The following is a 72,089-nucleotide window of genomic DNA, read 5'->3' on the forward strand; positions in this document are numbered from 1 at the left end:
AGGAGGAGGTTATTTTCCTTGCACCAGGTCTCCAGGTTCCTAATCTCCTCCAGGTAGGCCGTCTCGATGTTGTCGGAGATCAGGCCTACAACAACAGTGTCGTCAGCAAACTTGACAATGGAGGTGGTGTCTGATTTGGCTACACAGTCATAAGATTACAGTGAGTACAGCAGGGGGCTTAAAACACAGCCCTGAGGCACTCCAGTGCTGAGTGAGATGGAGGGGGAGACTTGTTTTCCCACCCTCACTGATTGGGGTCTGTGAGGAAGTTGAGGATCCACTGACACAGTGATGAGCTGAGTCCTAGATCCGTCAACTTGGTGAAAAGCTTAGAGAGAATTATTGTGTTGAATGCTGAACTGTAGTCCACGAACAGCATCCTAACATAATTCCCTCTGCCAGTGTCCAGGTGACTCAGGGATGTGTGGAGCAGGTGAGATATGGCATCGTCTGTGGAACGATTAGTCCGGTAAGCAAACTGAAGTGAGTCGATGGTGGCAGGAAGTGAAGAAGTGATGTGATCTCTCATCAGTCTTTCAAAACACTTCATCACAATTGAAGTCAGTGCTACTGCATATGTAGCACCAATGCATAGATACCGCTTAGCAATCAATCACGCTGACAGCTTCAGTAGTCTGTTGAGTGTAGGTGTGTACATGTGTGTGCTTTGTTTGGTATTTAGTAAGAAGCCAGTGCTTTCTGTTAGCAGAAGGGTTTTTCCTTTGTCTGATTGTTCTTCTTTTCTTTTTTCTAGCATCTTTTAGTTTGACACTTTTCATTTTGTAATTTGATTCTCTTCATACTGCTGTTTATAACCTGCAGGGTCTTTCTACTGTTCTTGTTCTCCTCTTCTTATCAACTCTGCTGAGAAATTCAAAGTGACCACAAAGAACCAGAGGCTGTTCAGGGGGAACTCCAGGGTGGGGAGATGTTATCTTGTTTAACTGCATACTGACACACTTGATCATAGAGCACAAAAACATGAAACCCCTCACAGCATGAATGCTGTGGCCACCCAAACTAGGACACAGAGCAGTGAGAGCTCTCACCAGGTTCAGGCTCCAGAAAACAAGTTTGAACAACAGGAACTAGCTGCAGCTGTGGCTTTACATGTACAGTAAAGACCTCAGTATGATTAACTGAATATGATTTATTCTAATAAAGAAAATCTTAGTAGCAACAATGTATTGGCTGCCTTGGTTTATGATCGCCTAACTTTGCAATCCATCCAATCCTCTATGAAGCCTCACAATGTCTCACCCTCCACTTTCGGTATTTTCCGTCCTCTAATGGGAGCTGAATCCTTCTCAGGCAGCTGTGGCAGTCCCCTTAGACCATGGAGAAGGAGAGGGAGAAGAGCAGGCATTCAGGTGAAACTCAGATTTCTTTGACGGCGGGGTTTGGCTAGTAAGCAACGCTGAACTTGCCTTGTCTCTTGTGCTCAGAGAAGCTCCATGGAGTGGGGTTTGTTTTCCACGTCCCTGCTGCTTGGATATGTTGGTCCCAGCTTTTTGAGACCGTGCTGCCTCAGGAAGGTTTATCCAGACTCTCCTGCAGGCTAACTTTTTATTCTCTCGGTGAGTGGCCTCAATGAGCATCATGGTTCAAACCCTGAGTATTTGTGTCCTTTAAATCAAGTCTCTGCAAATAATGAGGCTTCTACTTCACGCTTTTTAACGCTCGATCTCTGACTAATAAATCGTTCTTGTTGAATGATTTTATATTATCTAACTTATACTATTTGCCACTCTGCCCAGATGGCTATTCTTTCATTACCCAGCCTGGGGTATCTGGTTGGGGTGGTGGTCTTGTTATGGCTTTCCAGGACCATTTCTCCTGCTGCTCTATGAAATTTGAACATTTTCTGTCTTTTCAGCTATAGCTGGTTAAAGCCAAAAACAAGGATCTTTCCTACTGTGCTTTGGTATATCGTCCACCTGTCTCAAATAGGTTGTTTTTATCAAAGTTCAGCAACTTCTTATTCTCTACTATGTAACTGTTTAGACTGCTTATAGTTGGGGATTTTAATATACATTTTAATGATGAATCCAACCTCTTCACCAGACACTAGTAATGATGCAGGAAAATGTTCTGTTCTGCTTTTGTTGGACCTCACGTCGGCTTTTGACACAGTTGACCACCATATTCTGCTTGAAAAGCTAAAACATTGGGTTGGGGTAACTTGACGGTACCAAGTGCCAGTGCGAGTTGTGACTGCAGTATGTGTAAAATCAACATTGAATGACACAGGTAATATAATCTGAGAGTACAGAGTCACAAATCTCCAAGTTAGTGACAGTCCGTGTTCATGTGTAGAGCCAGACACGGACTGTACCAAGTTAAAAGAGTCAATAAGGCTCAAAAAGTCCTTTACCAGTGGTTTATCCAGACAACACGCATGTATATTAAAATCTCTAACAATAAAATGATGAACATGATCATAGTTGAGCATAATCCCAGCTAAAAACATCAGTTATACACTTCAGGTATCCATGTCAGTTCACCATGTTTAAGGTTTTTCATGTTTTAGTTTTAGTTCACCCAGTTTAGGTTATTGTTTAGTTTCACCCTTTGTTTGTACCTTGTTTCCTAACCTTAATAAACGGCTTGTTTTTTGTTAATCCACGTCACTTTCAGTTTTTGGTCTGCGTTTGAGTCCTCTTTTGCAAACACATACAGTCTGCCTCAGCCAGATTGTGACAACTGGTAAAAGTTCAGACAGAGCACTGGACTCATCAACCAGCCACGTCTCAGTCACACTCATAAAATCCAGGTCACGGGAACTGAAAAAGTCCTGAAGTAAAAATATTTTGTTTATAAGTTATCTGGCGTTCACCAGGCCAATCCCGGCAAGAGCTGGAGCTGGAGCATGAGGTTCAGAAAGTCCAGAAACTCGACACAGTGATGTCAGGTTTCGACAATGTTCATGGTGGAGGTTTAGCCTGGAAGGGCATGGGCAGCAAGGCCGAGGAGCATCATCAAAACCGACCACAGGCACCAAACAGGCATCAACATGATCCAGGAAACGTTGAGACGCAAACAATCATGGGAACACTCAATGCACCAGTTGGAAAACCGCAGAAGAATTCTTTAGGGAAACCTTCAGCTTTAACAGGTGACCGCTTAGTTTACCCTGACGACAATGACGCTGTTGCCGGGAAGGCAGTATGGGAACCCGGTATAGGTAACCAGGGCTTTCCGATACAACTGGGGACATGGGTTGCTTCCCACCAGCTCCAAACAACAGAATATTTTGGACCAAACTGTCTGGCGACCTCAGCAGAGACTTTGTTTTGTGAATGACGCAAGTCAAATTATATAAACAGAAACTTGGGAGTTATAGATGAGCAGCTACACACACCGGTGCCATCTTGGTTTGAGTCAGAGAGCCTTAGTGCAGCAGAGACAATGAGCATGCAGCTTCTTGAAAACTGACTTCATTTTGTATTAAGTAGGATTCAAAGCAAATGAGGAGTGTCTACTTAAAGATGGTTGTTCATAGTGAACTCCTTTTTCAAATCATCTGTCTTTTCTGTCCAAAATGTGAACACTGGGTTCCTCGAAAGAGTGACCTTTGACCATTAGATGTAGATATACAGCCGAGTCTTGTCCCATCGAGGTGGCTCTTCTATGTGGTGCCATGCATTTATTAAGTGGCTGTTTGGTCTCTCCAATTTAGAGGTCTTTGAATTCCTCGCTGCACTGCACAGCAAGTGACTTGCTTCATTTTTCCAACTTGAAGCTTTGTCCTTGTTTTATAATCTCTGACCAAACCTAGCAGGTGACACACAGGTCCTTATATCCATCTGTTATTTAGACTGGATGTAATAAAACTCTATGCTTATATTACAAACCAAGCCACCCAAGATTGATGATAAGTAGGCTTATCTACATTTTTAATATGAGAATTCCCACTTTACAAAAAAAATGACTTGTCCTTATTTCTTCTTAAACTGTGCTGAAAATATGCAGATATAAAATCATTATTCATAAAATGTATCAAGTTTGTTTTTAGCACAGTGCATCTATAAATAAGTTTGAATCATTCTAAAGGTCAGATTTTTACCTTGAGATGAGTTGTTGAAAAAGCACTGGAGCTGTTCTAATAGGGAAGTTTGCACTGAATCAGGAGGATTTTGTAAGACAAATTTAAGAAAGAACAACAGAACAATAAAATGAATTAGGTAATTAAAAACATTTATGATTTCTTTTTTTATGTCCTCTGTTCTGTTTGATTTGTTTTAAACCATTCCATTAAAAGGTTGGCTATTAGAGTATGTTAAACAAAAAATGTAAAAAAAAACCCCAAAAAACAGTATATGTAATCTATTTATGTATTACGGTGCATATTTGTTAGTTCATTGTTTGTTGTTTCGGAAAATTGTAACTACTACTACTAGTAGTCAGTTAAAGATGTGTGTATTCACAGATTACACAGGATAGTTGAACCCTAACTTTCTGGGTCACAAAATAAACTTTTATTTTTCAGGCAAGAATGTAGCTGTATAAACTTCAAATATCTGATCAAGGCATCACATATTTGCAAAAGTGCTCCTACATTTTTGGAGACATCTGATACCCACCAGCTTGATAGTTAGCTGGGGCGATAACTTCTTTAGGTTTAAGAGAACAAGACTGAGAGACTCTTTAAGGGTTGGCGTTAGATGAAACTAGACAAAAGACATACGCAAAGGAGGAAAGAAAAGAGAGAGGGAGAAGGAGAAAAATGCAACAGCCTTCGTCAAGAGCTAAACCACATAAGTCACTTAGATAACTTAAAAATGTTATTGTTTGGCTTTTTTCAGTGTTTCATTTGTTTGTGGGTAAATCGATTTGGCTGAGATTAAAGTTATAGTTTTCACACAGGTGAATAAACTTCAAACGGAAAACTGATTAAATAGAAGTGTGAGATGATCGAGAATTTACACCAGTGTCCTGTTATATTTTAGATAGAAAGGAGCAGATGGCTGAATTTATCAAACTCCACCGACACAGCTGGTGACACAAAACTGAGGGACAGACCATCCAATTTCACAGCTGCTCACTTCCAGCCTTCGGAGGATCCAGCCCACGTAGACCGCAAAGGCCGGGTCCTGAGGAGGATGTAGCATATGAATTTGTACACCCTGAATAATTAACGTCCTTAGCTAGCAAAAATGAGCAGTCAGCTGTTGGAAAGGAAGACACTGTGAGCTAAATCAATGTACTCTGAATAAAATTAGTTCTGTAGTTCAGACATTAGATGTTTTTAATCTTTTCATTTTCTTTCTTTCTTTCTTTTCTTTTTTTTAAATTTCCACTTTAACAAGCCAAAGAGTGTTCTTTGAGTGTACTGGATGTAAAACTGTTTAAATCAGTTGATTTATATTGTTCTCTGTCTTAGGCTAAAAACTCAAAGGGCAAGATTTAATTTCCAGATAATTCTGATAGTTATAATAACTCCAGGCTTCCATGGATTCAAATATTTAGACAAAAACAGAAACACATCTGTAGAATTGCTAACTAGCAAAGCCTCCATAAATTGCTTTACTAAATGCTAATCATTAACAATAAACACATTAACAGTAGGACCTACAGAGTGATGTTAGATATTGCATAGAACTACAAGATGATAAGATAATTTAAATTTAGCGTTGTGGTGATACTGACCTTAATTTAACAAGTAGACCCTTGGGGTAAAACCACCAGGACAGATCATTCAGTTAAAAGGACTAGATGTTACAGTCCCTGACACTGCATTCATCAGCCAAGTTCTGTGTTAGTTGTTCTAGTTGCCACGTATCATTGAGGTCTGCATTATACCACCGTCCCAGGCTCTTTATGGGCTTCTCTAAGACTGTTGTAATTGGTTCTCCACTGATATAGAATTTCTCGGCTATCGGTTTTTCTTTTATGACCACCACTGAACAAGACACACAAGCTGAAATGTCAAGACTGGGCCAAGAAATATCTCAAGACTGATTTTTCTAAGGTTTTATGGACTGATGAAATGAGAGTGAGTCTTGATGGGCCAGATGGATGGGCCCGTGGCTGGATTGGTAAAGGGCAGAGAGCTCCAGTCCGACTCAGACGCCAGCGAGGTGGAGGTGGAGTACTGGTTTGGGCTGGTATCATCAAAGATGAGCTTGTGGGGCCTTTTCGGGTTGAGGATGGAGTCAAGCTCAACTCCCAGTCCTACTGCCAGTTTCTAGAAGACACTTTCTTCAAGCAGTGGTACAGGAAGAAGTCTGCATCCTTCAAGAAAAACATGATTTTCATGCAGGACAATGCTCCATCACACGCGTCCAAGTACTCCACAGCGTGGCTGGCAAGAAAGGGTATAAAAGAAGAAAAACTAATGACATGGCCTCCTTGTTCACCTGATCTGAACCCCATTGAGAACCTGTGGTCCATCATCAAATGTGAGATTTACAAGGAGGGAAAACAGTACACCTCTCTGAACAGTGTCTGGGAGGCTGTGGTTGCTGCTGCACGCAATGTTGATGGTGAACAGATCAAAACACTGACAGAATCCATGGATGGCAGGCTTTTGAGTGTCCTTGCAAAGAAAGGTGGCTATATTGGTCGCTGATTTGTTTTTGTTTTGTTTTTGAATGTCAGAAATGTACATTTGTGAATGTGGAGATGTTATATTGGTTTCACTGGTAAAAATAAATAATTGAAATGGGTATATATTTGTTTTTGTTAAGTTGCCTAATAATTATGCACAGTAATAGTCACCTGCACACACAGATATCCCCTAAAATAGCTAAAACTAAAACAAACTAAAACTACTTCCAAAACATTCAGCTTTGATATTAATTAGTTTTTTGGGTTCACTGAGAACATGGTTGTTGTTCAATAATAAAATTATTCCTCAAAAATACAACTTGCCTAATAATTCTGCACTCCCTGTATGTTTTCCTGGAGCTTCTGTAGCAATCGCCTAGTACGTGGTTTTGTTGTTGTAATGATGGTCATGTCATCCATGTAGGCCCTAATGGGAGGAAGACGAAGGCCAGTCTTGAGTCTCTCACCTCCCACTACCCTCCGGGATGCCAGCATGACCAACTCCATTGCCATGATAAAGCCAGAGGGGAAAACATGCAGCCTGCCATTATTCCAATTTCCAGGTGCTGCCAGGCTGTGGTGGTGTTCTCAGCTGTCACACAAAACTTTAAATCCTAAAAGTAGGTCTTGACCAGTCCTGTGATGTGGTACGCTGAAATAGTTGAAGGCCATCCACAACATCTCATGCAGAACTGACCCAAAGGCGTTGGCAAGGTCTAAAAAGACCATATGAAGGTCTCTTCGTTCTTTCTTGCCAGTTTGAATCTGGTGCCAGACGATGCTGGCATACTCCAGACATCCCGAGAAGCCCTGGGTGCCGGACTTCTGCACTGATTTGTCAATATAGTTGTTTCTTTTTAGGAAGGTAGATAGCCTCTGGGCCAAGACACTGAAGAAGATCTTTCCCCCTACGTTCAGCAGGCTTATCTGGTGAAATTGGCTGATGGATGAGGAGTTCTTCTCCTTAGGGATCAGAATACCTCCTGCTCTTTGCCAAGCCTTTGGAATCACTTCTTTCTGCCACGCTACCTTCATCACCTTCCACAGGTATTTGAGGACCCGTGGGGTGTTTTTATAGAGCCTATATGAGATGCCATTAGGTCCTGGGGCCGATGCTGCTCTTGCCTGCTTCACTACCTTCTCCACTTCACTCCATGTTAGTGGTCTTTTGTCCATTTGGTGTTCAGGTGCCTGGATAGGCGGCATATCACTCGGAATGGTAATTGGCTCATGCCTCTGATCATCAGAGTAAGTTTTCCTCAGATGATCTTCCAGGTCTTTTATGGGCATTTTGAGGCACCCACTCTTCTCTTCAACAAAAAGGCTCTTAACAAAGTTGTATGGGTTGCTGTAGAAAAGGGTTCTTGTCTGTTCTTTCTTCTTACATTGTCGTCTGAGGTGTTCTGCTCTTCAGAGCTTAATAAGTTTTTGCTTTATTTCCTCCTGCAGGGCAGTGAGTCCCCCTTTCTGTCTCATAGACCCTCCTCCATTGTTTCCTCAGTTGTCTTCTCTCACATTGTAGCTTGCCATTGCCAGTGTGTGAATGTGTGTGTGAATGGGTGAATGACTGAATGTAGTGTAAAGCGCTTTGGGGTCCTCAGTGACTGAGTAAAGCGCTATACAAATGCAGGCCATTTACCATTTACCATTTCACTAATCTATCAATTTCCTGTTGTCTCCTGGATTTTAACTGGTTTAATTGACCTTTCTGCTGTCTCTGAGTCTTGTTCTTTACGCCAAATCGCTTGGCCCCATAGCTGTAGATGATGGTCCTAAGTTCTCCAGCTTCCTTTCAACTGGACCCTTTTGTTGATCTAGCATAAGAGCCAGTTCCAAGTCAATGGTTTCCCACTCTCTTTTCTCACTGGATTTGGGCCACAGAATCTCATCTTTCCTACCTTACATTTTCCTTTCCCTTGCTGGTAGTGGTTGGCTAGACTCAGTGTTGGAAGATTCTGTTGGCTGTTTCTGGATGAGCTCTGGGCTGGAACGTAGTGTTGATTGTGGCTGGCTTACATCTATGCACAAGTGCGTTCCTAGCTTTTGGTGGCTAAGCTCAAAGCTAGGGGCTGATATTAAATGGTCGGGCCCTGAGCTAGAATCTAATATTGAGTGTTGCTGGCTAAGCTCTAGACATAGATCATTAAAACTGGAGCATCTGGATGCATATTAAGTCCAAAAGGACATGTTCAGTCATATCCAGTGATGTTTAATCCAATGACTCCACCCAAAGTCAGTGGCCCCATAAACAGGAAATTTGGCTTAAATTTTGTACAATGGTAGAAGCTAAGCAATGTAGTCCATTTGTTATACAGTCACGGTTTGAACTTTTCAGCTTCCAAATGTTTGCAAAATGATAACTCGACCAAAGAATGGAAATAAATTATCACACTGAGCAGTGTTTACGTAAAGGTCTGAGCATCACCTTCAGGTTTCCTGTGAACACATCGTCTCAGCAGCAGAACCAGTAACACCAGTAGAACCCCAACACAGACCGATCCAAAAAATGACAACACGGAAAGACCAAAAGGAGAGAGCGACATAGAAAGAGTAATGGAGCTGGAACCAGGAGGCGGTGTAGATGTAGATGGAGACATGGTGGTGTGTTTGTCTAAAATAAAGCAAACACAGTCATTAAGTTGTCGTCACATTGTGAATGTTGGAAGCTGCAGAAACACAGACAGGTGAGTGTGTCACCTGAGACAGTGATCAGTGGCGGTCCTAGCCTGTTTGGCGCCCTGGGCGAACACTCCCTCTGCCCCCCCCCCCCCCTCCCCCACACACACACACAAAACATGTTAAGGATTGTACATTAACATAAAACTGTTGTCCACACACACATATGAAGAGAGAGAGAGAGTATGCAAACGGCTACCAAACAGCCATCATAAGTCGTCATACAATGAGAACAGGACAAATCAACAATTGACAATGACTAATTAATATTAAAATCTGTAACATAATGTATTGTTTGGAGTTTAGTCTGTTACTGTTACTATTTTTACCATTTCTTCTTGGAGCAACTGTAACCCACATTATTTCCTTAGGGATTAATAAAGTATTCTGATTCTGATTGTTTCAGGATGACCTGCCATTATCCAATCACACATCTGTTTACCTGTATCATTTGTTCGTTTCTCCTCCTCTTCTTTTCTCTTTTTTCTAAACTGAGCACCTGATGGCTTTGAACTTTTCTTGTCCATCTTCCATTGGTTTTAATTTTGCACTCCAGTATGAACACCCATCCCTCAACCAGAGGATCACCACAACATAACCTAATAGACCTACACCTTAGTTCACAGATTAACTTTGTCTAGGGTGTATTTCTGGGATTTCACACAACCCAGGATTCAAATCATGAATACATAATGGGCTTGGATTTACAACATTATGAATGAAATGTGCTCTATTTGGAAGCAGCAGGTCTCCCTCCCCTTTCGACGGGTTATGTGTGAGACTTTAAATCATCAAACTGTAAATTATAAATTGTTATTGATCCCTTTAAAGTGTATATTTATTTTCTTACTCTACTATATTTATTGTTCGTTTATTTGCACTGCTGTAACTGGAGCCTCGTCGTCTCGTCTCTCTATATACTGGACTGTATGTAGCGGAGATGACAATAAAGTTTACTTTGACTTCAGCAGCAAGCAGGCGCACCGAGGGCTCTCGCGCTCAGTTTTCGTGTATAGAATTTCGAAAAAACATCGGTGCAAATTATAAGTCTGTATCATAATGTCCGGTGTTTTCGTGTTTGTTGTTTTGTTTTTATTTTGTTTTATTTTGCGAGTTGGTTATTAGATGCTGCTCCAGCCAGCCAGAGAATCCCCGCTGCCCGCCCTCTCCTCGCTGTGCATAAGCAGCAGGCGCACCTCGCAAACGGAGGGCGCCCTTACTCCCAGCAAATGGGCGATAGAAAACCGATCGGTGCCTACGACATTCCCAATATGCGCTGGCTGCCGTCGGGGCAGCATGAGTACGAGCATTTTCTTTTTTTTCTTTTTTTTTTGCCGATGCCCGTGATGCCGCCCCCCATCACGATGCCGCCCCGGGCAACCGCCCGTGTCGCCCGTATCTAAAACCGCTACTGACAGTGATCCAGCTGGATGGAGACTCTCCATGACCGCTGATGTCACACTTGTAGAGGCCTTCATCAGACCTGGAAACATGCTGGATGGTCATGTGACCTGTAGGCTGCTTCCTGATGAGGGAGCCATCTTTATAGAAAGCAGCTGGGAGGTTGGAGGGAGTGGTCTTTGTTTTACAGAGCAGAGTGACGTCATCTCCCTCCATCACAGGGAGGACAGGACTCTGCAGGATCACTGATCCACCTCAACACAGAGACAAACTACAGCATTTCATCCATTTACACACAGCTTCATCAACACTAACTCCACACACTCAGCTTACCAGTGACTGTCAGGTTAACCATGTTACTGATGGGACCCTCTCTGGACTCACACCAGTAAACGCCAGTGTCCTGTGGGTACATGTATCTGATCTTACAGAAAGAACCAGCTGATTTTCCCCACCCATCTACACACTCTGTCCTTCAGTTGTGTTCCTCCTCAGAGTTCATCCAACAGAGCTGTCGTCCTCCTCACAGCTCAGAGAACAAAGAACTTCAAAGAACTGAGAGCTGCTGGGACTCACAGTCAGACGACCTTAAAATTGTTAACATGTTGAAATTGGTCAAAATGTGAAATTGGTGTTTTAAGTAATAATCAATTCCATTGGTTTCATATCTGACATTCATTCTAAAACATGAACCCAATCAGGTCATATCAGTGAGCATTTATCAGGTTTAACCCTTTGAAACCGGTCGGAGTGGGCATGCTCTGTTTTGCGTAACTATTTTTAAATCCCCGTAGAACCGGAACCATGTAAGCTAGTGCAATATTTTTTTTTTGCATATGAAACCGGAGGAGTTGTACTTACATCTTATGCCATCAGCTTGCCCTAGGTCACGGTTTACTTCCACATATAGCGAACTATCACATGTCCGCCCTTACCTGCCCGAAACCAGGAGTGACGCGGAAAATGTAATTTTTTACCGTCCGGGACTTATGAGCCTACACTTGTGTTTTTAAAAGTCATGTTTGACTTTATCCTTTTCTGTATCATTTCTGGGATGCTTAGAACTCACATTGCACTGCTGGAAATAGTTTATTTTGATGCACATGCAGGTTTTTTTGTTTTGTTTTGTTTTTTTTGTTTTTTGCATATTTGCATATAATATTTATTTCCGTTTTTCCTGTAGTATATAAAAATTGGGTTATCTCAAAAATAAAACTATGAAGACACTCAAAATAAATTTCCTGTTGTTGGAAACTATTTTGTGCAACTTTTTTACATTTACAGTTTTGAGGGATAAACCTCTTAAATTTCTCTAACTAGAAATATATGTTAAAAAAACAAAAACGATTTTAAATTTTTTTGTAGTGTTATAGAAATTCTACAATAAAACTGCAAACACCAGGTAAGTGTGTCTTTTAAAGTGAGGTTTATGATAAAAACACTGCAGTGGAGAAAACGTTCAGGTCAAACACCAAACAGTTTTCTGAGGAAGGACACCGCCCCGAACAATTTTATACCTTCCCAAACACTCTCAAACAAAGAACATTCCACAACATATCATATATCACTATACCCTCAGTCCAACTCATCCTTACCATATAGTCTCTAGACTTGGGTTGAAACCCTCCATGCATGGCCAGAAGATTTCTTGTCTTGATGTCAGTGGCTTCCATCTCCTTCTTTGGGCAGCTTATAATCCCAGCAGGATACCTGATCACAGGCAAGGCATATGTGTTGATAGATCTTTGTTCTTACCATTCAGCTGACTCGTCAAGACTTGCCTGACCTTCTGCAGGTAACTGGTGGTTGTAGCTTTCCTAGCGGCCTCGTCATGGTTCCCGTTTGCCTGTGGGATTCCCAGGTACTTGTAGCTGTCCTCAATGTCTGTAGTGTTGCCAGGTGACGATTTGTCACCTAGCATAAAATATTACGCCTTGGGGGTGAGAACATGTTGCCCATAAGCTCTTCCATTATTGTTCTGTCTCCAGCCTTCATGGAGTCATTCTCATATTGTTCCCTTCCACACTTTACTACACTTTGGATTGTTCTGTGAAGAACAGCTGGTTTATCCTCCTGCCTTCTATTTCTCTGGTATACCTATCAATCAGCTGGCCAAGACTGCTTTGCTTGGCAATTTCCAAGGCCGCAGGCATGGACAGCTTGCTGTACTTCTTAGGGGAAGAAAGTTGTAGAAAGGTAACCTCTACTTATCTTTTTGCGGCTCCAATAGTTGACTAACTTCCCTCCATGCTACCTTGATTTTGGCCCCTAGCCCCCTCTCTATGGATGATATTGCTCCTTGCTGCTGTTCATCTTATAGCCAAGCATCTCACTGATCATTGCTGCAGGAAGTATTGTCCAAAGTGTTGTAGATGAAGCATGTAGACCCGACCACATTGTCACACTTTTTTAACGCTATCTTTTATTTCAGTTGTCATTTCTTCGAAACTCGGTTCCAGCCACAGCCCAACAGACAACAACAAAACCACTCAGGACCCAATACAGACTTTAATAAAGGGGAGGCGTGATGAGCTAATGCAGCTCACTTTTTTGCCAGCCTCCCCTGCAGTGGTGCCACGACCATGCCCTGCCACAAGTGTTCATTCACATTATCAAGCAGATGTTCAGAGGGTACTTCATGTAATCTTGGTAGCTGGCTATGGATGATCCACGTTTCAAGTGTTGCCTTGATTCTATCTTTCAGGTCAGTTCCTCTCACACTCAACAATCCGTCTTCCATGCTGTACACAAATTTTATGGCAAGGAGGAGCCAGGATCACAGGTTAGGTAAGAGAGAACATCCCCTCCATAAAACCTAACTTCTGGCTTTGCTTGACAGTGTGTAGAACAAACCCGATGACACATACCCCCAGAAATTTTCAAAAGGAACCAAAAACACAACTTTGAGGGTTGTGAGCAAAACATAAAGCAGACTGAGCCCAAAAGGAAGAGTTGCTGTCAGTTCTTGTAAGGAAAAAGGTCGGTGTGCCAATTACCAGCCCAGCCCTGCATAAGTGTCTATATGCACAGCTGTACTTAAAATATGTTTATGCAGTCATGTCAAAACAGTCAAAATGAGTTATGCTTATGATTTGTGTTTTTATCTATGTGACTCATCTTGTTTAAGAGCATCGTAGCAATATAATCAGGTTATATTCCATGAGAAGTTACAGACTTTTATCTTCTTATCTTACACTTCTTATCTTCTTACACTTCTATTTAACTGATTAAGTTTATATAGTTGCATTTAGCTACAGTGTTTTAATTCAAAGTGATTTAAGAGAAAAATGCATTTCTGTGTTCAATAGTATTAAATAGTTTCATCAATTGTATTTGTACACAGGGAAAAAAGTGCTCCAGCGCTGTCTAGAATAGGAAGGAGAACAAAAAATCTCCTGCTCAAAGGAGGAGGGCGGGCTTTACTTGGTGTCAGTGAGAGAAATGAAAAAAAGCTCAAATGAGTGAGAAGGACGATGAAGGAAACATCTGTGCTGTGTCTGCTCTGTAAGTAGAATCTCTGTGTTTGTTTGAATTCTTGTACTTTGACTGTCTGCTCTCCTGATAACTGATGATGGAGGAGAAGACATGAAAAACAAATCAGGCTGAATTCATGAGGTGTTTGTGAAACTAGCAACAGGTATACTAGAGGGGCAAAAATGAAATAATCTCTAAAAACAGGAATGGATTTACAAAAGTTTTTCTCTCCACAACTGTTGTGACATTTTTTTCATTAGTTTTGCATTTGGCTATGTTCAGTGTCATGATTGGTAGCATTAGGTGACACCTGGACTCTACAGAGGTCACACAGATAGTCCAACTCTTCCAGGATGGCACACTGATACGTGCATCCTATTGAAGGTACCGTAGCCCCTGTTAGCTCTCCCCCAGCAGATTATCTTGAGCAGCAGTGCAAACATTACCAAAGTGCATGCTAGTAGGGGATCAAGTGATTGTTTGGCTTTTCTTTATATTATTGTAGGGTCTTGACTTTACAAAATAAAATACATTTAGGAAACTGCAATTGTGATTTAGCAGTATAAAATTAAAGTTTAGTTGAATTGAAATATTCTCAGGTATGGATACAAGCACAAGGGCCATGCAAAGCACCGAGTATCAGTTTGAGTTGCTGTAATTAAATTTTAGGAAAATGAACTGGCCTATCATGTAATTTTTGACATTTGGAACCTATTTTTCCTCTGTAGGTTGATCATCTTCATTTTCATCAGGGGAGTCTCTAGGTTAACTTTTGCATACACTGCAGTGCCTTTCAATTGCAATTACAACATTACAATACAATTTTTCAAAGCAACTGTCATGGCTGGGTCTGTTACCCAGCATTTTGAGTTCATTATATATTGTGTATTTCTGTTTTTAGTATGGGGATATGTTAAGTTCTTGTTTTTGCATTATTAGTTAGAACTTGAGTCTTTGTGTTTTGTCATTTATTGTTTCGGTTAATCTCATCTAGCTCTCTTAAACCCCTAAGTTGTTCAGCCTTAGTTCTGTTTATTGGATCTGCTCATTTCCCCTTCCCCTGGATCTTAGTCTCATTTGCCCTTTGTGTTCCACGTCTCATGTTGTCAAGCCCATGTTGTTTTATTTTGAAAGAGTCCTCTGTTCTTTGTTCATTGCATTTAGTTTCACTTCCCCTGTCCCGTCATTAGGTTAACATGTGCCAGCTGTGCTCCCATGTGTGGCCACTTCCCTTGATCATCCCTTATGTGTATTTAGTCTCTGTGTTTCATTCAGTCTGTGTCGCATCGTCTGTGTAACCTTCCCAGTTATGTCTCGTCATAGTCGTCACAGTTCTCATAGTCACAGTCACAGAACTAGTTCTCGAAGTTTCATAGCTTTATCACAGTTTCATAGGTTTTTCTTAGTCTGTTTTCCAGTTTAGTTGTCTTGCCTGCACTCGTCTCAGCTTTTGTTTTGCCTTTTGTCATCAGCCATAATAAAGGCTCGCCTTTTGTGGAGTCATGTCACGTCTCCTTGCCTATGTCGGCTCTTGGGCCCTGCTCTAACTAACACACCAGCACACCGCGCTGTGACAGCAACTCACTTAGTTGAATGACCTGGTAGTTTAGTACTTGTAGTCTCTAAAAATAACTATAACAGATAGTACTGCAGTTTTAGGGTGGACCATTTAGTTATCAAATCTGAGGCAAATGCTCAATCATGTTGAATAGAATTTTCCAAAGTAAGTTCAAGCATAACTTCTAGAAAAGCAGATGAGAGGAGAAACGTCCACTTTTTGCTTTCAAGTTCCTTTTGCTGTTTTCATCAAGCTCTCGCCATTTCTCTCCCTCTCTAGCCTCCTCTCATCCTTTCTGCTTTTCCCAAAAGTTAAATACAACAAACTGAATTTAAAGACCAATAAAAGGCATGATCTGATCTGTATTAATTCATAGTGAAGATATCTATCTATTCGGAACCATGATAACAGGATTCTTGCCGATCGGAGCTGGCTTGGCCCTGGCTTATCGAAGAATTAAGGAAGCGGAACCGGCTGTTCAAACCCCCCCAAGGCTGCTCGCTGGGATTGAAACGATGGGACGAGGCGTGAGTTTCTCAAAATGGGCTCATTGAGTGCAGCATGGATAAGATCTTGGAGAAGCTTACGGCTGCTGTGAATACTCAGAATAAGATCTCTGAATGCAGACTGGATTACATCTCGGAAGGGCTCGCTCGGCATAACATCTCTGAGCCAAAATCGGATGACATCTCGGGGAGGCACACTGTCGTGACTTCTCAGAATCGGCTCTTTGAGCACAAGAATGACAACATCACGGAGCGTAAGTTTGATAACATCATGGAGAAGCGCTCGGCTCTCCAATGGGAGATTGAGAGACCAGTGTCGGACTATTAGAACAGCTTTGAAATTCATATGAGTTGTTCGCAGTAAAGTAAAAACCACCATCACTTCATGCGGATACCCCTCCGGCGCCAGCTGCGGTCTCAAGGCTGGAGCTGAACAACAACACCCTGATAACGACTGTGTTTAGACTGTTCTTCCCATTCTATGCAAGGCCACCTGGGTTGGCTGGAAGACTGTTTACTTAGCCTGGCAGGGCGAAGGACACTGTCTCAGCTGAACTTTGGACACATACACACACACGCACACAGACATATATACACATGCAGATATACACTCATCCCCCCTCCCCCCTCCAAACGCCTTCGACGCTTATTCCCTTCCAATGCTGACGGTGGATCAAGGAGACCAGCGCATAGGCTGCAGGCCCGGATGTACTGTCTACACTGGCTGTCTCTCACCCTTTACCATCTCCATCCCTGTTGCTTGTCATGTGTTTCTTTGGTGTATTAAGAGTTTTTTCATGTGCAGAGGTGTTTTTTTTCTGTTCTCAAACTGATCTCCCTGTTGGAGCTCAGTCTGGGGGGAGTTATTTTTTTCTCCTTATCTTTCCTCATGTTGTGCTTTTCCATGTTATACCCCTCTGACCTGTCTTCCCCATGTGATGTTTGTGTAATGTATGTATGGTCAGAAGGGTAAGACAGCGCTGGCACGGCTGGCAGCCTTAACCCAATTTCCATCGGGATGAATAAAGTACAATCAATCAATCAATTTATAGTTGCTTTTAGAAATTCAACAGATATGTGGAAATTGTTTATGAATTTATTGAAAGAATTCAGACAACTGACTGGAAAGCAGTTTTATTGTGAGGTGAGGCCGATTCTTCATTTATTGATTTATTATTCTATAATAGAGCAAGCAGACACAAAAAATGTTGAGTTGATTTCAAGTGCATTAAACATTAAACGCAGCTCAGATCAGTTGTTTTTTTGTTATTTGCTACACAGACAGATTGTTTTCTAGATTAGTGATTAATTAGTTGCTGGTAGGAGACAGACTGAACAGACCAAATGTTCTTTAAGACAATGAATCATTTTCCCCTCTTTACTTCTGGAAACATAAAAACCACAGCTGCAGCTACTTCCTGTTGTTGTTTCTAATCCTGTTGTTTATTCTACTTACCTGTAGTTTAAAGTTGGTGAGACTTCTTACTGCAGTGTGTCTTAGTTATTGCTATTGGTTATGGTTATTAATAGTGCTCATGTTGTGAGTACTTTTTGTTTTTCTGCTCTGTGGTGAAGTGTATCAGTCTGCACTTAAAAGAGATTGCAGCTTTATGGCCGTCCACCTTCCTTTTCACAGAAACAGCTCGCAGTGCTATGTGGTCACTGTATTTCATTTTTTTTAAGTGTGTGAGAAACAAAACAGTCACTGTCCAGTTTAGTATAGATTAGTATTAAAAGTGTGTTTGAATCTGAGTGTCCTTTAAGTGCTTTAAGACCTACCATAGAACCAAGTCCGCCAGTGCTTATATTATATTTTTACATGCTGTAGTGCCATTTTTGGGAGCATTTCAAGTTGCTATACATCAATACAACCGTTATAGCCCAAATTTTAATAATATGTATGGATTAAGTGCATAGTAATTACATAAATTGCAAAAAGTGCAATAAACTACAAAAAAAATTGAAAATCGTTTTGTTTTTTAACATATATTTCTAGTTAGAGAAATTTAAGAGGCTTATCCCTCAAAACTGTAAATACAAAAAAGTTGTACAAAATAGTTTCCCACCACAGGAAATTTATTTTGAGTGTCTCCATAGTTTTATTTTTGAGATACACCAATTTTTATATACTGCAGGAAAAACGAAAATAAAAATTATAGTGCAAATTTGCAAAAAAGCAGCATATGCATCAAAATAAACTATTTCCAACAGTGCAAAATAAGTCCAAAGCATCCCAGAAACGACACAGAAAGTCATAAAGTCAAAGATAACTTTTAAAAAACACCAGTACAGGCTCATGAGGCCCTGATGGTAAAAAGACTACATTTCCGCGAAATGACGTCACTTCTGGTTTCGGGCAGGTCATGGCGGACGTGAAAGTTCGCGCTGACCTCTATTCCAACCTAGGAAGTGTTATGAACAGCTGATCGGATCGGCAAAGCGTGTTTCTGGAATATTATGTTTTTGTTGCTGCAAGCGCTTTTTATGCAGTTTTTGCAAAGCTATATGTGGAAGGAAACTGTGACCTAGGACAAGCTGATGGCATAAGATGTAAGTACAACTTCTCCGGTTTCATATGCAAAAAAAATTATTGCGCTAGCTTACGTGGTTGCAGTGATACAGGGATTTAAAAATAGATACGCAAATCGGAGCGGGGGCGCTACGCTCGGCTCTAAAGGGTTGAAACCAAACAAGATTTACTATATTAATAAACTTCAATACATATAAATAAATTGTACTAGAAACCCCAAAACCCTGAAATCACAACAACATCCATCCATACAGCTAGACACGTGTTTTCTAATAGTTTTCCATTTTTAAGGCCATGGAGTTACTGTAGTCTTTCCCTTTCTGCTCAGCTGTGGGTCTTTCTCTGGAATTTTTATGTCCTTCCACAGCCATGTTGGGTGTACTTGCAGTTCTAAACTGTTCATAGGTGTGTCTCACCTTATGGGGCCTGTGAAGGATAACCTATTTTACCCTGGGTAACCTGGGTTTACCCTGTTTCTGACCTTGGGCTCCCAGCACAACCATTTATTTACAACCATTTATATAAAGCAACTTTAAAACTAGGATCCCTTGCGGTTACTGTTAATTGCACATAAAACAGGTCAAAGACTGAATGACAAATTTTAAAAGACTTGAAACTACAGAAAAGACATTCCAGCTGATGATCTTTTTGGGTCATGATTGGGCACTGCCTCTCATGCTGGTAAGATCTAGAAATAATGTCTGAAGCTTCACTGCTCACTGTTTGCGCACCAGGAGAAGGAGACGTTTGAAACAGTAGGTACTGTCCATAGATATTATGCTATGGATATTAGTCCTTCCTTAAAATGTTTGTTCTGTCCTCACTAAGTGTTGTCCTCATGAACGTAGACTCAGCTATACAGACAGCTAAACACTCTCCTAATCAAAATCCAAGGAACAGGCCGATGTGTTGAGTTGGATGATTTAATAAGGAAAAAGTGTGAAACTGTTGACAAAACCAGAAATAAACCAATAAAAATGTTGCAGAGGGTACAGCAATCTTCTGAGTTAGCAGCATAGCAGGAGTGAGGATGAGAGGCTCGTCTGGATCTGTGGATGTAAGTGGCCTGGAATTGACAATTGCAGTTACCTCTGCCATAAATGTTGTCAGGACCTCATATGTGAGCTGAACAGACCCAAGCTTGAGGAACATTGCGTCAAGGATCCGACGTGTGACACCGATCATCCTCTCCCAGCTTCCTCCCATGTGTGAAGAGTGGGGAGGGTTGAACAGCCATACACAGGTAGTTGCACACGTCCTTGTTATTACAGCCTTTGGAACTGATCCCAAGCTCTCGGCAGGCTCCAACAAAATTAGTTCCACAGTCTGACCTTAGCTGTTTGACAGGCCCTCTAACTGCAAAGAAGCGTCTTAGAGCGTTAATGAAACTGGATGAATCCATTGATTCTATGACCTCGATGTGTATGGCACGCATGCTCATACATGTGAAGATGATTGCCCAATGCTTACTGTTGGCTAGCCCTCCACGTGTCCTCCTTGAGGTGACACACCATGGTCCGAACACATCCAATCCAACAAAGGTGAATGGAGGATCTGTACTCAAGCGATCAGCAGGCAGGTCTGCCATTATCTGCTCCTCCTCTCTCCCACGCAATCTTCGACATGTCACACAGTTGTAGATCAAACTGCTGACAGACCGTCTTCTTCCAACGATCCAGAAACCAGCACTCCTCAAAGCGCCTTCAGTCAAGTGTCGTCCTTGATGGCAGACTTGCTCATGGTAGTGTCTGATAAGCAAGGAGGTAACATGATGTTTACCAGGCATGATAATTGGCTGACCTTCTTCTGCTGTGAGCTGTGACCTTTTCAGTCGTCCTCCGACACGGAGAAGGCCTTCAGAATCAATGAAAGGACAAAGCTTGCTGAGAGAACATTGTTTAGGGACCTGATCTCCCTTTTGTAAGCAGTGTATTTCTTCTGAATAGACCTGCCTTTGGACCACAAGCAAAATTCTGATCCTTGCATGATGTAGCTGGTCTGGACTGAAGAGCAGCTTGCGGTTGTGCCAACTGTGGCAAGGACCTTCTTTTGCTACCCTTGTAAAGGAGTAAGCAATGTGGCAGAGCCTGGCAATAGCTCTGGTGAGTGACCTCCAACTTGAAAATTGCTCAAAGCGTTTACTGCCCAGCTGAAATGACAAATTTGTGGCACAAGTTACTACCTCTGGACGTAGTTCCACATCTGTTGCAGGTTCAACTAGGCTGAAAGCTTCCTGTTTTAAGTGACAATGTTGCTTGTCTACAAGAAAGGCTGGTCCAGACAACCAGGAGGAAGCTGCAAGCTGGTTAGCTGGAATCGCTCTAGTTGCATGGTCAGCTGGGTTGACATCAGAAGGAACATAGTTCCATTGGCTTTTGTTGGTTGAACGTCTGATCCTTTGTACCCTGTTATGAACATAGACGTAGAACCGTCTAGAGTCATTAAATATATACCCAAGTACTACTTTGCTGTCTGAGAAAAGCTTAATGTCACCTACCTGAATGTCTAACTCTGCAGACATAACCTCTGCCAGTTCCACTGCAAGAACGGCTGCACAGAGCTCAAGCCTTGGGATGGTGATGTCATGCTTAGGTGCCAACTTTGTTTTACCAAACAGGAATCCAACTTCGCTATGTCCTGCAGCATCTGTGACTCTCAGATAAGCAACAGCAGCAATAGCTTTGGTAGATGCATCACAAAAGATACAGATCTCCTTCCTCTGAGCGGTGGAGAGCGGGACCGTTGTGCAGGCCCTTGGGATCTTCAACTTTCTCAGGTCTTGAAGAGATGTCCACCACCTCTGCCGCTGTTCAAGCTTTTCTCGGGGCAGTGGTGCATCCCAATCACAAGTCTCAGTGGTGAGTTCTCTCAAAATGAGGTGGCCCTGAACACTGAAGGGAGCAGCGAACCCCAACGGGTCAAATAAGCTGTTGATAGTAGATAACACACCCCGACGTGTAAAGGGTTTTTCTGCACCATCTACACGGAAAGTTAGAGTGTCTGTAGCAAGATCCCAACCAAGACCCAGGCTGCGCTGCATGGGAGGGGAGTCCTGACCCACGTCCAGGTCTTGCAGGTTGCTAGCTAGATCTTCAGCTGGAAATGCCCTCATGACCTCAACACTGTTAGACACAATCTTGTGTAGTCTGAGGTTGGATTGCGCTAGCATGTCTTGTGCACCTTTCAGCACTTTGATGGCATCTTCTGCACTGAGGAAAGATTTCAGGCCATCATCAACATAGAAATGTCTGTGCACAAAGCTCCTCACTTCGGGTCCATAGTCCTCTTCACCCTCCATAGCCGTCCTCTTCAGGCCATAAATGGCCACAGCTGGCGAGGGACAGTTACCAAACACATGAACTCTCATGCGGTACTCCAGCACTTTGTCATCAAGTTGGTGGTTACGAAACCACAAGAATCGGAGGTGGTCCCGATGATCCTCCCTCACTAGGAAACTGTGGAACATCTGTTGAATGTCTGTCATCACAGCAACTGGGTCCATTCTGAAACGCATGAGAACCCCAATTAGCGTGTTGTTGAGGTCCGGGCCTTGTAAGAGCACATCATTCAATGAGATGCCTTTGAACTGTGCGCTTGAATCAAAGACGATCCTTATTTTTCCCGGTTTCTGGGGGTGATAGACACCAAAGGAAGGTAAATACCAATACTCTTTGTCAGGCTCTGGTGAAGGAGCTGGCTCAGCATGTCCATTTTTGAAAATATCCTCCATGAAATCTATGAAATGATGTTTCATCTCCGGTTTCCTATTCAAGGTACGGCGAAGTGACATCAGTCAGCTGAGGGCTTGCTCTCGATTATTTGGTAAACGTGGTCTTGGACTACGAAATGGCAGGGGAGCCACCCAGCTGTTGGAATCATCTTTCTTAAACTCCTTGTTCATAATCTGGAGAAAGATTTCATCTTCGATGGAGGGTGCCAGCTTATCATCCTCTTTTGAATGGCTGAAGACCAGCTCACCTAAGCTTGGCTGAGTGGAAGTCAGTGTGTCAGGGGATATTAGCTGTTCCCCTATGACCTTTTCTTTGCAGATGATCCTGTTCTCACAAGGCTTGAAGTAGCTGGGTCGTCCATTCTCAAGGACATTGGTCTTGAATGTGTTGACAGTCGGCCGGTGAGCCCCACCGAGACAGACGTCGCCGACTATTACCCTTCCATTTCCATTGTTTGGAGAAGGATCCATCACCTTTGAATGCAGCTGAACTGAAGTTAGCAAAGGCAAAGCTAGGATCATTTCTCATCTCTGCATAGTTATACACGAAGTCCACAAAAAATGAGAAAGGGGGATATGGAACTTGGTGCTTCCTCTGATAGCGAGACCCCTGAGTTATCCACTGTTCTTGGACGTTGTGGGGCAGTTTCTCCGCTATAGGGTTTATTTCCCTCGCAGTGTCTAGGAAGCTGAGCCCTGGCAAATATCCCTCTTGCTTAGCAGCTTCGATCTCTAGGAGCAGGTCTCCGAGTTCTTGAAGCTTCTGGTGATCTCTATTTGAAAGCTTTGGGAAGTGGTTCGATCTATCGAAGAGAGAAGCGGGGTGGAAGTTGGTTTGTTGAGTCTGTGTAGCGATGTGTGTGCATGGAGGGAACATCTCTATCTGTGTTAAAAGACAGAGGGTCAGGGCGATATTTTCTCTGGTTGTCTGGGTGAAGGCCTTCAGCAGAACAAGCAGCAGGATCCAGCTGTTGTGTGTCACGACTGACGCGATGAACTTCAATATCTGGGACATGTCTGTGTTGTGGTACAGAAGCAGCAGCCTCTGTTTCTTTCTCATTTTGAGCTGAAGCGTAACTCTGCCCTGAAGAGAAATGTGCTTGGATGAACTCACCAGTTCGCTCTAGTGACTGCTTCGTTGCTTGAGCACGACTGGCCTTACTCCCAAGGTCACAGTTATCTAAATCTGCAGCAGCCTCAAACACTTGAGCCTCCGCTGAGGCAGCCTCGGCTTCACACTCTTCTTTTAGTGCATTCAATGTAGCCTCTATGCGTGCTTTCTCCACTTGCATGTCTATTTGACGTTTTGCATAGGCTGCTCGCGTGCGTGCAGCTTCCGCTTTGGCACGAGCTTTAGCAGCAGCGGCACTAGCTGAAGATTTATTTGAACTTTGCTTGGAAAATGCAGCTGAGGCAGCACACTCTGACCTAACCTCCAGGCTCTGAGTATCGGCGTTGATAGGGTTTGAGCTTGACATCGTTTAATACAGGCAGGTGAATGGGTTATCAAATCCCGTAAAAAGATACAGAAGAAGCAAGCGTAGCCTCTCTGGTGTTTTCTTCTACTCACTGGTTACTGGTGGCTAAGAAATGGGCTGCCGAGATTCCTTCACAGCTTGATGTGATGGTCCATCTTTTCACTGTTCTGTCCTCACTAAGTGTTGTCCTCGTGAACGTAGACTCAGCTATACAGACAGCTAAACACTCTCCTAATCAAAATCCAAGGAACAGGCCGATATGTTGAGTTGGATGATTTAATAAGGAAAAAGTGTGAAACTGTTGACAAAACCAGAAATAAACCAATAAAAATGTTGCATCAATATAAAATATAACAAACACATATTCAAAAATATGAGCACAATATTTATCTGTTTAGTGAGTGCCCAAATAAAACATCAAATGAAATCATGCTCATGATCAAAATGTTAAAGAAACCACATGGCATATGAGGTAGCTTAGGTTATACATGCATTCAAATTAAATTCAAACTACAAACTATATCACGCCTTCACAACAAATAATAATGCACACAAGTCGTCTCAGTGATAACAAACAATATTACTTACAGATGATGCCGTTTATCAACTTGTGAAGGCATGGATGGCAACAGATTAACAGAGGTGAAACTGCCTCTGGCTAGATCTTGCAGAGTAAAAAAAATACACAAAAACAACCACTAGAGGGCAAACTGCTGCAGAACAGAAAATACCTAATGCCAGCATAATGTTAGAGCATATAAAATGACTGTTTTACATCAAAGCTGTTAAATTAGGATTAGTAAAGTGAATTAAAAAGTAAGGATGAAAGGCTGGGATGTGTGATGGACAAGGTGAACCAAGAAGCAAATATCTACCCAACACTAGTTATTCAATGAAAAATGCGTGTGTGCCTACAACCTGACCTCCTAAGAAGAAGTAGATTTTAATTTTATCCCATTAACTTTAATTAAGCTGTAAAAACTGCATTAATGCTGACAAAATTATATGAATTAAAGGCTATCAAATTTTGTGGAAATATGCAGACAGTTTACCTTTTTTCAGGTTTTGTCATTCTTCTCCAGGACATTTCAACATAAAGACAAAGTGTGAGCAGTATGGAAGCTGTGTGATTTGTATCTGAGCTGGTTCCCAGTAAAGTCTGAACTGGGACTGTGTGTGATGCAGAGAGGTGGAGATTGGAGGTCTTAATCGAACTACAAAGCTTGTAATCATATTTTCTGTTGTTTGAACTGTGTGTGTTTGTGTTCAGACTTTAAACCAGAGCCAGACGTCATCTACTCTTCACTGAAGTAGTCCACCAGTCCAACCACTGACGTCCAGCTGCTGGTCTCTAACTGGTCTCCCCAGCACCTCAGACCAGAGGACATCCACATGTTACAGATTTTAATACTTTTGTTTTTCTTACAGAAATACATTGATGAACAAAAAATGTGTTTTTAAAGAAATTTCTGTGTATTATATATGAGTACATATACACATACCCTACGGTGGCCCTGAGAGGCCAAACGGACTGCAACTTCAGAAAACACTTGCAAAAAGAAAAATGCTGCAAAAAGGAAAATGCTGCAAACACAAAAACGCTGCACTGCAACTTCAGAAAACACTTGCAAAAAAAAAATGCTGCAAAAGGAAAACGCTGCAAAACAAAAAACGCTGCACTGCAACTTCAAGAAAAACTGCACTGCAACTTCAGAAAACACCTGCAAAAGAAAAATGCTGCAAAAGAAAACGCTGCAAAAGAAAAGCGCTGCAAAAGAAAAATGCTGCAAAAGAAAAAACGCTGCAAAAGCACACAAAGCACAACGGAAATAGGAAAAGACACAACGGAAATAGGAAAAGACACAACGGAAATAGGAAAAGACACAACGGAAACAGGAAACGACACAACGGAAATGTTCCTGGGGAGACAATAAACCGACGGACCAGTTGCACGAACCAAAACATGCTAGCCAGTGCGCTGGGATCTGCGAGACACTTCAAAGAAGTGGAGGAGAGGTAAATGTGTTTTAATCTCATGATTCTAATAATACTACAGATATCTGGAATATACATTCAAAGATAATTCTAACAAAGATAATGTTTAATGTAGCCTTAGAAATTAAGCTTTTTTAAACTCGAGAACAAATACTAATAAGTCAAAGTCATTAAGGAGTGTTGCAGTCAATGTGTTCAGGTTTTAATTTGGCATTGTGTCTTCATCAGGCAATGTATTGTCCATATTGTGGAATCCAGCTAGTGGGGCAAATTGGAGTTTTTTGTGGGTCCTGTGGAACTAACATTCAAGTTTTAGCACCTTTTATAGAGAATGGTAAGCACTTCACTTTCCTAAGTTCTAGTATTTATTGCTCACCTTTTAATTGCTTCATAACGACTGATATACACCACAGTAGCTTCAGTAGTGCGTGTTAAACTTTTTTTTTTGGGGGGGGATTATTATTCATGTGCCATTCCAAAAGTACTATATTCATTTCCTTATTCTAAGGTTTTTGTATTGTTAAAGACTCTGTATGCAAAGATAAATCAGAATTCTAAAAACGCAAAGGCATGAACTGGTAGGTACTAAGAACTGTATTCTGGTTTAAGCCTACCACCGGTTCTATGGCATATTTTTAAAAAATTGTTTATGACTTGTCTATAGCAATAGGGCATATGTACACAGTGATGAAATTCTTCTAACTTCTCTAATTTTGCTCATTTTGAGTTGTCAGCATAGAGGTCTAAGTCCTGAATCCTGGTCCATGTTCTTTGAGCTTTCTGGCCTTTATTTAAGCACACATCAAGAAGATTAAATACTTGAGTCATGTTTATTGAGAGTTGTTTCAGATGTGGTATTTTTTAAAAACACTTATTAAGTGCATTTGTGGATTCCTGCGGTCGTAATTATCTTTTCACGTTTTCTCTTCAACCTTAGGGCTCAGTCTCAGTCACAGACATCATCAATAAGTATTTCTCTGAGGGCCATACATATGAAGTGATCCTGGACTTTCTTGAAAACAAGCATAATATTTGTATGAGTCTGAGAACATTAAAGAGGAGGCTAAAAGATGCTGGAATGACTAGAAGGACTGACTTTACTCCCACTGACATTGTCATTTCCACTGTTACACAAGAACTGAGAGGCTCAGGTCAGCTTCTGGGTTACAGATCCATGTGTCAGACACTGCGACAAAAGTATAATCTAACAGTTAAAAGAAATGATGTAATGCACATACTCTCAAGACTAGATCCATATGGTGTTAAGCGTCGCTGTAAACGCCGGTTTGTTCGAAGAGGATATTTTTCAGAAGGACCAAATCAAGTGTGGCATGTGGATGGATATGATAAGCTGAAACCCTTTGGTGTTGCTATTAGTGCATGTGTCGATGGATTTTCAAGGAAAGTTATGTGGCTCAACTGTGGCAGCTCAAATAATGACCCAGGTGTTATTGCAAAATATTATATGGAGTGCGTGACACGGTTTGGTCAACTTCCAGCATGCCTTCGTACAGACTGTGGCACAGAAAATGGCACAATGGCAGCCATTCACTGTGCTTTAAGATCAGACCATGGAGATGAACTTGCAGGAGCCCACAGTCATATGTATGGCACCTCAACTACAAATCAACGGATTGAAAGTTGGTGGTCTTCGTTCAGAAAGCAAAGGTACATGGCTTTTAAAATATATTCTGAAACTAAAATTGAATGGTTCTGAAGGTGTTTCGTGGTCAGCGATATACTTTTTCTTGTGGATGGGGTTTTATACTCAAATATTAAATTACAGTCACAAACACACAAACAAAAACATAGTCACCTACACATTTTAATCATGTGATGCAAGACTGCTTCAAAAACTATAATAAATGGTTTGGTATACCAGTGACATTTGTTTCTATTAAAACGACACACTCAGAAAGAAAATCCGACTTACACATTCCACAAAAGTCCTAAAAAGGCACTATGAAAAACAACAAACAAACTGACATTCAACATTTTGATAAATTATTATAAATCCTATAGGCAATGGCATCAGTAAAGATTGATCTATTTAAAAATGAGTAAAATTTATTCAATTTTGTGTGCCTACGTAGTACCAAACTAACATCTAGATCAAATAGTTTACCTGTAGGGAGTCATATAAATAAAAGAACAAGGGATTCTTCAAATTTGAGAACTGTAATAGGAGTAATATAAGAACACTGATCCAACATGACAGAAATCCATTTGTTATAGGAGGTCATTTGTTTCAGACATTTCTTCGACGTTGTGTGCCAAAAAAAAAAAATACTGATGTTTTCACTAGCTTTTGGATTTCTGTGTGGTATCTAACAAGTGATAACAGCTTCAGTGTTCATGTAGAAACAAAATAGTACATTTATATGGACAGACCTGTATATTACAACTTTTCTTAAGTTCAGCCGCCAAATGCAGGAATAACTGAAGGATTAATCATTTTGTTAAATTTTGTTATTTGTGGGAAGTTGCTTTTTTTTTCCTGCAGTGCATTGATGAAACACTTCAGAACATGTGAATAAGCTTTTCTTTGAACGAAATTGCGCACAGTTCAATATTCTTAAGATTACAACTTTTTTTAAAGTGGACAATTACAGTTAATTACTTGTGTTATTAAATTTTATATGCCTTGTCATTCCACCATTAGAACTCAGTTCTGGATTGAACTCTTCAGTGACCTGAGGGAGAGGCATCTTTTCAACGGCAGTCATGAACATAAATGCCTTCTACGATATGTCTTCCTCAATGTCTTGCAAAAAGAGCTTGACGAGTACAGAGATCTCTGGAACACTCACACCATCCGACCTGTGCGCCAATCTTGTTGTCCATCTGGTAAACCAGAAGCCATGTATCACCTACCTCATAGGTATGTATTTAGTCCATGTATTTTATTTCATAGTTTTACTAAAATTTTTCTTCCTCAGTATAGTGTATTGTATGTGCAGGATACCTGTCCAGCTTGCTGTTATTCCACCTTTGTTCATTTATATAATTGTTCAGGAACAGTCCATCCCTTATGTGCACTCTTTTCTTTCTTGACCTAACCACTTGAGTTAAGTAAGCAGTATGTCATTTAGGTTTAACAATTTACACTAACTGTTACTCACTTTAGCAATTGAATAGTGTGTTTTTTTGTTTTCACCTTTTTGCTGAATAAAAATTAAAGCTGCCACTTGTGTTTTGCCATTAGTTCTGTTCTCTGACTTCATGCACATACGTTTTATTTTTATATTTTTTTTCCCCCCAAAAAACAAAAAAACATGTTACACAATCATATTTTAACTTTGGATCACATCTTGGCTAAAAACGACAAATGTAGATATATGCATAATTAAGATTCTTTAAAATCACAATTTCCAGAACTGACTTTTAATTATAAGATTGACTTTGCGCTTTTGCTGTAACCTTGAAGGATAGTACCTGGAGAAGTGACTGAATTTGTTCATTTTTCTGACTGACCTAAGGTATGGTGGAAGACAGTGTGGATTCCAAGTGCCTCAAGAAATCCTGCACCAGTTTGATGACATTCTACCTGCTCAGTACAGTCTATGTGGGGACGACAATCTCCAGGTTCATTTCACAAACTTGGAAAGACAGAGTGAGCTCCCTCGACCAGTCAACTGGACTACTGCAGTTGAAAATTATATAACACTCAAAAATATGACTGGACTTTAGAAGTCAATGTAAAATCATCTGCTAGATGTGGGTACAATTACCACTGACACTAATTGTCACAAACCAACTTTAATGAGCATTTAGGTAAAAAAAATAGTACCATAGTTTTTATATAAATAGTTTCACTATCATCAACTTTACAGTGTGTACACTTTCTACCTGAAGAAATCAAAAGACCATACTGTACAAAATAACTTGTTCCTTTTAATTAGGTACTGTAACAAACACGTTGATTAATTTGGAGATCTGTTTTACAAACAAAGGTTTACAAAAGCATTCTGCAATACCTGTAATTATGTGGGGTTTTTTTTAACTCAAAGAACAACTTGCATATCTTACAAAAAATGGAATCAAAGTGTTTGATTAAATAAAGCCTTTTAACTGAATTTATCAGATTTTTTTCCCTGTGTTATTATACTAGCGTGTCTCAGTACATTAGAATACTTCAGAAATGTTTTATTTTGTTACTTTCGCAATTTCTTAACACAGTGAAATATGTCTAACTTTTTCAATTGTCCCACTATGATATTATGCTTTTGAAATTCCAAAACCTGATTGAACTTTCTGCGATGCATTAAACTTTATGTGATTTACAGAAATTATTAGAAACAAAATTTTCAGATTTTAAAATCACAAACTTCAAATGTTTACTAAAACCATAAATGTGTCTTAAAAGCAAAAGGACTTGGACCTTAGGGAAGCCCAAACCCAGGAGAGTTCTGGATGCCATAATCCATGGCTTCTTGAAGTCCTCATAACTGTGTAACACTGGGATCTTGATAGTATTTGCACAGACATCTGCTACAGGGAAGCGTGAAGTGGTCTGGAAAAGAAGCCGTGGCTTTGGCTGAATTGCTGCAGGAGGAATTTCCCTCAGTCCAGTTGCAAACATAAGAATGTCTTCAAGAGACAGACTTCCATTTCTCTCTGAAAATGTAAAGAGAATAAAAGTTATTTCTAATGATATTAAACAGGAAAAAGGGGCCATTACACTTTGCTGACATAAATGTACTCATTTCAACATTTCCAACCAAATTTAATACCTTCTACAGAAAGCAGATAGTCTTGCCAGTAGCTTATTACTCTTGTCTCCTCTTGACGCCTAGAGCTGCCAGGTGGACCAAATTGCACATGAAAGATGTTCTCCAGAAGATCAGCTGTCAGCCTGGTCTCAGTGTAGCACATGAATGAGAAGAAGAGTGAAGGATGCTGTTCCAGGGCGTTTAGAAAATCCAGTGTTGCTAGACCCTCTCTGAAACTAGAAAACAGTCTAATTTTTAATAAAATGTTTAATGTTATTTGTGCAAGAAAGCAAAACTTCACATCCGAAATTACTGTGTTAAGAAAGTAACCAACATTCTTATCTAGCTAAGATACTCATCCTGCTACAAAAAGAAGTCCTCCTGAAAAAGGTCTTGCATTTAGAATATATTTTTCCGTCCTTTAAATTTCACGGAATAAAAAAAAACTAACAATTTATTCTTCTGAAAAGATTTTGTTAAATGGGCACATAATAGTCTGAATTCTATACCTTTGGATGGAAAGATGGTTTCGGTAGATGAAGTACCACTGAATGTAATCCGCTACTACCTTCTTCTTATCCTCCAGTGTCCTCATGAATCGATAGCATCCTGCTGTCTGGAGCATGCTTGAGTGTTTTTCTGTGATTACTCGGAGCTCACTTAGAGATGTTGCATTCTTTATCTAAAGAGAAAAATATATATTACACACACACATACACACATGCACAAGTGACATCCTTCGCATGCTGTCTATTAATGTGCAATTTAACACAGTCTTGGATTACACAATCAGTAATCATTTCAGGCATCAGTTAGTTACCAAGATTATGTTAAGTGGATAACTAAAACTAAAAATTTGCATTTATTGGCGTTTGTCATAATCATAACATCACAAATTTACCTCTAGTAGAGCCTTCTTGATTTCTTCATCTGTTATATCATCAATTGGTGCCTCGAATGTCTTGTCTTTTCCAACAAGGTACATAAAGAAGTTTGGAGATAAACAACATGGCCCTGGACCACCATGGACAATGGAAACTGCAATCATTCTTCCAGTGTAGAAATATTCATTTTCATCTGCAGCTAAAGATAAAGACATTACATTATAATAAAGTAATTTTGACCATGGAAAAAATGTGAAAAAAATAGATACCTTTACTATGAAATGTGAGATATTTGGCATAGTCTTTTCCTTCGAATATTCTTCTCGTCCTATGGCTTCCATCAAAAGGGTGAGAAATTCTCGAGTAGGCCCACCTGTGTCTATTGCCTCTTCAGCCAGCCCCACGTCATCAGAGAATTTCACCATCATGCCAGAGTTGGGACTATATGAAGACCTTCTGAAGCCTCGGTAGGCACCATCCCAGACATTGGCTCTGTTAATGTTGAATCTGCTACAGGAGGTTTTGTTGATCTTCAGAGCCAGATTTGAGATGACATCTGCAGCCGTCAATCCATCAGGTTCATCACTGTAGAATGAGTCAGTGAAAAGCAACAAAATATTTACACTATTTACACTTTATGTATTTTTTTTGTTTAATATCTTTTAAGTAACTTTTCTTGCTTTATCAATTGGCCTTTTTCTGTTAATTAATTTGAAAAAGCAAAATAGTAATATGAAGAACAATCATCAGCAACCAAATAATTTTAAGAATCTTTTTTTTTTCTTAATACAATCATCAGCAGAATAACTTCACAGGAACAGTTAAGCTATGTTTGCTCCTGTAAAGGTTAGGATCAAAAATAGCAGCAGTAACCAGCACTATTTATAGTAAAGAAATATTTTATAAATAGGTTAACTGCAAGTCACACACTATGGGTTTATTGTTCTTATTCAAGATATGAAAGTTACCAGTTTTCCTTTTGCAACTCCTCTCCCTCAGCATCTGAAGAACTGCTGTCAATAACGACAGGTGCATAGATATTGGTATAGATACTGTGAAAGAAGAGTAAAACGGAAGATTAAAATACATTTTATGTAATAGTAATTCTGGCTCTACATTTGGCTGGGTTGGGTCTGAAGTACTTCACAGTGACTGAATTTGCTCAAGTTATGGATTAGATAGAGAACCTCTAGAATTAAAAAAAAAAACAACAACAACAACAACAACAAAAAAAACGGTTTCACTGAGCTTATTACTTTATAATTATTTACAAGATATATCATTTTATATTTTTAAAATTTTAGAATCACAATCAGAATCATAATGCTTCATTGATCCCTAGGGGAAATCATGTAATTTTATAATGTCAGACTAACCTGTAACTTGTAGTATGTTCTCCTGATGTGGATGCCATTTGAGATTCTGTACCACACTGAACCTTCAGCATAAACACAAACACAATACCATAACAACTGCAGATATAATGGCATGCAAATGAAACTTAACAATTAAATATGCAACATTGTTATACAAAAGAGTATTATGTACTTGCACATCAGATGTTTGGGATATTGAAGGTGACCTATAAAATATAGATCCAATGATAAAAAGAAAATGTTATAAAACATAACATGCTTTTGTGGCCATCGAATACTAACATTAAAGTGTTAAGAACATTAGATGTTTATATACCTGCCACAGAGGCCAGATCAATGTGCTAGAAGGTAGCCAACTTACCGATGTATAGGCTCTGGTGTACTGCTTTCTGGACTTGACCAAAGCTGTCAGATAAAATCATCAAACACCAAACTCGTTGATTATGGCTGCTCAGATTCTTACCACTATATATACAACGATAGAATGATATTAGTCTTATATTCAGACATTGAATGCATTATGCCGGAACTGAGAGCACTAACATCTCGAACTAATGAATCCTTGAGATTTACATACCACTGTGTCAGAGAGGGTGACGAACGGGTGGTACCCTAACGATAACTTCATCATCCTCCTCATCTTCTGAAGCACTAACATCTGTGGGAACGTATGAAATACTTTGGTTAAAATCTTCAACACAGTAATCACAAGATTCTTTAACAATATGACTATAAAAAAGAATTAATGGCAATTCTATTTAACTCACATTCTGACAAAAAGTCCTCAAGTGTGCAGACAAATAGTGTAATTCTTTGGTAAGACTTGCCAACGGCCTCTTTGTAGAGTTCAATCGTAAAGGGTGTGTCAGTTCCTGGAATATTTTTTATTTGAGAGCCATCAGGGTAGAGCAGGATGTATTCTACATCTTTCATATCTTGGTTGAAATCTTTCAGTTTTTAATGGCAGCACCCAACAGCCTCTCAGATGACCAGCTTGGGTCAACATGTAATGGTAGTGATTTCCCTCTTATGGGTCTCATGCCAGTCTTTTGTTTGTTCATGATCCCAACAGAAATCTAGATTACATTTTAGGAAAAAAAAGTGGTCACATATTAGAAAAGTGTTGTCAGACAACAGATTAACATTTAAAAAACTTTTTATTTATACCTTCACTGTTTTCATTGATTTCTTTTTGGATTTTGAGAACATCCTCCTTTCTGCCTCTTTACCTTCACGGTACTTGAAGAACTGCTGAACAACTGTCTTGGCTGAACAGGAAAAAAGGGTGAAAGACAGAGAGACTCTTTATTGGTCTATCGTTGTTTATAATTCAAAAGCAAACATGAAAAAGTAATTATTCAAAAAACTTATGAACATAATGCACAAAAAAATCTACGTCTTCCCCACAGTCACATCCAGCAGAAAAATGTCTTTGCTTTCAGAAATGCAGATTTATTAGTCACATGACACCTGATGTCTATAATTTTCCTTTTTTTTTTTTTTTCATTTATGACACTATCTGTAAATTACAAACACCTGAACAAATCTTACCCTTTTAAGTTTTTTTCCGTATAGAACGAGTTACAATAGCAGGAAGTTCAGAAAAAATTACCTCTTGAGTGTTCTTGTTCTGTGGAAGCATCTTTAGCTGGTACAAAACTTATGTCTTTTCCACAGGAACAGCAAAATTTTGTCAAGTTCTCAAACTGGAATCCACAGAATGGACAATACATCTTAACCTGAAAAACATGAGTTGTATGATTTTAGCAATATATATATATATACACATATATATATATATATATATATATATATATATATATATATATATATATATATATATATATCCGCAGCTCCGAACTGTTGTAAAGGGACCTCTGGCTAATACGTCGGGTTCAGTGTCTGGCTCGCACCTGTAACTAGCTTTACAGTTTTGGTCAACTTTGCTAGCGAGAGACAGAGAGAGGCGTTGAAAGCCTGCTCCAACCGAACTTATTGTTTCGGAGGAAAACACGAACACAGTGTACAGTCGAGTCTAAACAGTGTACTTACATCTGGACTCGTCAGGCACTGTTTTTGGCTGCAGTGGTTATTATTATATTTACATGCTTCCATCTCCCTTTTCTGCTACGTGAGAACTCATACTTTTCCACTTTCCTTTTCTCCTCCCTCGCTCACAGAAACTTAACGTGTATGGCAGTCCATTCTCCCTGCAGCACAGACTACACTGCCCATGAGGGCACATTCTTTATCGCTATGCCTGTAACACTCTGCCTATTGCCTTCATATTAAATAATTTTTGAACAATAATTATTGAACATATTTTGTCATGTCATTATACTGCCGCAAGTAGAGGTGGCATGGGCATGAAACTGAGACACAGGGATTAGAGCCTCTTAATGCGTGTTTTGTTTGGGTTTCCACCAGAGTGGAATTAAAAAAAAATAGAGAGGGCATAACCTAACATACGAAATAGGAAAAGAATGATGTGTAATCTATTTATTTCAACAAAGTAACTGTATTCTGAATACCACCTATCTGTATATCTGTAGTATTATTAGAATCATGAGATTAAAACACATTTACCTCTCCTCCACTTCTTTGAAGTGTCTCGCAGTCCCAGCGCACTGGCTAGCATGTTTTGGTTCGTGCAAATGGTCCGTCGGGTTATTGTCTCCCCAGGAACATTTCCGTTGTGTCTTTTCCTATTTCCGTTGTGTCTTTTCCTATTTCCGTTGTGTCTTTTCCTATTTCCGTTGTGCTTTGTGTGCTTTTGCAGCGTTTTTCTTTTTGCAGCATTTTTTCTTTTTGCAGCATTTTTTCTTTTTGCAGCGTTTTTCTTTTTGCAGCATTTTTCTTTTTGCAGGTGTTTTCTGAAGTTGCAGTGCAGCGTTTGTCTTGAAGTTGCAGTGCAGCGTTTTTGTTTTTGCAGCGTTTTCCTTTTTGCAGCATTTTTCTTTTTGCAAGTGTTTTCTGAAGTTGCAGTCCGTTTGGCCTCTCTTGCAGTGCAGCGTTTTTCTTGAAGTTGCAGTGCAGCGTTTTTGTGTTTGCAGCGTTTTCCTTTTTGCAGCATTTTTCTTTTTGCAAGTGTTTTCTGAAGTTGCAGTCCGTTTGGCCTCTCAGGGCCACCGTACATACCTCTATATATCAGAAAAATAATAAAATTGGCCCGTTGCTTCATGTAGTTTCTCTGCAGGATTAATAAACTTGTTCTCACGTGTTTTTCTCATGGGGATTTCATGTGGGTTTCAAAAATGTGTCAAATGGAAAATGTGAATTGTTCCAGTTCGGCTGTATATAAAATACACAAAATTGTTCACTTAAAAGTAAATCATAAGCGTGAGCTGCCTTGGTGGAGGTTCACTTCTTGTTGTTGTGTGATTCTGCCTTCTGTGTCCTCCTCCAAGTTCCTCCCTTCTTAGGTTTTTGTCACTTGTTTCCTTTCGTCAGCTTTAGGAAAAATGTGTTTTAGGGTACAATATGATAAATTAATCCAGTATCGTCGTAATACATGGAGCACAGCAGCAGTGACTTCTTTATTTACTGAGTGAGAGTTTCCTGCTTCAGAGAAGATCATTCAGGCTCTGACAGTATATCCTGTATGCACAGTCACACTGTTCCTGTGAAATCATTTCTTAGTGTGCATGACTGTCCTACCTCTGCTCTGCCTTAATCAGAGCAGATTTGGTCTTAAAGCTCTTCAATTATCTGTTTATTCACTGAACAAGCTGATGTTTCAAGCTAACAAAATGAATACTACAGTGAATGTTAAACAAGGCACCTGCATTGCAGCAGCATGTTTACATTTGGGCATCACATGACTCTGATGTTATCACTGTTTATCAGTACAGACTAACAGCCAAACCCCTTGTGAACCTCAAGGGACGGTGACTCTTAAAACATGTATAGTATGAAGATAAGATTTTTCATGCTTCAACTGCAGTCATTACTCAAACAAAAAGCTGAATGACCCCCTATTGGTTCTCAGGCGCTCATGTGTGGGAAATATACTTTCCCACAAGAGTGTTCACAGAATGATCTGTATCTGATTGCCAGCTCAGAATAACCCATCCAACTTGAAAGACAGCATTGTGCTGAATATGAATCATTATTTACCATTAGAACAATGTTACTTCATAGTGTACACTACCAGTCAACAGTTTGGACTCACCTTCTTATTTAATAGTTTTTTTTTTCTTTATTTGAAAGACATTTTAGATTATCACTTGCTTTGTTTACTGCTTTGCAAACTCTTAGCATTCTCTCGATAAGCTTCATGAGGTAGTCACCTGAATTGGTTTTCCAACAGTCTTAAAGGATTTCCCACAGGTGCTGAGCTCTTGTTGGCCCTCTTGCCTTCACTCTGCAGTCTATCTCACCCTAAACCATCTCAGTTGGGTTTAGGTCAAGTGAATGTGGAGGCCAGGCCATCTGGTGCAGCACTCCATCACTATCCTTATTGAACAGGTAGCCCTTACACACCTCCTCCAACATGCTTCACGGTGGGAACCATACATGTAGAGACCATCCGTTCACCGTTTCTGCATCGCACAAAGATATGGCAGGTGGAACCAAACATCTGAAATTTGGAATTATCAGACCAAAGCACAGATTTCCACTGGGCTAATGTCTATTCCTTGTGTTTCTTTGCCCCCAAAAATCTGTTCTGCTCATTGTTTTCCTTAGTTGTGGTTTCTTAGCAGCTATTTGTCCATAAAGGCCCGATTCACACAGACTCCTCTGAACAGTTAGTGTAGAGATATGTCTACTACTGGAACTCTGTGTGGCATTTGTCTGGGGTCTAATCTGAGGTGCTGCGAACTTGTGACTCGAATGAATTCATCCTCAGCAGCAGAGGTGACTCTTGGTCTTCCTTTTCTTGGTGTAGGAGAAAGAAATTCCACAAATGAACCCTAACAGGCACACCTGTGAAGTTAAAACCATTTCAGGTAACTCCATCATAAAGCTCACTGAGAGAAGGCCAAGGGATTGCAGCACTTTAAGGAATCTAAAATATAAAACATATTTAGAGTTATTTAACAAATTTTCTTTGCTACATAGTTCTATTTATCTTGCTTCATATATTTGATGTCTTCAGTTTGTATCTACAATGTAGAAAGTAGTAATAAAAAACAAAACCATCAAAACAAAAGGTGTGTCCAAACCTTTGACTGGTAGTGTATAAAATAATCACTTGTTTTGGTTTATTATAGATGCCTGATATTAATGAATTGAACAGAGTTGTTTTGTCATAGTCAATAGGCATGCCACAGAAAATAGGTTTAGTAAGTTTATTTACAGTAAACATAGAACTATTTACAAAATCTTCAAGCAAGGTAAGATTCAAAGAATCTGTCACCAAAGGGTGGCGTTTAACCTTCCCTGCAGTGAAAGGGCCAGCGCTATGGATGTCCGCTAGGTGATATTGGACAACTGGCTTGGGTTCAAACCACAGGACCAATGATGCTGCTTCCAGAGTGACCAAATGAGGCTGAGGGATTGACCCTATGCCTATATCAGACAGCTGCACAACACTGCAGCTAGGTGGCTTCAGGCTGGCCTCAATCAAGCATTCCATAGAGGGATTCCCGAGACACATGGTGGGTCCACTGCCACTGACGCCGAGCCAGGAGGTGGACCACCTAGCCATGCTCCAAAGGAGGCCAAGGGTTGTAGTCAGCTGGCAGTGGGAAGTCAGCTGGTTTACAGAGCTCCAGGTCCATCAACAGTGGAGCCCATGCTGCAGAGCAGAGGTTAGGTGTGTGAATGAGGACTTATATAAATATCCCATAGTGACGCTGGGAATAAAATTCAAGGGCAAAACTCAACGAATAAAGGTTGTGTTATTTCTTCCCAGACACCTTGACACTGACTCATGTAACCCAGTTCCTAAAATCATCTCAAACAAAAGAGAAGAAAAAGTAAAACATTTTATGTTCATTGTTCCTGTTCTTACTGTCCTTGTTTAATGAAAGTGAAACGAGATCAAAATATTTATTTAAACATGGAAGGGACGCAGATTATATATGATATGCTCTGGTCAAACAAGGGTTAAGTTTTCTCAGAGGGTTGATGAGCTCTGATGAGAGCCTATTGTTTTACTCCACTCCTCGCATGTCAGCCAATCGGTGAAGCTCTAGGCAGCTCTTGTCCCTCCTTAGTGCCAGCTCCCAAGTTTGCAGTCTCTTGCTTCTACAGCCGAACAGAGCAGGCGGACTAAAACTTTGCTATCGGTAAGCTGGTGAAATTAACATCTAACGAATTAAAAAATACCATCTAAACTGATATTTTTCACAAAATATGGTTTTGCACTTGTTGTCGTAGAGGGCAGAGCGAAACCGGAAGGTTTACTGAGCTGTGGCTTCACGTAAATGCTGAGCATACACTCGACGGCGGTAAGCTAAATGTGGCTAATCAGACACGTGATGTGTGGAGTGTGGGTACAGTTGTTGGATGTCTCTGAAATGCACTGCTATGTTAGTTAGATCGTTAACTAAGTCATTTAACATGTGAAACGCTGTAAATGGTTAAAGCAGCTAAAAAATAACTTCATGAGAGATAATTGTAAGCAGACTTTATCCTGCTTCCTGTTTAATTTTGATGTCAATCAGTTGTTTTACGATACTCAGTATTGAATACTTGGAGGTAATTTTTAGTGTACTTCCACTTGTACTAGTAGGCCTATGGTACAAGCGGGATTAAGCACGTCTATTTTAATACTCCTATTTGTGGACTGAGTCCTTGTGTTTACATGTTATTGAACCTGATTGTTTGCACTTTGTTCAATTTCTGATAAGCATTTGCATATTATTCCATTTCTTAAAAGGGGTAATATACTTATTTATTTGTGATTAGATATATATGTACAGTGAGTTTATTCTGATGAATGTAATTAATGTTTACAATGAAAGTGAATTATATAATTCCTGAATGTTTGAAACCTTGTAGATAATCTTTAATGTTACTGCAGGTTATTAACAAGTATTGAACCTTGATACTGTGAAATTTTGGATATTGATACTTTGAAACTTGATATTTTAATATGTCTGTGATATTTTAATGTTGTACAACATGATTGAACTGATGATGATTGAATTGATGATAGCTGATCTGAATAGTAGTTACTGCACTGTGACACTACTTTAGTTTAATTTGTGAGAGTTATTCCTAAATTGTTCGTGACATATATTTGGCCATTGTTTATAGGTCAGGTTTTTTATATGGGACGAATCCAAAGACCAGGTCAGCGATTCCAGAACCCAGAGTGTTCCAGTGTTCACTGGATGGCGAGCCAACCCAAGATCCTAGGAGACGATATACATACACAAGCACACTCATTTGCACATTGATGGACTACAATCCTCTACTGTACAAGTAGTACGGTAGGATAGACAATCACACACACTCTTACCATTGGACGGACTCTATTGCAATACACCCGTTTTCATGGGCCCCACCGGTACCATTTGGACTTAAAAAAGACTAATACTTTTACTTGTGCACAATTTTATTTTATTCTATTGTTTTGCTACTTTGGGGGAAATTTTTATACTGGAAGTTCTGTTAAAACCTGTTGAAATACTGTGTTGTTTACAAATTCCTTTTAAAAGGCTTAAAATCACTAAAGCACTTTTAAGCCACACCACTGTGTTTGTCTGGTTTTTCTGCCATTCATGTACTAGAGCTCTAAGAGTCGTTCTTTATCTTCTGATACTAGCCCAAATTACTCATTACCTTGGTAGTTATCCATTGGTTCTGTATACAACTCCACGTAAGTGCTACACTCACATTTTGTCTCAGTTGACCTCAATAGGTCACATGACAAGGCCCACTCCCTTTTATACACCTAGGCTGAGGTGATGAGTCACATGATTAATAGTGGCTCAATAAAGCTCTTAAGCCACTTTTCCATTAGCACCTATTCACTTGTCACGATGCGCCAAAGTTTTTAGGGTTTTCCATTAGGTCATAGTACCTGGTAAAAGCTACTAAAATGTGAGGTCATCAGATTGAATGCCACTGATTGGCTGGTCAGTGGCATCACTCAGTGAGTAATGAGAACATCTCATTCTAATCTTGATCCATGAACCAATCTTGTCCAGCGAGCTCAGGGGGCAGTACCAAGGAGGCTGGGAGGGCAGCTGAACCCTAATAATATACCAATCATGCTCTCCCCATTTTAGTGATGCTGAGACCAGCCAATCAGATCAGATCTTTCTGTGAAAACTAAGTGATTTTCCCACCTAAACGTTTCAGAAACAGCTGACGGGGTCATTCGGCGTCTTGTTTAAATAAGTTTAGTGGACTACATTTAATGAAGGTACAAAAAACATCTCCAAAATATTAATAATTTCAGAATACATGCTCTTGAAGTACAAAGTACTGTCAGTCTGATCTGAGGAACAGCAATGACAGTCGTGTGAGAAATAATTTCACAGTAAAATGGAGACTGTGTAAGCGTACAGGATTTACTGTTAGAACCTCTCTATGGCAGGAAATTCTCGCTCAGTAATTAAAACAGTCACCTCTGTGGTGCGGATGAAAGTAGCAGTGAGAAAACCAAGCAGTGAGGAACTCAGTATGGTTAAGAGGAGGACACAGATGGCAGAATCGCACAACAGGAAGCTAAGATCCACTAAGGCAGCTCACTGTCTCTGCAGCAAGCAAAAACAAGGGTAAACTACTGGATTTTTTTATTTGGAATCCATTTTAACTTTGTTTTATGTGGATATACCAGATGTGTAGCATTTAGTTAATTGATTGGTAAAAGTCATTTAAATGTTTAGTAATAAAGTCTGTGAAGGTTCTCAGTCATCCAGGTCATCGTAGTCAAAGGAGTTTGGAAAGAAAAGCGTCTGGACTTCTTTAAGTTGCTTGAAGACGTTTCACCTCTCATCCCAGAAGCTTCTTCAGTTCTAAGGTCAAATGGCCGAGAGTCCCAGATTTAAACCCAGTGGGAGTATCCCCCCAAAGAGGGACAAAGGACCCCCTGATGATCCTCTAATCACATGAGCCAAGGTGTGAAAGCGGGTGTGGGACCTAATCAGCCAGGGTTTCGGGTGAGCTCATTGTGAAACCTGGCCCCACCTTGTCATGTGAATTCCTGAGGTCAGATGGCCCAGGATGTGAGTGGGCGTTAAGGCGTCTGGGGAGGGAACTCAAAACTGGATTATAGATGGCAGACAGTTGGTGTCGTAAACCACCGCCTCTGTTCAAAGATGGTCGCTCACAGTGGACATAGATGGCCTCTTTCACTTTCACACACCAGTTTTGAGACAGAGGAAAGCTGACGTTCTCTGATCCTGATACTAACACACACATACACACCTTCACACATACTTTCACTCACAGGATGTTTCCATATATTCACACTGAGGGTAAAGTGAAGGTGTGTCCGTTGTTGGTGTCAGTGTCAGTGGAGCAGATGAGTTGAGGATGATGATATTTCTAATGTTGTTTCCTGTCAGTGAATTGAAGCTGTTAAACTGCAGCTGTCCTCCTGCTGCCTCGTTGTTCCAAAGCTCTTTGTTTCTCTTTTAGTTCTCACTGTTTCTTTCTGTTTCTGCTGTCCACCTTTTCACATGGAAAATCATTTCACTGTTTCTCACTGAATGACTCCCCAAACTAGATTTGAAATTCTATCAAGTTTCTAATCATTACAAGTGATTCATGTTTCTATTTGATGTGTGTAAATGGAGATGATTTAGTTTGCTGGGATATGGACTGACATGTGTTGAATGGGAGGAGCAGTTTGTTGTTGTCTTCTTGTCTGTTTATGACAACAATAAATATATTGTTGAAACAATGATTCATGTTTAACTCCATATATGAAATGTTTCTGATCTTTGAATTCTGTTTGATTAAAGACTTTCTTCATGACACAAATGAGATTTCAGTGTATTAATAGAACTAAATAAGATCAGAGTTGAAAGGCTGGAGTATTATGGGGTAGTATGGGGGCAGGGATAGCTCAGTAGGTAGAGTGGTGGCCCCATGATCGGAAGGTTCGGGGGTTCAATTCTGCTGAACAGCTACCCTGAGGTACCCCTGAGCAAGGTACCGTCCCTACACACTGCTCCCCGGGCGCCCAATGGCTGCCCACTGCTTCACTGAGTGAATGGGTTAAATGCAGAGAGGAATTTCCCCACGGGGATCAATAAAGTACACTTTCTTTCTTTCTATTATGTACGTGCTTCACTGTCAGTATCTTCAGGGGGATTCAAAGGGAAACATCAAACTGCTGTAATGAGATAAACTAGTTGGGCTGAACGCACTTATCTGTAGTTTGTCTCCATCCAGGATCATCAGAATATAATGAAAATGTGTGAAGAGCCAAAAAATGCTGCTCCCCTCTCAGCATGATGAGCTCCAGCCTTTGTTAACAGGAAAACAGGAAACATGACACAACTTTCAGAGACAGTAACCAACTGTGGCCACAAGATGGCAGCAGCTGATCTGAGATCCTTTATTGGACAGAACGACTCTGTGACGTCATCAGATAGACGGCCTTCACTTTGATAGATCTGACGTCATGTCTGCACTGCGATGATGAAAGCTGATAAACACATTGTTATTGATCCATGAAATCACCTCTGTCCTCTCAAGTGTAGCTGTTTACAGAGCTAAAGAAGTCCTTCATCATCAAAACAGAAAAACATGTATTTTCTGTATTAAGTGACGTCATCCTCACTCTAACCTCTTACATACATTCTGTTCAGTTTTCCTGCTGTAAGAAATAAACTGTGTGGAAATATAAATGCAGGGAAACATCCATTAATCACAGGTGAGCCGTTTGTTTCTGACTCACATTAAATGAGGCTTCAGGTGTAAATACCTCAGAAGTGTTTCTGAGTTCAGTAGAACCAGACCCAGTCAACCATCATGGCATCCACAGCACTACACAATGCAACAGGCCTTCATCATCTGCTGAAGCACCTCTGAACCACGACGCTCTCCCTGCATCTAAAAGCTGTTAGTCAGGATGAGATGCTGCTGTAATCGCTCACAATTTACCTGTGAGATCTTTGTAAATATTGTCTTTGTTTCTGAAGGAAACACCTTTAGTCTGTTTTTATTTGGAGTGCAGATCTGGGCGTCCATCACTTTAACCTGCACACGTTTAGTTATTGAGTGTAGTTGATGTTTGGCAGCATTTTATAAGTGACAGTTCATGAACGGTGAAGGAACAGAGGACGCCTGACCATCCTACCTGTGTCAGTAAGAAAATTTTCATCACAACTTCACAACTTAACACAACTGAAACCTGAATTCTGTGTTGCATAGTTTACTAACAGTGTGTGCTAACACTGAAGTTAGCAGTTTGTTTCCTAAGAGCTGCTGGGACAAACCACAGTGACCGGCTACAGAGTTTTAGTTAAAGTGGTTCTAATATGAGACCTGTTGAATTATTTACAGGGATTCATTTTTCTTTCTTCTGGTGACATTAAAGCATCATTTGTGAAGTTTTTAGGGAGTTTAGTTCTTTTACTGAAAGTAATAAACCTGAGAGGAAATAAACTTTGGACTTTAGCAATCTGAGCTCTGAAGCTGTGATGGAGCTCAGTCGGTGTGAAGACGGCTGCTGTGTAACAAATGTTTGTCTGAGGTGCTGCGACTGATTGTGGTGCTGCAGGGAGCTGACTGTCCTCCAGGTGGCACTAAGTGAAAAAAGTCCAAAGAAATAAACTTGGACTGTTTTTGGAAGCCTAAATAAAATGTAAATAAACTTTATAGATACATTTAAAACCAGCTACTCTGTGACTTTACACACTCACTCTGTACACTGACAGAGCTGACGCCTGATTGGAGCAGCACAGAGTTAGTCTTCTTTTCTGGTTGTGGATTGGTTCGTCAGGATTTCCCCCTTTACATGTTTAAAAACAATCTCTGTTTTTAAATATTTTGACCTCCTTCATGTAGCTAAAGGTGAAGCAGCACCAGCCTACTCTGATCCTCATGTTGTAGCTCTGTGTGTCCAGCAGGGGGCAGAACACCTCCAAACTGTGCCAGCAGCTCTCACTGTGAGCTCAGACGTTTGTGGACACTCAGTTTGTTTGAACATAGTAAATAATCAGAGCTTCTCAGACATTTAGACGACTGTTTATGGGGACACCACCTGCCCGAGGGTGTACTGTGTCAGAGAGGCTGTGTATGGTGCTGGGTGTAGTCTCTCTGCTGGTTCATAGTTTTTACTGAGGAGCTGTGTTCATGTCATAAAATCCCAGGCCAGGAAAATCACCTTCATGTTTTTCTGTGTTTTATCTTCAGCTGCTTTGACACAAAGGCACCTGCTGTGTTGCTTACACCTTTGATAAAGTCTCGAAAGTGTCAGCTTCCTTTTTATAGATACAAAAATATGTAAATGTACTGGTCTGAATTATAATATTCCTGACTGTCTGAGGCAAAATTTCACAGATTTAAATCCAATTGAATTGAATCGGAATCGAATCGATTCTAGAAAACAGTGACGATACCCAGCCCTAAATGAGACTTCTTCCCTGTCTCTGTCAGTCCCTGCATCAGTTATGCATCCACTACAGGTGCATAAAAAAAACACTCCCAAAACAGAATAAATTATTACAAAATATTAAAAAAATATATATAAAAATAGAGGCAACTTTGCCTGTGGTAGAATGTATACAATGCATGAAAAAATCTTTACTGCAGATACTAATTTGACTAATTTAATAATACTAATTTTGTGATGTGAGTGAAGTTGGCCCCCCCACCTTCTTCAAATCCAACAAAAGTGGTATCAAACGTTTGTGCTACGTTTGTGCTGGTTTGTGCTGCAAAAATTTTCGTTTGTGCTGCAATCATTTCAAAAATATTGATAAAATAATGGCCTGATGCGTGCTCAATCATCCAGGTAAGTAAATTCCAAAAGGTCGATTCTGTTCATCCAGACATTTTCAGTGGGAGAAACGTTTTGTCACTTATCCAAGTGACTTCTTCAGTCTCAGCTGACTGCATTTGCACAGTGAAGGAAACTAGCACCACTGAATGAACAATGGGCTGGGGGGTTAGTTCCATGATTGTTAGTATGCAAATTCTTATGACCATTGGTCAACGACTACTAATCAAAGACACAGATTCTCGAATGGCCATGAGTACCATTCACAGAGAGTTGGGGAATGGCTGCAATCACAGCATTGTAAGATGGCGAAAGATGTACCTTTGGGCCCCCCTTCTCGATTCAGAGATGGTCAGCATCCTAACAGCCTGATGGACGAAGCTGTCTCTCAGTCTGAGGGTTCTGGCCCGGAGGCTCTTCAGTATCCTTCCTGATGGCAGCAAACTGAAGGAGCTGTTGAAGGGATGAGCGGAGTCACCTGAAATGGAGAGGACCTTCCGGATGAGGCAGGCGCAGTAGATCTCCTGGGGAGGGAGGCAAGAGAGGTCCCCACAATCCTCTCCGCTGCTCTCACTACCCGCTGTCATTTTTGTCCTGCAGGACCCAGTGGAGGAGTCATACCACACAGTGATGCAGTTGGTGAGGATACTCTCAATGGTGCCTCTCAATGGAGCAACAGGACGGTCAAATGTCGCTGATTTTACAACAGAGCAGGACGGATTGTAGAGTAGCAAACATCGTCGGAAAACACGTTTTCAACACTGCAGGTTACCTGGGTGTAATGTTTTTCAGCTAAAAAGAAACATGGTCTGACTCCTACCTAACCATATAAAGAGTAACTGAAGGTTAAATGCAGCTAATATGTCCTGTTTTAAGCCGGGCACTTATACCTCCGCTCCGCTGCGTCTCAGCCACCATCACTCTGGCAGCAACAGCGCTAGAGCCACAGTAGGGGAGAGGCGAGCTGGAACAAACCTTTTTGGGAGGGCGGGGGGTAGCTATACTTTTGTTGTTGAAATGTTACGTTTCAACCAAGTACTGTAATCTTTTTATATTTTTAGTAGTGTGTCACACAAACAGCAAATATTGTGAAAAAAAGTAAGAAATCTTTGGGGGTGCTTTGATTCATTTTGGGGGTGCTGAAGCACCCCAAAAAATGGGCTAAAATCGCCCCTGGTTTAGACCCAGACCAAACAGTATTGTCTGACTGATAGGCCGTTAATATAGAGACTTGTTGCACTTTTTAAATTGTGTTGATAGGCCATGTAAAACCAGAGTTGTGATAAAAAAAAACATATGCAATGTTTGGTTTTCTTCCAGAATACTATTGTTGTTTATATTTACTGCAGGAAGAAACCATTGATTGTAGAAAAGATGGACGACGCGACACCGCCTCCTACCATTGTGCAAAAATAAAGCCAAAATATCCCGCTTGTGGAGGCTGCCATCTTGCAAATTTCGAGCCAGAGTCTGCGCAGTAGTGACTTGAGGTGGAGCGACTGTGTAACACTCGCGCCCACACACCGGCTGGACGTGATCGCAAACAAGCCCCCCTACACTTTTTATTTAGCCCGGCTGCTCCAGTTCTTTTGCTGGTTTACCACAACTGATGACTCGTTTAATTAAGGTAAATACAATCATCTAACTGTTATAAAAAAAAGACATTTTTAGACAGCGATGAGATCTGCTGCACACTCTCCCGAGGCCGAGTTACTGTTAATATCAAAAATATAATGCTGTCCTTTGAGATTTTAACATAAATCTCAAAGTGTGTAATTGATCTAAAACTGTTTAAATCTTCAGAGCCCTCTACAGCCTGGTAACATGGAGACTTTAAAAAACAGCAGTATGAGGTTTCAGTAGTGTAGTCTAATTTGTTCTTTTCATTTAATAATAATCCATATTATATCAACAGCTACATTCACCCTGGAGAGAAACTAGTGAGGGAGACCATCAGGACCAAGCTGGGTTTCCTGGGTCCAGAGGTTTGGAGAAACTTGTTCTTTTTCTTTCATCACAGCTGTCTTGTGCCAGAAGTTCTGTTGACCGACTGAGAGAGACTTCATTTAAGAAACACCAGGAAGACTGAAGCTCATCGCATTGATGAAGCAGGACTCATGATCTTCACCAGCAGCTCCCTCACAGGGAAATCTTCAGCACTCCTCTGTAGGCCCGATCCAGGAGATGGATAAACCCAGCATTTCATGAACACTGTGATGGAGACCTTTGGTTTGTGTAATGTTATAAATACTCTGATACTCCCCAGAGGCTCCGGACTTTTACATAAACATAATATATTCAGTCCTGTAGAAAGTTATATTTAAAAATATATGATCCTCTCTGGTTATTCTGGGATGAATAACTCTGAATCACTTTATGGTAAATAACACACTATGTGCAAAAAACTGTGAAAGAATTCCAGATGACAAGTTTGTAGTTCAACATACAAGTGACGACCTTTGACCTTCATCAGGTTTTATTAAATTGTGTTAGAGAAAATCTCATGTGCTCTTCATGCATCTGAGTACATCAAGAGTATAAAACGGAAACTGTGCAGGTCTGAGATCAGCAGCTTTCTGAAACACCAAACTGAGTTCCTGTTAATGCTGATATATAGTGACACAGTTACATGAGTGATTAATCCTTTTGTTTTTTTGTCTTTAACTTTATCAATAAAACAGCTGCAGCTTTCACTACAGCACATGTAGTACTTTAACCTTTGTACTGTTTTCATCAGTTCATTTTGCAGTTAACATGTTGGATGATCTGTCTGCTGTCACTGGGTGGTGCTGAGGTCTGAATCTGAGGGCAGCTCCTGTAATTACAAAGACAACAGAATCATCAAACTCGGATATAAATTTTATCCCTCAAAATTGAAATAAAGCAGATTCTTCTGTCCTCACACACTCAGGATCTGAAGTTCTTCTCTTATATTTTTTTCAGTATTACAGTACACTACAGTACTTTATTCCATAGTTCCTGATTAATGAGGAGTTACTGAAGTACAAGCTTTTAAAAAATGTTACTGTCTTTACAGAGGTGACAAGAGACTGAAAACATGCTGCTGTTTGCACATATTTAATATTCACCTCTGCACAGGAGCTGCAGCAGGGTGCAGCCTGTTGCTTTTTGAAGTATAATACTTGTAATAAAAGTACAGTAACAGTAATTAGTGACTGAGCAGCCCGGGGCGTTTCTCTTGATTTCTTTAGTCAGGGTAAATTCATTCATGTAACCGAGGACAAGGTATGAGTAAACGGGGCAAGGAAATAAATTGATCATTTATTTATTACATCAATTAGACATACAATTTCACAGTTATTTCCAGACAGGACTTACGACACATCCTGCTGATATCCCAGCTGCACATGAGACTTACCACACAAACGTGCGAAAATAACAACACTGCAACCCGTCACACCCCGCTTAGCGACACTGCAATCGTGGCACGCACTGCAAACAATTCGGGTCTCAGCGGAGCTGGGAAACAGCGCTATGCATGGCCTGCGATCTGGGAGATAAAGGGAAGTGGCACAAACAATTAAACAAAAAAACAAAAAGGGAGGTTAGTCCGCCCTTACACAACCCAATAATTGCCTGGGGCGATCGTGGCTCAAGAGTTGGGAGCTCGCCTTGTAATCAGAAGGTTGCTGGTTCGAGCCCCGGCTCGGACAGTCTCGGTCGTTGTGTTCTTGGGCAAGACGCTTCACCCGTTGCCTACTGGTGGTGGTCAGAGGGCCCGGTGGCGCCAGTGTCCGGCAGCCTTGCCTCTGTCAGTGCGCCCCAGGGTGGCTGTGGCTACAATGTAGCTTGCCATCACCACTGTGTGAATGTGTGCGTGAATGGGTGGATGACTGAACGTGTAAAGCGCTTCGGGGTCCTTAGGGACTATTAAAGCGCTATATAAATACAGGCCATTTACCATTTTTACCATTTTACGGCTGGACGGACTAACCCAAGAAAATTACAAATCAATCAAAAGAACGAAGAAACAGGACAGCAGAGACAGCACAGCTGAAAAACAAACACATTATAAATTAAAATTTTACCCAATAAAATACCAACTTTATGAAACCATTCAAAATCATGAAGCTAAAACAAACACTCAATATACCTACAATATTGATCAGTTTCCCTGCGCGCAGTCGGGGCTTGATCAATTCTTCTATGGTCAAAAAAGTCCAACGACACATTAAAAATAGGCACATACAATAGCAAATGATCCCCCCAAAAAATGGCAAAAGTCTCTTACCGACAGTATACCCACTCGCACCCGAGTGAATTAATTGCCTCTGGTTTTTTCCACAGAAGAGCGCTGACTTCACCCCACACACCCACTACCTTTTCACAGTTCTTCAGCCAATCACCTGGCAGAGAGCAACAAACTGCCAGGTGACACTTGTTACATTCACCTTCACAGATTAGCTAAACGAACCCTGACAGCCGAGTGCTCATTTTAGCTAGCTAGGTCTCAGGACCGAGCTAAGGACGGTAGTTACGGATTAGCTTACAAACACGTTTAACTTACCGAAAAAGTGCAGCGGGGCCTCGGGTCCTTCAGTCGGGTAGTCCAGTTTCAGGGCTCGCAAAATTTCAAAATCCCTGGTAGCCCTTCGGGCAGGGACTCTTCAGTTTTTGGTAGCCCAAAATAAATTTAAGTAGCCCGAATAATAAAGGGAGCAATTTTTTGATTGATGTTTTGTTTCCTGTTTTGTTTCCGTTACAATATTATTCATTAAAGTATAATATTGTAACGGAAACAAAACATTAATCAAAAAATTGTTGAAACACAAATTACAACATTGTATAAAAATTACAATCATCAACTCAAATACTTGGTTCTAATTGAACAGAAATTTCTATGAACTTGTAAGAACTGTGTAGAACATGAATCAGTTTGTGTCAGATCCTGAATTTGAAATTTCCACTTTAGTCACGGGTAAGAGGCAAGTGGAACCAAGATCTAGGCCATTTGCTTTTTGAAGTTTGCAAAGACTGCTAAATTGTGCCAGTGGTAGTTCACTCTTTGCAACATAGTACGCTTTTCTAAACAGATTTTTCAGGTTTATCTTTAGTATGTTATTTGCAATTGGTGTTTGTTCTGGGAAAGGTATTGCAGACTGAGCAATAATGCATTTCTTGCATTTCTCATGGATTCTAATGGGGGCCTTTCTTAAAATTACTGGTCCCAGTAACAAAGGCGCTTGTCGACTCAGAAATCGAGGGAAATCCAACAACACACCCGGCAGAACATTATGTTATTTACACGGGTGCACATAAGTGGTCCGCATGTGCGCATTCGCTGTCAAAATAAAAGACGCGCAGACCAGATAAGAAGTTGCAACGCTGCTTTGCGTCCATATAAAAGGCACTGTTTTTGTCCTCTAGAGTGGGATTTTCACGGCACATTCTGCACCAAATCTCTGTGCGTTCATCATTTGTTTGAAGCCAGCTCACCTCCTGCAACCACTTTTCCGAGAATACGCGCTTCTTTTGTGGTTCGGACTCCTTCTGACATTTCTTTGGAGGTGGAGGAACACCAAAGTAACTGCTTAAAGGAGCTTGCTTCTTCGACATCTTTAAGAGTTCTAAACAAATGTCTGTCCTCCTCCAGAAAATCTTATGTACGCAAACACGCGTTGCAACTTCTAATCTTGTGCGCGTTTTTTATTTTGACAGCGAATGTGCACCTGCGGACCACTTATGTGCACCCCTGGTTATTTAGCTTATTGCAGCCACAGAAATTCTTTGGTCCATGAAACCATAAAGCTGCACTTTCTTTTTGCCTTATAGTCTGATTTGTCATAACTTTTCCATTTTGTGGTAAGCTTTTCTTTGGTTGTCACTTCTTCACCCTGACCTGTCTTATTTGGCTCAGCAGAACTAAAATATATATCCTGCTGCTTTTACACACGCACTCACATAACGCTCAGCGATTCTCTGCGCGATCAACCTCTCACATGTTTAAGCTTGCTGCGGGAGATTTCACTTGTCATGTTTGCATAGTAAGCTATATTGATAAGACGATGTCAGAGGAATTGGTGCGCAAATTATCGTCACTCACCAATCAGTACTGTCGCTCTCTATACACAGTTCGCGCGATTGCAAAGTGAAAGCAAAAAACAAGCGCAAATTCAAACGCGATTTCAACATGTCACATATTGACAGTGGCTCACCGATGCCAATGATATAATTACCCAGCTACATTTCTGAAAGAATGCTAAAGCATTGACATATATTTTTCCTTCCTATGATAGCCCGACGGGCAGGGCAGAGATAGATTTTGGTAGCCCGACTGGAAAAATCGCTAGCCCCAGGACGTCAGGCTAGCGATTTTGCGAGCCCTGCAGTTTACTGAAGAACACCTCAGGCTGTCAGGTTAAAACACTCGGCCGTGTTTTCGTAGCGTAAACGCTGGGCGTCCTCTCAGAGCCTACGCTCTATCTGCTATTCCCGAACAGAGATACGCAAGTTTCTCCGTGACTTCAGCTGCCAGTCAAAGCTGCTATGATGACGTTTCACCCCAATTTAACATCACCGCGGTAGGAATTAGAATCAAACTTATGGGAAAGGAGACCTCTTGGACATCAATCAGCGTGATGAGAACTATTGATAACAAAAGAAAGAATCTTTGGAAAAAAATTATCTGAGGAGAATAAATTTATTTTTGGTCTGACCCCAGTCCCATCCGCTAACATGGAGGAGGCGGGGTTTTTGACCTATACTGCAGCCAGACACCAATCAATCAATCAATCAATCTTTATTTATAAAGCACTTTTCATACAAACTGTAGCACAAAGTGCTTTACATGGTTAAAAGCAGCCCACCCCACCCTCCCACTCATTCCCCGCACTGTCATTAACAGAAGCGGTCATGATACACACATCCCCCCCCCCCACACACACACACACATACACACACACACACCTAAAGAGTAAAATTGGGCTGGGTGCGCATTAGCCAAGTGAGGAAACACTATCACAGGGAGCTGTCTGCACCGGGAGCCGATCACAGACCGCAGCCTCCAGGCTGGGCACACAGCAGGAGGGAGGCAAAGAAGCCCCCCAGCCAGGCTCAGAGGATCCACAGGGCCCCAGCAGCCACGGTCGATCACAGCCCCGTGCAGAGAGCCCCTCCGAGGAAACACTGGAGATATGACCTAATAAGAATATAAACAGGATAAAAGATAAAATAAATAAGAGTGGGATATAATATAAATATAAGTATAAACAGAGTAAGAAGATAAAAATGAATAAGAATACAATCAATCGGTATTAGGTAAAACTAAATGAATAATATAAATAGAATAGCAGGATAGAATAAATAAGCATTAAATAAATAAACGTTAGGTAAAAGCTAAATTAAAAAGGTGGGTCTTGAGCCTGTTCTTAAAAACATATCAAGCGTTCTCTGCGGCCCTGAGCTCCTCCGGCAGGCTGTTCCACAGACGAGGACCATACCACTGAAAAGCTGCCTCTCCGTGAGTATGTGTCCTGACTTTAGGGACAATCAAAAGGCCAGTACCAGAGGACCTCAGGGTCCGCGAGGGTTCGTATGGTAAAAGCAGATCTGAAAGATAAGAAGGCCCAAGACCATTAAGACATTTAAAAACCAATAAAAGAACTTTAAAATCGATCCTGAAACACACGGGGAGCCAATGCAGCGATTGTAAAACCGGTGTAATGTGGGCCCGCCCTCTGGTCTTCGTCAGCACACGAGCTGCAGAGTTTTGCAAAAGTTGCAAAGGTGAAATATTCTTTTTGGGGAGACCAGAGAGCAGGGCATTACAATAATCAATGCGACTGGTAATAAAAAGCATGCATCAGCATCTCCGTGTTGGCCCGAGAGAATAGGGCGGACTCTGGCTATATTTTTTAGATGATAAAATCCAATTTTGGTTACATGTTTAATATGTGGGATAAAACCAAGCTCAGAGTCAAGAATAACACCCAGGTTTTTCACTTGTAGTGAAGGGCATAGTGAAAATGCCTGTAATTTAGACAAGAGTTTCTCTCTCTGAGCCTCAGGACCGATGATTAAAACTTCAGTTTTGTCCTGGTTAAGCTGTAAAAGTTTTCTGCCATCCAAGATTTTATATCTAAAATACAGTTAAAAAGGGCATCCATTGGTCTGGTGTCATCAGGAGACACGGAGATATACAGCTGAGTATCATCAGCGTAACTGTGGAAGTTCACTCCATGCCTCCTGATGACACTGCCAAGAGGGAGCATATACAAATTAAAAAGTACAGGGCCTAAAACCGACCCTTGAGGCACACCACATGTCATTTTATGGATCTTAGAGGAGCATGTATCCATACTCACCATAAAAGTTCTGTCTGAGAGATAGGAAGTGAACCAGTTGTGTACAGCACCAGAGAGGCCCACCAGGGGGCGAAAGAGACGTTTTGGCTTCATTTTTGGGGAGCTGTCGCGTCGTCCATGTTTTCTACAGTCAATGGAAGAAACGGTAAAAAAAAAGCACTCTCCGCCTGTGAGCAAAGACAAAACCAAAACACCCCCACCCTTTCCCATTGGTCAAAAAATGTACCATGTTGACCAATCAAAACATGGCATTTAATTGTTAAGAAACGGAAGTTGTTAAGAAGAGGAAATTTTAGGAGTGACGGCGGTGTTTTGAGATGTGAGAGATTTGCGACGTTTAGCGCAAATCTTGTGTAGTGAGTGTGTAGTGTAGTCAATAGTTTTGTTGTGTGTGTCAGAACAATGAGGTGACTGCTGAAAGTTACAGGTGTTACAGGAGTGATACATCTCCTGTTGTCAGGCCTGCAGGTATCAGGCTGGTGTTCTCCTTTATCTCATAGTGGACAGAAATTATTTTTTGGAGAGGCACAAATAATTTGTGTGGCATCAGATTTGATGCAGGACACCTGATTGTTCTGTAAATAGTTTGAAATGTTTGTTTAAAAAAATGCCTTAGCAGCATTTTTAGGTAAACAGCTGGAAAAATCTTTGTTGTTTGCAATACTCAGCAACTTTTTTGAAGAAGTAACTATATAATTAATTGCCCAGCATTGGTCTTTATACATTGTATTTTGCAGAGAGAGAGTTACAAAGTGGTGCTCCATGAGAGTCCTGTAGACGAGCAGGGAGGAGAAAGCAACTGCAAACTGCTGTTGCAATGCAGGAACATCCGCTTTATTGGAATGTGTGAGATGTTAACCACAATGACTCTTAAACACACTGTCTGAAAACTTCATGCCAACAGCACGTTTTTAAGGAAAATCAAACAGATTTTCCTTGAAGATCATTTCAGAGTTTTTAATGAGCTGCAGGATCCTTGTTCTGTGTGAGTGGAGAACAGCCAAGTCGCCTCCTGTGATAAACCTCCACATGTACCACTGAAAACAGTTAAATTAGTTTGAATCTGAAATCATGGCTCAAACTACTTGTTCTGAGACCATTTCTTTATTTTTCACACCAAACTGTTTAATAAGACAAACGTTACACAGAGTTCATCAAATATAACTAACACTTTAACATTATCAGGATTTCATAATACAAACTTCAAATCAACAAGAAAACAGCTGCAAACATGTGGATCAAAATTCATTAAAAAACAACACGTGGACTTCAAGGACTAAATACACTAAAGTGAAAGGAGGAGCAAAAAATAGAGGTTTAACAGAATTTGAATTAAGTAAAATTAGTCACCTGTGATCTTTAAAATGGTCCAGTTGTGTGCTGCTGTTTGTAACTTTCAACATTTCTTTGGTGCCTCTGTGAATAAGATTGTGTTCTTTGCCTAACTGAATAAAGGTTACACTGACTCACTGCTCCATCTTCTGGTACAAACTGGTATTATATGGAAGTACAGCCCAAAACCAGTTTAGCTTGAGTTTCTTTTTTCTGAACATAAAGTCACAGCAGGTGTTGTTTCAGAGCTGGTGGACAGATTTAGTTCATTTTGGAGGTTTTAACAGCAACTGTTGTGAAATTATTTGCAGTTTTGGGAGAAAATGATTTAAGAGGAGATTTTACAACAGCAAAAGATTAAATATGAATGTAGAATTGAAATTTAACTGAGGTAACACATTAAATGAATACCTTAAAAAGAAGTTAATTTTGGAAAAACTAAGAAAGCTAAAATAAAAGAAATTGATATATAAAACCATATCTGCAATTTTGATACATTATCTGTTTGGTAAAAAAGGCATTCCTATAACTTTAATAATACAGTAACAAGTACAACTACTAAACACTACTGTGTCCTAAGGAAACAAAGACTAAAATGTAACAGGGATAACATAAACTTGATATGCATATCTATACATGCAGCTTCCTAAATGTAACATTCAGGATTATTCACTGCAGGTCCAGAAATCAGAGCTACCTCATCAGATCCAAGTGTGACATCAGCTGACACTCTTTACAGGAGATTCCATCTGAACTCTGTGGAGCCTGATCTCAAGGTTTTTAAGTCTGACCCTGAAACCAGAAGAGGATCTTTCTCTCTCTTCAGATTCATTGTGATCCAGTGATTTCAGTCCTGCATGATCAGGCTGATGTTTGCACAGAGCAGATAATGAAGTGAATGTTTTTGCACATTGGTAACAGTGAAACAGTTTATTTACAGTGTGGAATTGTTTGTGTTCGGAGTATGAACTGAGATTCCTGAAGCTCTTGTCACACTGGTCACAGCTGAAGTTCACTTCCATGTGTGTACGTTCATGTTTGTTACGATGACCTGATTGTGAGAAGCTTTTGTCACAGTGTCTGCACTTGTATGGTGTCTCTCCTGTGTGGATTCCCTTATGCTTTTTCTTTAAGCTCACGTGCAGTGGTGAAGGATGACCCACACTAGTCACAGATGTGCTTTTTGACCCCACTGTGGAAGAGTTCATGTATTTTTAATGTACTTGGTGTGTGGAAGCCTCTCCCACATTCTTTACATGAGTTCATTTTGTCTCCAGTGTGTCTACGTTGATGTGGTTTTAGGTCCTGTTGATGATTGAAGTTTTTTCACAAAGGTCACAGAGAAACTCTTTCCCACCACCACAGTGACGACAGGGTTGAGAACTGGATCCATCTGCGTCGCTCTGCTTCTAAACAAAGACAGTGTAAGTCAGGGAATTCCTTCAACGTTTTTATCCTGAACGTCGCCTGAAATAAAGAGCATCTCTGCCAACGTCCAATTACATTTTACTGTTTACATTATAACACTGAGCTTACTGAGTGAAAATGAGTCTTTATTTTTCCAAACAGTTCATTCAGTATAACTCCATAAGTTTACTGATCAGACTTTTTCCAAACACTCAGGTTACAATTACAAGATAAAAATAAATACATACCTCACAGTAACTGCAGTTGTAGAGTTATTTTCTGGCGTGGATCTGTTGGTGTTTTTTCAGCTGATTTGGAGATTTAAAAGTCTTCTCACACAGGTCACATTTATAAGGTCTCTCCTCAGTGTGGCTAAACATGTGCAGTTTTAATTGTGCATCTGTTGTAAACAGTTTCCCACACTGATCACAGCAGTAAACATCATTTCCAGTGTGAATCCGTAGGTGAATATTTCGGTAGTGTTTGTCACTGAAACTTTTTCCACAAAAGTCGCAGCTGTACGCCTTAATTCCAGAGTGGGTAACTAGATGCTTCTGTAAGTTTCTACTTTGAGCAAAAGCCTTACCACACAACTCACAGCTGTATGCTTTATATCCACTGTGGAAGAGTTGGTGTGTTTTTAAACCTCCAGCCTGGGTAAAAGACTTTCCACACAACTCACAGCTGTAAGGTTTAACTCCACTGTGGAAGAGTTGGTGTGTTTTTAAACCTCCAGCCTGGGTAAAAGACTTTCCACACAACTCACAGCTATAAGGTTTAACTCCACTGTGGAAGAGTTGGTGTGTTTTTAAACCTCCAGCCTGGGTAAAAGACTTTCCACACAAATCACAGCTATACGCTTTAACTCCACTGTGGATGAGTTGGTGTTTTTTTAAACCTCCAGCCTCGGTAAAAGACTTTCCACACAAATCACAGCTGTATGCTTTAACTCCGCTGTGGAAGAGTTGGTGTCTTTTTAAGCTTCCAGCCCGGCTAAAAGACCTTCCACACATCTCACAGCTGTAAGGTTTAAATCCACTGTGGATGAGTTGGTGAGTTTTTAAGCTTCCAGCCTCGGTAAAAGACTTTCCACACAAGTCACAGCTATACGGTTTAAATCCACTGTGGATGAGTTGGTGTATTTTTAAGCTTCCAGCCCGGGTAAAAGACTTTCCACACAAGTCACAGCTGTAAGGTTTAACTCCACTGTGGATGAGTTGGTGTGTTTTTAAGCCTCCAGACTGGGTAAAAGACTTTCCACACAACTCACAGCTGTAAGGTTTAACTCCACTGTGGATGAGTTGGTGTGTTTTTAAGCCTCCAGCCTGGGTAAAAGACTTTCCACACAACTCACAGCTGTAAGGTTTAACTCCACTGTGGATGAGTTGGTGTGTTTTTAAGCCTCCAGGCTGGGTAAAAGACTTTCCACACAAATCACAGCTGTAAGATTTAACTCCACTGTGGATGAATTGGTGTGTTTTTAAGTTTTCTGCCCGGGTAAAACACTTTCCACACTCATCACAGCTGTATGTTTTCTCTCCCTTTCTTCTGTGAGGTTTGTCCGCCTCCTGAGAGCGCTGACTTCTTGCTCCATGTTGGTCCTGCAGTGACAGAGATACAAACAGAGGCAGTGAGTGAAATGCAGTCGTGGAACAAACTGAAACTCCTTCCATTAGTGGAATCAAACATGTCAACAAACACATTGTAGGTGTGTTAGCACCACCTTCTAGTGATAGTATCACATTACAATGATGTGCTACAATGAGAGTTGTAATGAAAATGACATTATTGAAGAAATATTGATCAGTAGAGAAACTCTTTTACTTAAGAAAAAATTCAACTGATGATATTGTCGTTTCAATGTGCTTATAAAATATGATTTTTGTATTTTCAAGTAACTTCTGTGGTTTTTGGTTGTGAATGTAGATTCTGTATATATGGAGGAGCCCAGGATGGAAAAGATAAAGCTGCTGTTAATGAGTTTTTAAAAACCAACCAGCTGTGCACACAGTTTCAATAACAGTGTAACTGTGATACTTTCCTCACCTTTTGTGTTGAAGTCATTGTTTCCTCTGTAGTGGCTGAGCTGAGTCCAAAATTGTCCCTTTGCTGCTCCACCAGACTCCTGTTACTCAGCTGGGACACACACACACAAAAAATATACACACACACATATGTATATATACACATATATGTCTATATATACACACACACACACACACGTACATAAATATATATATATTAGAGCTGCCACGATTAGTCGACTAGTCACGATTACGTCGACTATCAAAATCGTCGACGACTGATTTAATAGTCGACGCGTCGTTTGAAGCTTTGTAAGATCACAAAAGACGCAGGAATAAGTAGTAGGATTTAAAAGTGTAATAACGGACTGAAACAGAAGATGGCAGCAGTGCATGTAAAGGATGCCAGCTGCCGTTAAACCCCGAAGAAGAAGAAGCTGTGTCCCAGAATTCATAGTGCGGCCCAGCGCAGTTGTCAACAATGGCGGCAGCTAGTTAGTTTTAATATTACTCTTATTATTCTTTCTGGGTCACAAAATAAACGTTTAACATATTTTCAAGCTGTAAGTTTTACGTCCAATCGATGCATGATCTGATTAGTCGACTAATCGCAAAAATAATCGGTGACTAGTCGACTATCAAAATAATCGCTTTGTGGCAGCCCTAATATATATATATATATATATATATATATATATATATATACTGTTACTGGTGTCAGCTACTCCTGACACCAGTAGCTGGATAGCGTAGTGGTTAGACTACACACCTTTGGAGCAGAGGATCGCAAGTTCGATCTGTATCCAGTAAGGGTCCTAAGGCTAGACCCCCTATGCTAAGCAAGCCTACCGCAGACATGAGCGAGACAGATAAATATGAAGGCATGCCGGCTCGAACGTCGCCCGGATCAACAAGGTCCGCGTCAGGTGTTGAGGAACCAGGGCACCCTGACGACAAGTGGGCTACTGGAACAAGAAGGCATCGGTGGGCAAGAGACGAAAACAGGGCGTTGTTGGAATGCTACTACGCAAGTAACCCTGGCGGAAGGGGCTACATGAATAGGATGAGGGACCTATGCATTCTTCGATACCCAACATCCACAATGACGGCGAAACAACTAGTAGCTCAGTGTTCCAATATTCGAAAGAAGGGACTGCTCTCACAGCTAGAGATTGACGAGGTACAACATACATGCTACGGCAAGGAGGAGTCAGGACGCTAGGTCAGGGGGGAGATATCATCACCCCCACCCGAGATTGGGTACATAGGAGTTCTGACTACCTTCCCTCTCTTTGTTATCATCCGACTACACTTCTCCATGGGTTTTTAAAAACCCATTCCAATGTCGGAGAAGGATCGTTGAGTGCGAGAGGAACTGACCTGAAAGATAGGATCATGGCCAAGCTTGAAACCTGGATCCCCCGTAGCCGGTTAACAAGATTACGTGAAGTACCCTCAGAAGGTCTGCTGGATGATATTAATGCAGCACTACGGATGATACCTACAACCACGATTACCGACACTAACAAGCTGATCTACACTACGGCAGCAGTGATCAGTGAGATGCTTGGCTACAAGTTGAACAGCCACAAGGGGCAGTACCCTCCATGGAGAAGGAGGCTAGAGGGCAAGATCAAAGTAGCACGGAGGGAGGTTAGCCAACTAACGGAGTTGCAGAAAGGCGCGACAAAGAAGGTGCATAAGAAATACAGCAAGCTGTCCATACCGGAGGCCTTGGAAACTGCCAAGCAAAGACTCACAGCCTTGGCCAGCCGCTTGAGGAGGTACACCAGAGAGATAGATAAAGGAGGAGAATAAACCAGCTGTTCTCCACAGAACCAGCAAAGGTGTACTCTCAGTGGCAAGGGAACAATAAGAGAACAGCACCACCAAGGCTGGAGACGGAGCAATACTGGAAGAGCATATGGGAGAAGGACGCAACCCATAACGGCAATGCTCAGTGGCTAGTGGATCTGAGGGCAGACCATAGCGACCTCCCTGAACAGGGTCCAGTAACCATCACAGTGGCAGACATCCAAGAAAGGGTCTCCAGTATGAAGAGTTGGACAGCACCAGAGCCTACTGGCTGAAGAAGCTGACTGCACTCCACGAGTGTCTGGCAGCACAAATGAACCAGCTGCTAGTTAACGAGAGACACCCGGAATGGCTAACCGAAGGTCGGACGGTCCTGATCCCCAAGGACCCCAAGAAGGGACCGGTCCCATCCAACTACCGACCAATAACCTGCCACAGTACTACATGGAAGCTCCTGTCAGGCATCATATTGGCTAAGATGAACAGGCACATGGGTCAATACATGAGCGGGGCACAGAAAGGGATTGGCAAGAATACCAGAGGCGCAAAACACCAGCTACTGGTAGACAGAACAGTCAGTCAGCCACCGATTGTGCAAGTTCCCCCACTTAAAATGATGACAGAGGTCAGTAATTTGCACCAGAGGTACACTTCAACTGTGAGAGACAGAATGTGAAAAAAAAATCCATGAATTCACATGGTAGGATTTGTAAAGAATTTATCCGTAAATCAGGGTGGCAAATAAGTATTTGGTCAATAACAAAAATACAACTCAATACTTTGTAACATAACCTTTGTTGGCCTGTGATGGTGGGTTTCTTGGGAACAGGGATGATGGTGGAGCGTTTGAAGCAGGAGGGAACTTCACACAGTTCCAGGGATCTGTTGAAGATGCGAGTAAAGATGGGAGCCAGTTGTTCAGCACAGGTCTTGAGGTAGGAGGGTGAGACACCGTCTGGTCCGGGGGCTTTCCTGGGCTTCTGTTTCTGAAATAGTCGGCTCACATCCTCAGTGTGTATTCTGAGTTTCAGGGAGGAGGGAAGGGGGGTGAGAGGTGTGATGGAGGTCGTTGAGTCTGGATTGGAGAGGGTGATAGTCGTCGTTGAGTCTGAAATGGGGAGGGTGGTGGTGGTCGTTGGGTCTGGATTGGGGAGGTGGGGTGGTCGTTGAGACTGGATTGGGGAGGGAGGGTGAAGGGGAGAAGTGGAAGGTGTGTTGGGGGTCATTGTCTGAAGCAGTGTCTCTGGGGAGGGGAGGGTGAGGCGTGGGAGTCTGTCCGTCTCAAACCTGCAATAGAATGTATTTAGCTCGTTGGCCAGGTCTTTGTTTGCTTCAACAGTGGGTGCGGGGCGTCTGTAGCTGGTGATTTCCTGCAGGCCCCTCCACACTGACGCAGGGTCGTTGGCTGAGAGCCGTTCTTCCAGCTTCTGGGAGTAGATCCTTTTAGCTGCTTTGATCTCCTTGGTCAGTGTGTTCCTGGCTTGCTTGTACAGGGCCCTGTCACCACTTCTGTAGGCGTCCTCCTTGGCCTTACGAAGATGTTGGAGTTTAGGAGTGAACCATGATTTATTGTTGTTGTATGTGCAAAAGGTCTTTGTTGACACACACGTCTTCACAAAAACTGATGTATGGTGTCCGTGAGCTCATCCAGGTTATCAGATGCAGCTTCAAAAACAGTCCAATCAGTGCAGTCAAAACAGTCCTGTAGTTCCTGCTTTGCTGCGTTAGTCCACTTCTTCACAGTTTTGACTACAGGCTTGGCACGAGTTTTTGCCTATAAACTGGAATAAGATGGACCATGCAGTGATCAGAATGTCCCAAAGCTGCCCGGGGCACAGAGCGATAGGCATCTTTTACAGTAGTGTAACAGTGATCCAGTATGATGTTGTCCCTGGTGGGGCAGTCTATATGCTGTCTGTATTTAGGGAGTTCGTGGTTGAGGTTTGCTCTGTTAAAGTCCCCAAGGATAATTGTAAAGGAATCCGGGAATTTCCTTTCCAGGGTGGTGATCTGGTCAGCCAGCTCGCACAGTGCGTTGTTCGCGTTGGCCTGAGGAGGGATGTAAACTCCGACCAGCATGAAGGAAGAAAACTCCCGCGGTGAATAAAACGGTTTACAATTGATGAAAAAACTTTCCAAGTGTGGGCTGCAGTGTTTCTGTAACACTGTGACATCAGTACACCAACCTTCATTAATGTAGAAGCAGACTCCACCACCCTTTGTTTTCCCTGAGAGCTCCGTTTCGCGGTCCGCCCGGTGAAGTTGGAAGCCCGGCAGATTTAAAACAGCGTCTGGGACTCGCTCACTGAGCCAGGTTTCAGTGAAGCAGAGGGCAGCAGAGCGTGCAAAGTCCTTGTTAGTCCGGATTAAGAGCAGTAATTCGTCGACTTTGTTTGGAAGAGAGCGGAGATTCGCGAGGTGAATGGAGGGGAGAGCTGTGCGGAGTCCTCGCCGACGTAGTTTCACCAGCGCACCAGCGCGAGTCCCCCGTCTCCTCCAGGAGCCACAGAGAGCTGCTGCGCCTCCAACTAAAATCTCCAAAAAACTTTCCGGGTTTGTGAAAAATGGATAACAACTATAGTGAGACGACTGTCTGATGTTTAGCAGTTCATCTCTGGAGAAAGTGATGTGGTCTGAGTGACCAAAAGCGCAGAAAATGAACAGAAACAAGAAAAGTGCGAGAGAGCGCAGAACCGAGGCTGCCATCCGCGGCGCCATCTGTAGATATTATATATATATATATATATATATATATATACATACATAGATTATTTACAGTCTGACTAACTCCAATGTATACCAAGCAATCTATTATTCTCAACAGAGCTAAACTCAACATAAACTGAACCCACATTAAAGTTAGCTCGGTGCTTACCTTTAGATGAGCCCACAAACCGAGAGAAACTCCGCGATGAAGCTGGAAGTCTTTCCAAACAGGAAACAGATCAGGGAGCAGAGACCCACGTGGTTCACGCTGATCTCAGCTACGATCCAGGAGACAAGGGATGCAGATATCGATCCAAACGTTGGTAGTGGTATATGTTCCTGTAAGTTCACTACTTTACTCCCGTTTCATGAAAAAGCAGCTCTCTCTGCTCGACTCCTTTCCTACACACACACTTTCTCCTCCCCCTTTTCCTGGCTCTGTGGTGATTTGTTACTGTGCGGTCACGTGACTCAGCTGCACAACGTAACCACGTGGGGTGTTATTTTAAAATTAGCGCCTATCTCCTTTTCCTAAACTCTTTTCCTTGGCCTCGATGAAATCGTGGGAAGAAGAATTGGTAAGTACTCAGGGAAAGAGAGGAGCGGTGCTGAGAATTGGAACAGCCTTAGGCTGTATCCCAATTCAGGTTCTGCAGCCTTAAAGTACGCAGCCTTAACGGTCCACAAGGGCCGCGTACTCAAAGACCGCTAAGGCCGGAAGTGAGAGGCTTGTGAAATGGGACGGTCTAACCTCCGTCGCGCTGCCCAGGTTGCCTAGCAACCATGATACTAACCGCTGGAAACGTTTCATACAGCTTTGTTTGACAGAAATGAAGAAGAACATATTTCGTTCATTTGTTTGTTTGTTTCTACACGAGCTTTGTGTGATTTAATAAGTATCTGATGTTGAGACCACATGACTGTAAAACATGATTGTTGGGCTTCATTTCTGTACTGAACAGTCATTTAAGATTAGCTATTAGCTAATGTTGTTCATGAGACTAAAGTCAGTGTAAATATAATATGGCCAATATTATAGTTATTATATTAATCATTATTAGTTATTACAGCAGTGAGTTTGAAGTCTCAAATGAAATCACTTTTATTGTCACATCACATGTGCAGGTACACTGGTACAGCACATGTGAGTGAACTCTGTGTCAAATACTGAGCTTCAGTAAAGATTCAAGTTGCAGTTGTTTATATTTCCCATCACCTTAAATCTTCACTCAAAGACAAGTTTCTTTGACAGTGTATATATAGGTGTATTATATATATAAGAGACAAATATTGTTCCTTCAGTATGTTGGCATTACTAAATTTGGCTCAATGCTTACATACATGTGTAAAAAGCAAATGTACGAGCTGTGATAACTGTGTCTGATGAAATGAAGAGTAGACTGATATATTAAATATTCCTTTATTGGGTGAGAAAATCAGACCATGTCATAACTGCTTTAAGTCATACAGAATAGATATCAGAGCCTTAAACAGGCTGACTTCTGCTAAATGGGTCAAACTGGGCAGAAAGTCTACAAACACATAACATCCTTATAGAATATGATGTAACACTATAGATCAACTTACCTCAGAATATATAAAGCATATAAACAATTACAGCAATATGATGCAACAAACACAGCAGTGCTACTAATCCAAAATACTCAAAGCTTCATAGAACTGAAACAAACATTTATTTTTAGCTCCATTCTGCTGCTGATACATACTTTAGGTTTCTGAACATTAAACTTGTTTCTGCCTTTCATAGTGTGTAACTTGAAGGCCCTGAGTACTTTCTCCCACACTGAAAACACTGGGATGATAACATTATTTGAACATTACCTAATAAGACTGATTCAGGACAGACAATTAGTTATGTTAAACTTTTCTAGCAGTCCTTCACAAACAGGGAACAGTCTGTCTATTCTCTCCATCTGTCAGCTGCTGCTGACTCTTCCTCCTCCTCTTCCTCACACACTGCTGAGTTTGTCCTGGTGGATCATCAGGGGTGCAAAGCCTCACAGATGATGTGCAGCAGTGGGTCCCTCAGTCTGTCCTCACTCTGGACACTTGCAGTCGTCACACATGGAAATCAAATGTGTGATAAGCTGCAGGATTCAAACACAAATGTAACTTATAAATACATGTTCATACTTTTATTCCACAATCAGAGAGAAAGAAACAGAGAGAGAGTGCAGGACAGACAGACAGGTGACAGTCTCAGGTGTATACACTGCTACAAAACAGCACAACAGAAGGAGGATTTAGTGTTTGTGTTATTACGAGTGCTAAACAAGAAGAGTTCCAGATGGTACAGTGGAGACGTGTGACTCCTGTGATTAAAGCATCTTTCTTTCAGCTTAACGAGTGAACCGTCAGCTCGTTCAAGCACACGTTAAAGTCTGTTTGGCTCGACACCACCAAACAGAGGCAGCAATATAACATAGCTAACATTAACAGTGCAGTGAATCCTGCTTGTGCCGTCATATTCAGGACTGCAAACCGAGCAGCATCACTGACTTTCAGCTTGTTGTGTTTGTGGATGACTGACTTTAATTATCCACAAAATCATCACATTCTGTGTACGATTAAGGTCAACTATTGTATTATTATATTTTAAAGGCTTTAAAACCAAGTAAAGCACGTTTAAGCTTGATCAGCTGCTGTTAGAATTTATTTTATATTAATTTCTAGTATCAGCTGATGTTTGCTGGAGCCACAACTCAAGAGTTGAAGGGAAGTTATGAACTGTTTCTGAGAGACAAATAACATCAAGCTCCTTTTCTAAGTAGCTGACAGCTGGTAACTGTGCAGGGGCGGATCTAGCAAAGCTTTTGCCAGGGGGCCAGGTAGGACATTAACAGGGAAAGGGGGGGCAGAAAGATATACTTTTCTTTCTTACAGTCATATAAAATATTTAGCTTTTATTAAATAGTTATCTGAATCTTACAACCAAAGTTTGTATAATAATACACAAGATTGGCTGTAGACCATTGTTAATCATTCAGAACACTGTGTAAAAATAACAAAAAACAAAAAGTGAATGCAAACGAATAATCTAACTCTACACATCAGACAGGCTGCTATCATCAATCTCTTCAAATGTAATCTAAAAACACATTTGTATTCAATGGCTTTTAATACAGTATGAGATCATTTTGGTAATAATATTTTTCGTTATATTGTATTTCGTAGTAATAGTTTTGTACTTCTGTACAGCACTGGATTACAGCACAGCATTACTGTTGTAATTACATGTGCTATATAAATAAAATGAACCTAAACTCCTTTCAGAAAATTTATCGCTACAGTGGCTCCACCACATGAAAGATGCCAACACTCAGATCACCCAGTATTATCTGGCCCTACACCCATTTAACTTCAAGGTGGTCCATAGGCCCGGGGCACAGATGGTAATGGCTGATTATTTTCTCCGGCTCACAGGACAGGGATAGGCTTGGCCTGATGGGTCCCTGGCCTCAGTCGGGTATGGGACCTGTGTGGTGGAGGTGTGCTCTATAGCTCAGCTGTAGACGACAGGTGGTGCAGCAACTTCAGGAACCAAGGAAGGGATATGGAGTAGTGCCAGATCCGTTATGTAGCATAAGTGAACGATTCAAAGAAAAGGAACAAAGTGCAAGTATGATTAACAACTGACATTTGTAAATTTGAAACTATACTTAGTAGGTAAAAACTTAATATGGACGAAGAAAGAACAAAGGATGGTAAGTTTCCCAGAGGATCTTTTTTTGAGTGATTTGATTTTAATTGGATCTGAAAAGCTAGCCCTCCACATCATTGGTGGGATAAGGTTATCATGTTAGCTTCAAAATTTGCAACCATAGGACTAGCAATAAGAGTCATGTGAGAAAGGATCCCCTCTGTCAGTGCGCCCCAGGGTGGCTGTGGCTACAATGTAGCTTGCCATCACCAGTGTGTGATTGTATGTGTGAATGTGTGTGTGAATGGGTGGATGACTGAATGTGTAAAGCGCTTTGGGGTCCTTAGGGACTAGTAAAGCGCTATACAAAAACAGGACATTTTGTTTTTTATTATTTCACAGTAAAAGTGTGACTGGGTGAGCAAGCACAATTTACTGGAAAGGAAATTCTTGCGCAGTAGTCAAAAAAGTCACTGCTGTAGTGCGGGTGAAAGTAGCAGTGAGCAAACCAAGCAGTGAGGAACTCAGTATGGTTAAGAGGAGGACACAGAAGGCGGAATCACACAACATGAGCTCACTCTCTGTACAGCAAGCAAAAACAAGGGTCAGATACAGGTTTTTTATTTGGAATCCATTTTACCTTTGTTTTATATGGATATACCACATGTGTATTTTTAGTAAAACTCATTTAATTGTTTGGTAATAAAGTATTTATTTTAATCTAGACACAAATAGAACAGCCTTGTATAACCTTTCCATTCAATTCAATTTTAATTTTATTTATATAGCGCCAAATCACAACAAAAGTCGCCTCAAGGCGCTTTATATTGTACAGTAGATTGCACAATAATAAATACAGAGAAAAACCCAACAATCATATGACCCCCTATGAGCAAGCACTTTGGCGACAGTGGGAAGGAAAAACTCCCTTTAACAGGAAGAAACCTCCGGCAGAACCAGGCTCAGGGAGGGGCGGCCATCTGCTGCGACCGGTTGGGGTGAAAGAAGGAAAACAGGATGAAAGACATGCTGTGGAAGAGAGACAGAGATTAATAACAGATATGATTCGATGCAGAGAGGTCTATTAACACACAGAGAGTGAGAAAGGTGACTGGAAAGGAAAAACTCAATGCATCATGGGAATCCCCCGGCAGCCTACATCTATTGCAGCATAACTAAGGGAGGATTCAGGGTCACCTGGTCCAGCCCTAACTATATGCTTTAGCAAAAGGAAAGTTTTAAGCCTAATCTTGAAAGTAGAGATAGTGTCTGTCTCCCGAATCCAAACTGGAAGCTGGTTCCACAGAAGAGGGGCCTGAAAACTGAAGGCTCTCCCTCCCATTCTACTTTTAAATACTCTAGGAACAACAAGTAGGCCTGCAGAGCGAGAGCGAAGTGCTCTAATAGGGTGATATGGTACTACAAGGTCATTAAGATAAGATGGGGCCTGATTATTTAAGACCTTGTATGTGAGGAGCAGGATTTTGAATTCAATTCTGGATTTAACAGGAAGCCAATGAAGGAAGCCAAAACAGGAGAAATATGCTCTCTTTCTAGTCCCTGTCAGTACCCTTGCTGCAGCATTTTGGATTAGCTGAAGACTTTTCAGCAAGTTTTTAGGACATCCTGATAATAAAGAATTACAGTAGCCCAGCCTGGAAGTAATGAATGCATGAACTAGTTTTTCAGCGTCACTCTGAGACAGGATATTTCTAATTTTAGAGATGTTGCGCAAATGGAAGAAAGCAGTCTTACATATTTGTTTAATATGTGCACTGAAGGACATGTCCTGGTCAAAAATGACTCCAAGGTTCCTCACAGTGTTACTGGAGGCCAAGGTAATGCCATCCAGAGTAAGAATCTGGTTAGACACCATATTTCTAAGATTTTCAGGACCGAGTACAATAACCTCAGTTTTATCTGAATTAAGAAGCAGAAAGTTAGCAGCCATCCAGGTCTTTATGTCTTTAAGACATTCCTGCAGTTTAACTAATTGGTGTGTGTTACCTGGCTTCATGGATAGATAGAGCTGCGTGTCATCTGCATAGCAGTGAAAATTTATGCTATGTCTTCTAATGATGCTGCCTAGGGGAAGCATGTATAATGTAAACAGAATTGGTCCTAGCACCGAACCCTGTGGAACACCATAATTGACCTTAGTGTGTGAAGAGGACTCTCCATTTACTTGATCATGGCAGTACGTTTCTAATGCACTAGGCAGCTCATTCCCTTTCCCTTGAGAACACTTAAAAAAGAGAGAGTTTTAACACACTTCAAAGAAAAGCAAAAGACAAAAGGAGTTTCCTTTGGTATTATATTCAAACAGCTCTGTCTATCTATGGAGGATGAGCTCAGTAGTTTCATTTTCACTTGCAGACAAGATGGAGCAGTTTGAGGAGTATCTCACAGCTCTCTGACAGACACTATGAGCCCTTTACTAACACTTTCTGAAAATCAGCATTTTCTTTGAAAATTAGTGATGAGAAGATTTTGTAAATAATGATCGGATACTTTACATGATTCGATTCACTTCTATTTAATTGAGTGTCATTTTGAAGTGCTGTCACAACAACAGTATGTTGTCATAATAGTTTAAGGTGCCACTGCAAGGTAAAGAGCAAAAATATACGAGAGAAAACTCCATAAATCAGAGGATCCTCTATAAGCAGGTCTTGGTAAAACTTTTAGCATGGATACTCCCAACTTAACCAGAGTCAGAGAGCATCAGCCATCTGGATACTTCCAGAGACTAGAAATGTTGATGTGAAATACCTTTGGATCAGACATGTGATATCACATGGTATACATATGATCAGTGGCGGTCCTAGCCTGTTTGGCGCCCTGGGCGAACCCCCCCCCACACACACACACACACACACACACGAAGAGAGAGTATGCATAGTATGGAAACGGCTACTAAACAGGCATCATAATTCGTCATACAATCAGAACAGGACAAATCAACAATTGACACTGACTAATTAATATTATATTATTGTATATATTGTTTGGAGTTTAGTCTGTTACTGTTACTATTTTTACCATTTCTTCTTGGAGGAACTGTAACCCACATAATTTCCTTCGGGATTAAGAAAGTATTCTGATTCTGAATGTTTTAGGATACATGACCTGCCATTATCCAATGACACATCTGCTTACCTGTATCTTTTGCTCGTTTCTCCTTGTAGGAGCCATAATTAAATGTATTGAATTTTAATGATCACTGGGTTTTCATTTGTTTGGTTGCTATGGTGATGTGTAACGGGAGTCACGTGGGTGGTAGGGTGACATTAAGAGGGCGTTGTCAGTCTGTCATTCACTGGTTTGATTTTGACGGAGCAGGGCTGGGTAGCCGTAGTTTTTGTTGACTGCAGCACAACGAGTTTCTCCTTGTTGCATTAGAGCCTGTGATGTTTTAAGAGTTTGAATCGCGAGCCGATCACATTGCTCTGTAAACTTTTCAAGCACTTTAATAAACAAGCAAGCAATTCCACCTCTCGCTACACTCCTCCTCTTCTTTTCTCTTTTTTTTAAACTTTAAAAACGGGTTGTGTGTGAGACTTTAAATCAACAAAATATAAAATATACATTTGAAATTGTTATTGATCCCTTTACCCCGAGTCCTAAAGTGTATATTTATTTTTTTTACTCTTAAATATTTATTGTTCGTTTACTTGCACTGCTGTAAGTGGAGCCTCGTCTTCTCGTCTCTCTATATACTGAACTGCATGTAGTGGAGATGACAATAAAGTTTACTTTGACTTCAGCAGCGAGCAGGCGCACCGAGGGCTCTCGTGCTCACTTTTCGCGTATAGAAAATTTTGAAAAAACATCGGTGCAAATTATAAGTCTGTATCATGATGTCTGGTGTTTTCGTGTTTGTTGGTTTGTTTTTATTTTGTTTTATTTTGCGAGTTGTTAATTTTTGCTGCTCCAGCCAGCCAGAGAATCCCCATGCCCCCCGCCCCTCTCCTCCCTGTCCCATAAGCAGCAGGCGCACCTGCAAACGGAGGGCCCTTACTCCCAGCAAATGGGCGATAGAAAACCGATCGGTGCTGACATTCCCAATATGCGCTGGCATGATGTCGGGGCAGCATGAGTACGAGCAATCTTTTTTTTTTGCTGATGCCCGTGATGCCGCCCCCCACCACGATGCCGCCCCGGGCAACCGCCCGTGTCGCCCGTATCTAAAACCGCTACTGCATATGATATTCAGTATATGATTTTATATTACAGTCGTACTTACAGTAAATAAAATCTGCCTGATCAGCCCCCACCCCCTGCAACTATGGATGACAGCTTCTAAAATGTCACACAATGTTTATGTAGTTTAAAGATAATTAACACCAGAACCACAACAGGAACTGACAGACGAAGGATCAGTCCAAAAGATCCATCCTCTGTGTCTCCTCCTGTCTGACCTGCAGGTGAGAAACAGGTGTGAGGTTTGAGCTCTTGTTGTTTGGGGCAACTAAGTTGTTGTTGTTGTTTGGAGCTTGACATGGCACAGTAACATCCCGTCCAGAGTCAGCTGTGATGACTTTATGCTCTGGAAGAGAAAACACAAAGCAGACTTGTAAAACAGTTGAGGTTTTTTTTTTTTTGATAAATTACAATATTTAAAGGAGGGGGGGAAATTACAGTAGAAAACTGTATTTTTAGTTGGTCACCCAGAGGGACATGTTTCACTGCATGTTTAAATTGCTAGCTGTCTGAGTGGTGGTCCTTATATATAATTGGGAAATGAAGCGAGATCGATCAACTGTAGACCAGACAACAAACGACGGAGGCCCAGAAAAGTACAATCAAACGATGAGTTTATTGACAACGGAGAACAACCATCAGCATATGGCTTATTTGCTCTGACAAAAATACACTGAGTTCTGGTTTTATAGCATAGAGGATCACACCCCACATACACGTCGTCAATACAGGTCAAAAATACATTATGTCCAGTCATTGTTTACAGACAAGGGTACATCTTGTACATCTCTAATAACTATGAACAGACATATAACTTCTCTTTTTGATAACACCTTCCTTTTAAGGTAATAACTTCAAGCTTCAGGGCCTCTAAGGGCTAATAATGGACCCTCGT

General features: G+C 41.0%; 2 protein-coding genes and 2 long non-coding RNA genes across 4 annotated transcripts; 2 read left to right on the forward strand and 2 right to left on the reverse strand.

Annotated features, from left to right (window-relative positions):
* Nucleotides 1–26,845: 26,845 nt before the first annotated feature.
* On the forward strand, nt 26,846–29,709 carry LOC120438232. Its single transcript, XM_039608671.1, has 3 exons — nt 26,846–27,565; nt 28,560–28,778; nt 29,377–29,709. Exons 1-3 carry the CDS (start codon nt 26,934–26,936, stop codon nt 29,585–29,587), a joined length of 1,062 nt encoding a protein of 353 aa, XP_039464605.1. The 5' UTR covers nt 26,846–26,933; the 3' UTR covers nt 29,588–29,709.
* An 82-nt stretch (nt 29,710–29,791) lies between these two features.
* On the reverse strand, nt 29,792–33,456 carry LOC116313817 (G2/M phase-specific E3 ubiquitin-protein ligase-like). The gene is made up of 11 exons (XM_039602334.1): nt 33,447–33,456; nt 33,231–33,274; nt 33,042–33,075; nt 32,870–32,931; nt 32,462–32,545; nt 31,867–32,078; nt 31,511–31,692; nt 31,119–31,291; nt 30,631–30,845; nt 30,279–30,514; nt 29,792–29,833 (listed from the first exon to the last, which is right to left on the reverse strand). The coding sequence occupies exons 4-11, from the start codon at nt 32,905–32,907 to the stop codon at nt 29,792–29,794; spliced, it is 1,182 nt and encodes a 393-aa protein (XP_039458268.1). The 5' UTR covers nt 32,908–32,931; nt 33,042–33,075; nt 33,231–33,274; nt 33,447–33,456.
* A 373-nt stretch (nt 33,457–33,829) lies between these two features.
* LOC116321528 lies at nt 33,830–35,612 on the reverse strand. The gene is made up of 4 exons (XR_005611753.1): nt 35,456–35,612; nt 34,482–34,608; nt 34,037–34,137; nt 33,830–33,945 (listed from the first exon to the last, which is right to left on the reverse strand). It is a non-coding gene; the product is annotated as an uncharacterized LOC116321528 (long non-coding RNA).
* Nucleotides 35,613–38,929: 3,317 nt separating this feature from the next.
* On the forward strand, nt 38,930–40,511 carry LOC120438275. Its single transcript, XR_005611759.1, has 3 exons — nt 38,930–39,102; nt 39,194–39,264; nt 40,076–40,511. It is a non-coding gene; the product is annotated as an uncharacterized LOC120438275 (long non-coding RNA).
* Nucleotides 40,512–72,089: the final 31,578 nt, after the last annotated feature.

The sequence above is a fragment of the Oreochromis aureus genome, linkage group 3 (genome assembly GCF_013358895.1).
Source record: "Oreochromis aureus strain Israel breed Guangdong linkage group 3, ZZ_aureus, whole genome shotgun sequence".
Taxonomy (NCBI): domain Eukaryota; kingdom Metazoa; phylum Chordata; class Actinopteri; order Cichliformes; family Cichlidae; genus Oreochromis; species Oreochromis aureus.

Coding starts and splice junctions, on each gene's coding strand:
- LOC116313817 (XM_039602334.1), bottom strand. CDS start 32,907: ATGGCATCCACATCAGGAGAACATACTACAAGTTACAG. Junction 31,693..31,866: donor TGAAGAGGCAATAGACACAG/GTGGGCCTACTC, acceptor CTTTATCTTTAG/CTGCAGATGAAAATGAATAT. Junction 30,515..30,630: donor CTATCTGCTTTCTGTAGAAG/GTATTAAATTTG, acceptor TTACATTTTCAG/AGAGAAATGGAAGTCTGTCT.
- LOC120438232 (XM_039608671.1), top strand. CDS start 26,934: ATGAGTCTGAGAACATTAAAGAGGAGGCTAAAAGATGCTGGAATGACT. Junction 27,566..28,559: donor TCTTCGTTCAGAAAGCAAAG/GTACATGGCTTT, acceptor TTCCACCATTAG/AACTCAGTTCTGGATTGAAC. Junction 28,779..29,376: donor ATGTATCACCTACCTCATAG/GTATGTATTTAG, acceptor GACTGACCTAAG/GTATGGTGGAAGACAGTGTG.